This window comes from Panthera onca, chromosome D4 (assembly GCF_046562875.1).
Source record: "Panthera onca isolate mPanOnc1 chromosome D4, mPanOnc1 haplotype 2, whole genome shotgun sequence".
Lineage (NCBI taxonomy): Eukaryota > Metazoa > Chordata > Mammalia > Carnivora > Felidae > Panthera > Panthera onca.
Window position 1 is genome coordinate 26,989,111 of NC_138351.1, and position 72,089 is coordinate 27,061,199.

A 72,089-nucleotide genomic window follows, 5' to 3' on the forward strand; every position below is an offset into this window, starting at 1 on the left:
GTTCATCACTGTGCTAGGCATCCTGAGGCTACAGGACTCTCTGTATACTAAAACTCTACAGTATAAAACCAAGATGAACAATTTAAAACATAGGAAACACAGTACAAAAACGTATTTAATTAGGTGCAGAATTATGCGATGCTGGGGATACATGCATGGAATAAGGCCAACGAGGACAAGAACATGCAGGCAACTCTAAGGACAAAAATATGATTGATCTGGCACATTGGCGAGAGAATATCAAGAAATTAACTTCCATATGCACATGTCACAATCCTATGAAGGAGGTATTATCCCCACTCTTGAGAGAACATACCCCAAAATACTCTATGCAAATACTCTAACGCGGCTCATACAGAGTGCATCCCTCCAGAGATGACCTTAAACCTGATGTTGACTTACCTAATTGACTTTCAAATTGAAAATAAAGAGGCAGTAGTAGGAATTCAAACTGAACTCCTACTTTTGACAAGAGCAGAAGCAATGAAAGCCATGACTGTAAAAAGTGTGGACAGAATTGCCAAGAAAGCTCTGGACAACTGGGTTGATAATATTCCATTTTGCGTAAATATTCATTTTTATAGATACTCACTCCAGACAGTGAATCAATACTCTTTGAAAGGAATCTCATCTGAATGCAGCGTATGGCTGGCCCAGAATTATTAGCTAAGCAGGAAAATTACAGAGAGAAAAATTAAATATTTCCTTTAAATTCATGCGAATAGGAATCAGAACACTTCAGAAGCCTGAGGTGTTATTTTTTAATTAAGCGTGATAATAAACATAAAGTCTTCAAGCAACTTCTAAAGGGAAATGTGATCTTTCAGTTGAAAGGACCAGTAAAACAATCATCTTTACAGAGGAAGACTGGGCCTCCTCCAGGCCAAAGCACAGAGATTAAAGGCTTTTCTTATGCTAAAGCAATTGCAAGCAAAAAAGAGCACATTTGTTAAACTCTCCTGCCCTTGCTTCTAAATCCTAAATTTAACTTAATTTCTTTATTCCATGTTTTCTGCTCTTTTTCTCAATATTAGTTGAATGAATTAACTGAGCAGCTACTATGTGTCATTCATCGTGCTGCGGGCAGGGTATGCAGCAATGAACAAGGCGATGTGGGCTGATTCAGTGCCCCAAATAACCAATTACCCCAAAACATAGTGGTTTCAAACAATGATTTTATTTTCCTCGTGATGCTGTGGCTCATGAATTTGGAAAGGGTAGTGCTGGGCCATTCTCATTCCATTGTCTTATGTGGCCACAGTCAGATGTTGACTTGGGCTTCGGGCACGTGAACGCTCCTCTGGGCTGGATGTCTGAGATGCTACAGCACATGGCTGGTAGCTGCGAACGGCTGATGGCTGGGAGTTCAGTGGGGCTATTGACTGGAACATCCACAGTGTGCCTTTCCCAGTATAAAAATCTCAGGGTAGCTGGACTTCCTGTATGTGGCTTCCCACTGAGCGAGTGTCCCAAGAAAGCCAGCCTATTTGGATGTCAGGCAGCATCATTTCTGCCACATTTTGTTGTTCCCAAGAGAGCCGTACGGCCAGCCAGGATTCAAGGAGAGAGGAAATAGGTCCCACCATTTGATAGGAGATGGGAAAGTCTGCATTGTGGATGAGCAGGTGAAAGGAAAGATATCATTGCGACAATCTTTGAAATATATAACCTGTGCCTGAGACTCACATGGTCAGAGCTCTGGAGGCAGGTGACTATATACTCCTGAGTCAAGCATGGACATTAAAATGACTGCTGGGGCAGGCGTCCTGGTATGGGAATCTAAAAATCCGTAGGGACACCCGGTACACCTTTGTGAGGTTCTCTGGCCTTCCTGGGAGTGCTGCCAGGAGAAGAATGCCCCTGGCTACCACAGGTCTCTACGTCCCTTCTGACTTGGGAAATATTTCTCCCTTCCCTCAAGAGGACCCGGCATCATCTCTTTGTGAGTTGAGACTTTGGGGAACAAACACCAGGTAAAAGGTTGTACTCAGGAAGCTTCTCTTCCTGCCCTGCAAACTTGAAACCTGACAACACCAAGGTCTGGTTTCTTGAGATGGAGAAGTGGGGAATAACAGAAAGAGCACAGTCCAGTACAAGCTCTTCAGAGGGAAAGGGATTTCGAAGAATAACATGGCATCTGTCACTGGGAGCTGTCCTAGGGCCCCAGTTGGTTCAAATTTTCTTCCAGATCAAGGGGGGAAGATGAAGCTACTGGACTCTATGAAGTATCCCTTGAAACTTTATGAAAAATATTGGGGTACCACAATATGCTTTATCCTCCAGATGCCAAGGTATCAAAATGGAGGAGCAGCCTCTCCCCTCTTGCCCGGAGCACTGTGGCTCCCACGTCTAATGTCCCAGCATCCACAACCTCACCTGAACATCCCAAGGGCTCCGAGGGAGGAGGTTCAATGGGGAGGCCCAGTTCAATGGGGAGGTTCTACTGGCATCTGGTGAGTAGAGGCCAGGGGTGCTGCTAAACATCCAACAGTACTCAGATCAGCCCTGAACAACACAGAAATTTTGCCCCAAAAGGTAAATAGCAACAACATTGGAAACGTGCCATAAATCAATCCTGAAACATCTTGGTGGGACTTCTATGTCTATGTTTAGCTACAGAGCCTGTTCATGGTTTTCTAGAAGGAACATGATAACCACTGAGATGTGTTCTCAGTTACAGAATCCTAGCCATTCTTTCTTAATCCAACCCCAGCCAGACCATCATCTCTCCCCTGTTTGCTATGGCTGCAGCTTCCTCATCGCCCTCCTTCCTGAAATCCCAAAGTAGGTGTTAGCTGTTTATTGTTTGCCTTAACTATTTGCCAACTAGTGCACACATGATGCCAAACTCTGTCAGATGTGAGTAGAAAGAAAGAAGCTGAAATATTATTGTCAGTTACCATCTAATTTCTCTCTAGTGCTCTTTCTGCCTAGATCAGGGAGCCCTTCTTGTCTCATTGGCTCTTCCATGGGTCCTGGACCCACCTGGTCCTCAAACTCAGCCTGCTTCATAGGACACAGCCCTATTTTAGTTTAGTGCCCAACAACTTTAACACAAGGCAGATTGGTCCCAGTGTTACAACAGAGTAACACTCAAAGGGCAATGTAAGCATTGGTGGGAAGAGATGAATGCCAACTGGGGTGCCCTTAGCCTGCTAAGGAATAAGAAATAACTGACTGGGAGAGTTGCATTAGCTATTTCATACTATTACACTTTGTTTTAGTGAATTATCTTTCTTAGAATACCAAATGGTCCCCTAATGGCCTGAAAGATTTGAAACACTTACAAAGCACTAACGTTTTCTCTTCCCAGTCACTGGGAAGTCTGGACTTCAGACCTTAAGTTGGCCAACAGCCAGAACATACCAACTGAGAATGACAGATTTGCAAACTCTGTAGTAACCCAAACAGGTTAGCCTCCGAGGTCAAGATGTGGGTTCTGTCAACATCATAAATTTGGACCTCTGGTGCACTCGTAGCCAACTTATTGCACATATATGGGGAATTTTCCCCAATGTGCCTCCTTGTTATATATTTTTTGTTTCCTTCATTTTTCCAGGTCCCTTTTCAGTTCTGTCAAGGTGATGCAGTCACTCTCAGAGAGATTACTGTCAAGAATTGTACATGGTACCCACTTGTAAAGAAGCGACGGCCAAAGAACCTGTCTGCGTAATATCGGGTAGTGGAGTAAGCTTTCTAAATATTAATCTGTGTCTCTAGTCCATTCTAAACTCAACAAATTCTTTCAATTATACCCTGAGGAATTCTTTCCTCCCTGTAACTAAACAGATGTGAGTCATCCACTGGAAAAATACAAACAATGGTTGAGAATAACATGAGAGACAGGAAGAGTCCACAATTAGCTTTCCACTCACAGATATTACAAAAACATCAAAGACGGATAAAGGAGACAGGAGGAGTGGGCAGAACATCAACAACAGGGAAAATAGAAATAAATACACTTGACTTCTTAAGGGAAATAATGTTCTAGAGCACAGTAAGGCACCAAGGGGAAGCATACTCAGCCTTGAATTGACCCGCTCATAGCTATCCACACAGGGCCACCCATCTGTCCCTACTGAGGGTCCAGTTGTAAATGAAGATTGTCCGAGCCTTAGGAAACCCGGCCCAGGTCTGTCCCTCTCCTGTCCTGTGAAGACAATTACCAGAATAGAGACCACAGGGGAGATGGTGACCTGAGGGCGACACTTTCTACCTTACCAAGTCAGTGCCAGAAGGAAGCAATCTGAAGACCAAGCTAAGACCAAGAGGGGACATACATGCTTTTCAACATTAACAAGAGAGGGCACTTGCTGAATGCTAGCTTTTTCGGGGAAAGTCACAGCTCATTATTAACTTCTTTTTTTCATTATTGTCTTCCCCCTCCTCTGTTATTCTCTGTGTCTCTTCCCTTCTCTCCCTTCCCTTCCCTTCTCTTTTCTCCCACTCTCTCTCTCTCTCACACACACACACACATTCACACACACACACACACACACACACACACACACAAACACACACACACTTCTGAGAATGTATAATCTTCCGTTTACCTTGACCTCTTTTCCTTCCACCCCATTTAACTTCTCAAATCTATCTGCCCTTAAGAGGATCAAGATTAAATATCAATATGCATAGGAATGCATAGCCATTAAGTTGTCTCTATACGATTATGGGTTCCCTTCATAAAAGATTCCTTGCTTTAAAATGTACTCCCCCCCCTTTTTTAGTTTCAACAGATAAAGTAACCTGAAAAATCATAACTTGTATTTAAATTTTCTCAACTAATTATTGGTGCCAAGTAGTACTTCAAAGGAGAATTTTTACTCCAGTCTGAACTTTACACTTAACATACCACAGGGATAACAAGGGAAAAAATTTTAAAGGGTTCAAACACATTTATGATATTTAAAAGGATCAGATTTAAAATCTGTAAGATCTAGAGGCGCCTGGGTGGCCCAGTAGGTTGAATGTCCAACTTTGGCTCAGGTCATGATCTCACAGTTTGTGAGTTTGAGCCTCACATCAAGCTCTGTGCTGACAGCTCGGAGCCTGGAGCCTGCTTTGGGGTCTGTGTCTCCTTCTGTCTCTGCCCCTCCCCTGCTCATTCTCTCTCTCTGTCTCTCTCTCTCTCTCTCTTTCTCTCTCTCTCTCTGTCAAAAATAAATAAACATTTAAAAAATTTTCATCTATGAATCTAAATGTTTATAGGCCAGACATCCCAGCTCTGTCACTCTTTAATTTTCTGAACATGTGGTCACTTCCCAAACCTCTCCAGGGTCTCACTTTTCCTCACCTTTAATATGAAGAGGTTAAATGACACAGAATGACACAGAATGACACAGAATGTCTTTGCAGCAGATTTCATCATTTGGGAGAAGGTTATTCCATTCCCTATTCTCTTTTATCCTTAATAATCTGTCTATGGAACTTCCCCTAGGTATCCTTCTGCTGCCCATTTTCATGCGAACTGAATTTTCCTGACCTTTTAGAAGAGTTGGTACCAGCAGACTGTCTGACTTCACAGAACTCCCTCTTCTGTTGTCCCCACGTTGTGCTATGATTTAATGTTCCTTGTTTCCTGAGATGCCCTTGCCCCATTCCTCCCCCACTTTTGTCTGTGTCCTTTCTTTTCATCTCCCTTACCCCTCTCCTGCTAACCTTGTCCCACCCAGAGGTGTCTCTCTAGTGTGGGCCCAGTTCTAGAAGGAAGCCACGCTTGCTCAGGCCTAAGAGCTTATGGTAGCAGGGCTCCAGATGCCTGTGATGGAATAAGGGAGCTCAACCAGTTTCATTCACTTCCCAGGGAACACCCACTGGCCATGTGGGGATTCTCCTGTTCTCAGATCCATCACATACAACAATGTCTACCTTGGTTTCTCCCCTTTCTCTCACATGGAAGCCAACAGCACACAGCTCTTGTGGCTGTTGGTGGTTGGTCTTCACCCCCCTATAGTTTGAGGTGCCTGGGAATCCCTTGTCACCTGACTTGGTTGATGTTGCTCCTGGGCTTTTGGTCTGGCTCTCTCATCCTGCTCCTCCTTTTTGTGAATGCCTGGAAAATTCCCCAAGACTATACTGATGCCTCCACCACCATCCCAGAGCAATCATCACCGGGGGTTTTAATTTGCTCTTTTGAATCACAGACAGCGTCTTCATATTGGCTGTTCCTTCAATTAGTTGTGCCTTCCGTGTCTTAAAAGCACAAATAAGTAAAATGAACAAATGAGGCAGCTATTGACTTTTCCAAGACAAATGAGCTCTGGTTTCCACAGCCCGGACAGCTCTGTGGTAGAATGAGCTGCTCCTCAAATAAGGTAGGTAAGCCGGGCGTCAGCCTCCTGCCTTCAGCATGCACTTCCCTTTAGCATAGCATAAGCAAGCACAGGAAGAAGATTCGTGTGACTCTCTCCTGAGAGAGGACCCACCTGGCGATGGGTCCTTACTGTCCCTTGCCAGACCACCTCCAACCACATGGCTCCTCAGTTCCCAGAATGCCCCCTGCCTGTGCACAGACTCCATCAAAGGTCTGGATGAGGAGCAAGACATCCCATAGCCACCTCCACTGCTTTGGCCCTCTTTTCTCCACCACATCACACATAAGGCTTTCCTGAAGAATTGAATTACCAAGGGAATTACAAATCAGGGGCTGGTGGGAGGGATGATATGTGTCTTTCTGTATCCTAAGTAAGGCTTTTCCATTGCTCTAAAAGAAAATGGTATCCAAAAAGTCAAAACGCACAAAGAGCCTTCATGGATTCTCCCAGCTCCTAATTGTGCTCTTCTGTACTTTTTGCAATATACTTTCTTCTAATCCCTACTCTCATGTGAATTTCCACCACCTTTCTAGAAAACCTCCTGCCCTACCCATAGCAATCAGTCTTTGTAGTGATTTCCTCAATGCTCACAGAATATTTATGTTAGAATAAGTTCTGACATTTCCAGCAGAACAGAGATCAAATTTACCTCTGTCTTTGATAGGTAGAGGTGCCTAAACCCCATTCTCTTTGAGGTCTCTCCACCAGTGTGAGCAATAGTTTTGCTTCTCTCTTCTTTTCATTGCCCAAAAAGTAACTGTTAAGTCAGTCAAACAGACCAAAGCATACACACACACACACACACACACACACACACACACATCTTTTCCAAAAACAACATAATTCTCAGAGACAGTCAAGTTTAAAACCCAAAAGAACACACACATTGTTCTACCATGCCATGACATAACACCACTTCTGTCACAATGGGGTTTCCTCTTTACTTTGCTGTTCCCAGGATTTTGGGTTGGTCCCTCCTTCACCACTCAGCACTCCACACCCACATACTTTCAGACCTGCTGGTGCTGGAAACAACTTGTCACTGAAAGAGACACCTCACAAGGGTCATTTCCTTGGCTGACAAAAGATGCTACCAAAACTTTGAAATCACTGAATTAAGAATGCAATCATGGGGGGTTCTGGGTGGTTCAGTGGGTTAAGCATCTGGCTCTTGATTTCAGTTCACGTCATGATTTCACAGTTCGTAAATTCAAGTCCTGTGTCTTGAGATTCTCTCCCTCTCTCTCTCTCTCTCTACCTCTCTCTTTCTGTCCTTCCCCCACCCCAATGCGCAGGCACACTCTCTCTCTCAAAATAAGTAAACTTTAAAAAAAAAAGAATGCAATCATGAGTAAGTTTGCAAATGGTAGTTACATCTCAGAGAGTATTCACAGAAGTCTATTCAGCCCATGTTAAAGCTCAGTGATGGAAATTATGCCACTAGCCCAAGGGCGGGTCTAGGAACAAGAGCCCATGTGATCAAAGAATAAAAAAAAACATACAGAGGAACGTTGATATAGAGTGTTCTATCCATTGCTCTGTAATAAATTATTCCAAAACTTACCACGTTAAAACCATAAACATTATTACTTCACAGTCTGTGGGGCACTGGGAGTGGCCTAGCTGGGGGGCTTCTGCTCTGGCTCACACTCACTTATTCACATGGCTGTTGACCTCAAAAGAAAAAAAAATGCGATCAAGTTCTTGGGCAAGAGCCATCTTCCTCCCTAGTCTAGGAAAGAAGGGAAGAGTCAAAGTCACTCTCATTCTTCCATTTACATTCAGCAATATCACAGCACGCTGTAGTGCTTCTCATACTTGGTACTGAAGACACAAGCCACTTATAGATACAATACAAGCCTGTAGTGAAGAAACCTCTCCTAGTAGCCCAAGTTTTCCCCAACCAGCTGGATGCAAAGGATCTCTCAGAATCAACCTGCCCAGGAGCAGTTCAGATCTGCTGCTTCCTGGACTCAGTTTTGTCCTCTTCTCTCATGAAATCAGTTTGGGAACCTGGCCTCTTCTTCCCATCACCAGATGCCAGGTGCCCTTCTCTATTTCACTCGTGCCTCTTCTTGCAATGAATTATCAAGATGACTCTATATTTCTCCTGAAAACCTACAGAATTCTCTTTCCCAAAGTGTCCCGTGCAAGAAGGTAGCAACAGCCACAGCAACTAGTGATACCCAACCAAAGAAGTTCTCTTTGAAAGAAGTTTTCTTTTAGGAATAGTATGAAACATTCAGAAAAGGTTCGTCTTCGGAATCAAAGAGATCGGAGTTTAAATCCCGGCTTTGCCAGTTACATGTTATATAACCTTGGACTTACCTCATTAAGCCTCTTTACAGAACATTGGAAAACAAGAATAATAATACATAACTCAAAAGATTGGGTCATAACTGACTTTATATCTGCAAAGAACTCCAATCTGTGCATACAGGAGTGGGACAGATATGAAACTGCCACACATTTGGTTGCAAGAAATTCAGTGATTTTCCCAAAATCAGTAAATCTGATGTCAAGTCCCCACTCGCCAGGGGTTGAGAAATTAAATCCTAGGTTCTGGCATAAGTAACATTTGGACTGAGCTAAACCCTCAATTGCCAACAGAAAGTTAATAAATAATGTCCAAAATTACTAAGAATTAGCCTAACTGCTATTTCTATAAAATACCAAACTGTATGGAAATATGGGTATAAGTACCAGAAGAAATAGATGAAAAGGGGTTTCTTTAGGAAGAAAAATGACATAGTGATTAAGACAGAGAACAGTTTTTTATTGTTATGAAATATGTGCAGACATCCATCCTATAATAAAATTGACTATAGAAAAGCCATCCATTTACTAATTTCCATACACATAGAGTTTCCTTTATATCTATTATCTGTACTCAGGGTCAAAAAATTCTACTGGTTTGGAATCCTTAAGTGTTTCTTTGTACAGAACATTTTGCAGTTAGGCAAAACAAACTTACAGAAGCATGGAAGGCCATGACATAAAGATTGCCCAAGAGTTCCATGCACCAAAATATTTTCCTAAGCATTACCTGGACATCAGTCATTGTTCCTTTGTCCAAATTCTACCATGAATTCTGGATCATTAGACAAGTTGCTTCACCTCTGTGAGACTCAGATTTCTTATTTATAATGTTAGACCATTCGAACAGTTTTCTTCCAAAATCTGATATTATTTCTGTCTTTGCAATTGGCTTTCAGAATGGAGACTGAAAGATTTCTGAAGCCACTTTCATATTTAAAGCATTGAAAGCCGAGCAGAGAGGATCTTTGTGTTTTCATCTTCCATTCCCATTTCTTAGATCCTTGTGATACGAAACAGTATGAGTTTCAGGGTCTGATGAAATCCTCTCTTGCCTCTCTCCTGGATTTCAAGAAAATAATCTAAAGACAGACACAACTGGGCACTGTGGGATCTGCAGATGGCTCATAAAACATAAACTGAGTCACTAGCACAGAACAAGCAATGGACAGAAAGAAACAGCTTGAGGTTAGATGTCTGAGGATTTTCCAAGAAAAACCAAGAACTGCATCTTAGGGTGCATTTGATACTGATGTTTCTTTCTTGATATCATATTGGGAAGCTTGAAAACCTTCAGTATTTACAACACCAGTAAATACTAAAATTCATTGTCCTAAATAATTCAAAGGAAAGAGAGCTTAGTTTTATTGTATGTTGAATTACACATTTTCAAAAGTTAGTTTCAAAAATTACTCTGCAGACAAGATTTACGGAAGTATGGTTTATTTTAGGGTCGGCTCAAATATTTTAAAACAATCGTGAGATTATTGTAATTTTTTTAAATAAAGTATGTTTCTGTTTAAAATCCTGTAAACCTTGATTTCCAACCAGGTTTCCTTAGAAGACAAATATTTTTGTTGCTATCGTAAATCTCAAATGACTCTTCCTTTTTCAGATTTGCTCTGCACTCCCAGTTCTGGGGCCATAAAACCATCCACACAGACATGCAAAAGACCTATCTGGCCCTCCGGGGTGTCCCTTTTCTCACGAAGCATTGCTCAGAATTCTCCTCAAAGGCATATTCTCCAGCGATTCATACAACCTTACAATAACTCAAGAAACTGTGCATCCATAGCTCCTTTTAAGAGGATATACCACAAATTTCCATCATTACAATTAAACTTACTTTTCCCCCCAAACCCTACTTTTCTCATGAGCCTCAACTTCACCCTTGTGTGCCTCTCACACAGTCTGTCTTTGCTTGGCAATAACATCTTACAAATCTTTTAATGGCTTTTTGTTTGCTTGTTTGTAAGGCATTTAGCACCACCATAGAAGTTTGTCCCCAAATCCTCTGCATTTCCATAGCATCCCGGCATTTCTTCTCTGTTGTATTTGTTCTGAGCACGAAAAAAAAAAAAGAAAGAATTTTCTCTCCCAGTGCCTCAGTTACTGCAGTCAAATACCGGCACAAAGCCTTTTCCTTTGGGACATTGAAGGAAAATATTTTCCACTTGGGACCCCCAAGCTCCTTCATATTTCCAGTCTTTCTTTTCCAAGTTGGGAAACAGTAGACATTTACTTTAGTCAATTCAACAAACATTCCTTGACTGGCAGATATGTTCCCACCAATGTCCCAGGGGCTGGAGACATCACAGGAGCAGGGAAGGCCAAGTCCTTGTCCCCAAGGAAGCTAACACTCTAGGGAGAGACAAACAACGAAAAATAAAGGGTTGTGTAATGTTAGGTAGAGAACAGCTAGGGAGCAAAATAAAACACAATAAGGGCATACAAAGTGGCGGGTGCTACCTCAGGATGATGGAAGAGCTCTGTGAGGAGATGGTATTTGAACAAAAGCCTGAATGAAACAAAAAGTTCAAATCAGGAAACGTGAGAACATAATATGGTATTTCGCACACGTGGTAAATATAGCTGGGCTGCAATTTTCCTTCTGGGCAAAGAGACACTTACTAAAACTCCTCATTTCGTTTTCGCAGACTAGTGTTACGACTTCCCCCAGGTTTAACTAAATACTTCCATTACTCAAATGAACATTGAGTGCCTGTTGTCAGGGGGGTGGACACCCTGCGCCCTTGTCCATTGGAGGAAGAATTAAGAAAGAGTCAAGTTAAAGGGAATGTTACAAGTCCTTGTAGGGAATAGTGTCTTGGTAATCTATCACTATATAACAAGACAACCGAAAACTTAATGAATTACAATTTAATATCTCTCACGATACTATGGCTTGAGGGACTCAGCGGGACACTTCTGCTCTACTTACTCGGGGTCTCTCACGCCGTTGCCGTCATGTGATGAGCGAGTCTGGTGTCTTCTGAAGCTCGAGTGGGCTGGAGCTTCCAATCTGGTATCGTCCGTCTCGTGCCCGTTACCTACAAGCTCCTCAGTGACGCCTCACTCTTCATGTGGCGCCTGGCCCTCCGACTCCCTTTGCGTGGCTTCTGTCCCCAGCAGGACACTCAGACTTCTTGCATCCGGACTGGCTTCCAAGACCACAGAAGCAGAAGCTGCCTGGCCATCTAGCGCATCTAAGGTAGTATCACTTCTCCCACATTCTATTGGTTAAAAGGGAGCCACCGCACCATTCCTGGTCACACTGGGAGGGGACTGCACAAAGGTGTTAAGTAGAGGCAGAGTTCACTGGGGGCCCTCTTTGGAGACAGCTGCCACCTACAGCAATCTGATGTGACTTTGCCCAAGTCGTATGTTTAGTCAGTGGCAGAACCAGAATTCAAGCAACGTGTTTCTTCGTTCTGTTTTCCTTTTTCAACCTGATCGGAGCCAAAATTCTTTTTGAGCCCAAAGTAAATAATATAAAGTTCAATGACACAAAATGCCATGAATTCCCTATACCCCCAACTTGGTCTCCTCCTTTCTAAGCCAGAGCCTTCCTGCAATATGCTGTTTGTTTTGTTCAATTATGGTATATATATGCTATATCTCTAATTATAGTATATATATGATATGGTATATATATGTAATGTATATAATTATGGTGTGTGTGTGTGTGTGTGTGTGTGTGTGTATTCATGTCCAGAAGCACTTATTTAACAGTGTTTGCAGCTCAGAGATAAGTTCCAGACACCATCACCAGTATTTCAAAGAGCTACTATTCAGATACATTAGCCAAAACGTGAAAGATAAGGCAAAGAGAAGTCATGTCTTTTCAATGTCATACTAGGGCATGCCTTAATAAGCCTGCCAAAAGATTATTCAATTATCTAGGAGAACATGCCTGTGTTTGACTTTGCCGTCCATTAATTCTATCCTCTGATAGAGATTTCCGTCCAGGAGAAACACTAATGATTTCTGCCTAGCACATAAAATAACCCAGAAGTTTTGGTTTTATTTGCCCTGTAGGGCATTAATGCATATCCAACCTAGCAATTTATTCTAACATTTTTAAATGTTTGTAAATAAATACTCAGTTCCTCAAACCCTCTGTGAGTCAGCTTTACCATCTTCCTGGCTTCCTCATTAGTGAGTTGAAGAAATCTTTGACACAAGCTCATTTTACATTTCTATGAGAGTTAGGTTTTCACCTTTCTGAAAATTATACTTTGACACTACAAAGGTTCCAGTGGAACTTCCTGGGGGCAAGAGACCGAGGGCAGCAGTGGCTGACACAGGCTGTGGGCCATCATTCTTGTCTACGCAGAGTTGGTTGACTATCTTATTTGGCAGTAAAATTTTGCCAGAATTATTCATGGGAGCTTCACTTCACAGTGCTCAAGGCTCTTATTCTGAGATTCAGGCAGCTCAGGAAGGAAAACTCTGAGCGCTTAAATTCCAACTGGATTTTTACTACCTGGAAGAAAAATACCAAGATGAGCAAAAGGAAAGAGCAACCAGCAGAACTTTCTGGAGAAAGGCCACCATTTCTACTAATTCAATACTGGAATCTTTGGCTTTTGACTGAAGAAATTAGCAAGCCCTATGTACCCATAGCATAGCACGTGTAAGAATTACTACAGGAAAATCTCACCTGGCCCCAGGGCATGCTTCTCTATGGCTCCACTCAATGGCTATTTTGAGTTCTCAAGAAGTGTAGAGGAATCTGGCACTCTGTCCCCACCACATTATTGGGTGGGTTTTCCTCACAAGCACATATATTTAGCAAAATCTCATGCCATAAAAGTGGGAGTATAAGACATGTGGTGTATTGTATTTTCCTTCACCTGAGCTTTATTTCTATTTTGAGTCCCCGTTGTGTTGACTAGTGGAAACACAATCTGATTCAACTCAGAGCCAGTTGTGTCCCTACCCCTATGGGTGCAGGTACAGTTTAACAGGATGTTGAGAATGCTGGGGCACTGTGTGTGGCTGGTAGTCAACATGGCCTGTCTTCTCTGCCACCTGTTGGGCTGTGGGTAGCTGCTGTCACTATACCCCTCACTTCCGGCTTTTGATCTATCCCAGGGCTGACTACCTGCTGAATTCTGGGGACCTGGATCTCCCAGAAGATATAGTTCTGTTCTCACATCTTTCCAGGGATTCTGAAGCTAGCTGCCCCTGACCCATTCTGTCTAGATGTCCCACATAGCTATTTCTACTCTACGGCTCTTAAACCACTAAGAGCAGTTTAAGAAAAATTATCCACAACTTGAAAATAAGATGAAAACATGGTTTAGTGCTCTTTAAAATTAATTGTGGAGTATCTTCGAACAAGCCCTCTTATAAGGTCATCTGATCCTCTATCTAGGATAGTGTTTCTCAATTCTTTTTCATTATCCCTTTCCCCAAGAAAAAAAAGTACTTACATTCCAGTTTAATTTTAATTAATTAACATAGGATAATTAATTTAATTAATAATAAACTGGTTGACTAATTGGTGTAATTTACCCTTAATAAGAGAAAATAAATAATCAAGAAGAAGATTGAACTTTGGAGGGCCACGTACACTTGTAATACCGAAGATTTTTTTCTGACCACCAAGAATGAATGTTCATTCCAAGGTGCAATACCACCTCTCACTTGAGAATTCATCATCAAAAGAGAAGCAACTTTGGCTTACTACTTACTATTAATGAAGGTCCTGAGTCTTACAGGAAATTGGTAAGTTGCACATTAGCTTTGTCCAATAAAGTTTAAATTATTTCAATTATTTCAATTATTTCCATTCAATAGAACAGATAATCCCAAAACTTAGGATAGCGTTGGCCTATAAGAATGCATTATTCACTTACAGGTCAGTTTCTTATACTCTCCTTGAAACTAACTTTACCATCCAACTGGTTCCTTTATTAATGAATTAAATTCATTTTTGTCACATGCTCACTATATATTTCTACTAGAGTTATGTTTTTAACTTGGAGAAAATTATATGTTGATATTTGCCATTTTAAGAAATTGTAACCTAGGGGCCCCTAGGTGGCTCCCTCAGTTAAGTGTCTGACTTTGGCTCAGGTCATGATCTTATGGTTCGTATGCTCTAGCCCCACGTTGGGCTCTATATTGGCAGCTCAGAGCCTGGAACCTGCTTCGGATTCTGTGTCTTCCTCTCTCTCTGCCCCTCCCCTACTCATGCTCTGTCTCTGTCTCTCTCTCAAAAATAAATAAACATTAAAATAGTTTTTTAAAAAAAGAAATTGTAAACTATCTACAAAGAAGATCGCATAGGTCCTCTCCGTTCTCAGATCCCTACCGTCCCCAACTCATCAGGAACCAGCCAGGGTGGGGGCAGAACATGGGGCATCTAACTTTCATTATCCTTTCTCTGACATTTCTCCATCCCTATCTTTGATAATCTTTATCTTCTATTAGAAGTTTGGGGATAGAGAAAGTGAATTTCACTGGAAAGAAAAATTTTTCTAAGGGTCATTCAGGGCTTAGATTTCATGGCTCCAACACCCAGGTCTTAAGAATCAGATCAAGTTTTTGAACCTCAAAAACCAAGAAATTAACTATTTTGTTTTCTCCTTCTGCCTGTAACAAACTGTACCCATGGTAAGATGCTTTGAGGTCTAGTTTGAAGAAGAAAGGGTTGGAGGGTAAAAAGATACCACCAAGGAGGAAGCAACTCAACAAATATAAAGATGTATTATAGGTAAATAAATAAAATAAGATAAGGCTATTTTTCTACCATTAACAATATTAATAAATGTTTTATCTCTATAGGTTAAATCAGGCTACACACTGTTTAACTCTGAAAGTCATGGCTGCTGACTTGCTGGAGGTCATTTACAGTTTTTAAAGAGACTCCAGACAGAAGACTTAACAGAGTTGTGGATCTTAGGAGACCCAGGACTGTCGCTATCTGGTGCAGGAAGTCAGAGCATCAGTTCCTTTGCTAATGCTCTCTTTTTCTAATCTATGTCATCCAAATGAGAGCACTGGAAGTAGAGAAGATACTCTCTTGTTCAGTTGTCTCTTGTTCAGTTGTCTTGTTCAGTTGTCTCTGAATGTATCCCCCCAAAATAAGTGGGTAACAGGAAAGATCGTTTGTCAAATTATTTCTCCTCTTTCCTTTGCCTCTGAGAAAACAAACCCTAGGGAGCCAGTCTGTGACATCCTCAAAGGTTATCCTGGCTGAACACAACACCTCTTCCTTTACTTTCTGCCTTTTTCCTCTCACCACTTCCCTAACATACACGCAGCCCATGGCCATCCTTTCCACAGCGACATGCCCCCATAAAATTATCAGGGGGTTCTGTACCTCAGTGAGACTCCCATTCAACGCATTACCTTTCCCAGGGTTCTAAATCCTGCCTTTAACTGTGCAGGCTTTGGTAACCAGTGCAGAGTATTTCAACCCTCAGTGAATGGGGTAAGGATGTCAACGTGGGAGCTGCCAGAAAAACAATACTGACTCTACGATTTCCACAATAATATTGTCAGCCGGCAGTAATAAGGACAAGTGACTCCAGTCCCCCAAGGGATATGCTAATGTGTGCCAAGTTGATATTCTTGGCCGGCACTTTCACCTCTCACTTGGGGTTCTAATAGAAATCCAAGTTCTAGCAATTCCTCTTGCACTGCGAAGGGAAAACATTAACAATACGGAGGGAGCACTGAGCGCTTTCCGTACGTGTGTGTTAGTGAGCCACTCTAGTGCTGTGTGCTGCCATCTCTGTCCCCCTGCCATGGGCAGAAGGGAAACCATGAAGATACAAAAATGCAGCACAGTTAAGAATATCAAACGCGAAGTATAGAAAGACAAGTACCCAAGTTGAAAAGTGTTTTTAAAATAAAAGACTGGCTTCTGCTTCCAGCCATAACAGAAATATAGGTATTAGACTTATCCTCACGAGGAAACAATGTGGAGCGAATGATTTTGGACTCAAGGCACCAGACAGCTCGGAAGAGGTGAATGCACGAGGTCAATTTCACATTCTCCCTAGCTTTCAATTTGGTACCACTTTTTAGATTTTTTTTTTTTTAATGTTCATTGATTCTTGAGAGAGACAGAGTGTGAGTGGGGGAGGGGCAGAGAGAGAGGGAGACACAGAATCCGAAGCAGGCTCCAGACTCCGAGCTGTCAGCACAGAGCCCGAAGCAGGGCTTGAACTCAGGAATTGCGAGATCATGACCTGAGCCGAAGTCGGAGGCGTAACGGACTGAGCCACCCAGGCGCCCCCTGGTGTCACTTTTTGAATGAATCATAGCACAGAGAAATAAAGACCAAATAAAGAGAAGTGTCATAATGCACAGAAAACAAAATTTCATGGCTGCTTTAGGGTAGCAGGGATTTGTGAGGCAGGGTGAAAGCTAAAACTAGAAAAGAAATAAGTGGAGAATATTTTTTTCAAGCTTGGGATAGGGAAAGAAATTTCAGGATGCATACATGTCTTAATTATAGGAAAAACTGATAAATTGGATTCATCAAAATTAAGATACTTTGCTCTTCAAAAGACACCATCAAGGAAATTACCAGACAAACAATAGTTTGGAAGAAAAAAAAAAAATATATATATATATATACACATATATATGTATATATCTCTGTATGTATATATATATTCATATATGACAAAGGGTTTATATATATATATATATATATATATATATATATATTATAAAGAACTCTTATAACTCAATAACAAGAAAGCCCTTTTTTTTATTTTTGAGTGGGCAAAAGACAGATACTTCAAAAGGAAAATCCACAAATGGTTAATAGATACAGAAAAAAATGCTCAACATCATAAGCCCTCAGGTAAATGAGGAAAGGAAATCCATAATGAGATACCACTACATACCCACCAGAATTGTTAAAATTAAAAACACCACTGCCAAATAAGGATGTTGAGTAGTTGAAACTTTCATACATTTCTGTTGGGAAGCCACATTGCACACCCACTTTAGAAATGTGTGAGTGATTTTTGAAAGTCGCATATAACATGGGGTGCCTAGGTGGCTCTGTCAGTTAAGTGTCCGACTTTGGTTCAGGTCATGATCTCACAGGTCTGTGGGTTCAAGCACCTCATTGGGCTTTGTGCTCACAGTGCAGAGCCTGGAGCCTGCTTCAGACTCTGTGTCTCCCTTGTTCTCTGCTCCTCCCCCACTCACACTCTGTCTCTCTTTCTCTCTCTTTCACAAAAATAAACATTAAAAAAAATAAGTAAAAAATAAAGTTGCATATAACATCTACTTTTAAGACCCAGCATTTCCACTGGGTATATTGAAAAGAATTGTATACATATGACCACCAAAGATATGTATAAGAATTTTCGTAGTAGTTTTCTTCAACTGGAAACAATGCAAATACTCAGTAACAGGAGTATAGGTAAATAAATTGTACTTTATCATAACAATGGAATTTTGTTCAACAATAAAAGAATGAACTCTTGATAGATGCTACTACATGGCTGAATCTCAAAAGCATTATGCTGAGCAAAACAATCCAGATGTAGAAGAGTTCTTACTGTATACTTCCAATTATTAAAAGTTCTTAAAGAGGCAAAACTAATCAAAGGTGGTAAAAATCAGAGCAATGGGTGCCTGGTACAAGGTGCGGGGATTGACAGGGAAGGATACAAAGGAACTTTGGGGTGATATCCCAGAAGTTGACACGGTTGTGAGTTACACAGGTGTATATATTTGTCAAACTCATGACACAGTGTGCTTAAGATCTGTGTATTTCGTTGTAGGTAAATTATACGACCTTGATTTAAAAAAAAGGAAAGCAGAGGGATGCCTGGGTGGTCCAGTTAGTTGAGCGTCTGACTCTTGGTTTTGGCTCAGGTCATGATCTCACAGTTCGTGAGTTTGAGCCCTGTGTCGGTCTCTACGTTGGCAGTGTAGAGCCTGCTTGGGGTTCTCTCTCTTTCCCTCTCTCTCTTCCCCTCCCCTGCTCACTCTCTCCCTCTCAAAAATAAATAAACTTAAAAAAAAAAAAAAGGAAAAGAGAAAAAACCCTCAGGCACAATATAAACAAAAGAACAATTCACAATACAGGAATTGCAAGTTGGGAAAGAGTATGACCCCAGTGACGGAAGTAAAACTTTATTTTGCAAATCAGAAGATTTTCTTTGTTTTCACCAAATTGATTGAAGACCAATCAATTGGAGGCTGACAATCAAAAATGTTTTTGAATATAGATCATTGTGTATTTTTATCATAAAACCCAGAGGATTTCAAAAGATCGGATGGACACAAGACTTTTTCTGCCCATATGTACTTATTTATGTTCTAATATTTCTCAGCATTTTATTTCTATAAAAATTTTTAAAAAAGGAAAATACAAAGGGAAACGGAAGAGAGAAGTCTAGGGTAAAGGATTTGATAGTGCACAGCAATGAGTTAACTTCTTTCTCTGTGAACCACAGACTACGCTTTCTCATCCCATCCTTTCATCTGTTCTTGAGGTCTTTGAAGTCAGAAATGCAGAAACCAAGTCCTCAACAATGTGGTTGTTTGTAGCTACCATTTCTTTGGCATACACACAGCATCCTCTCTCTTTTCTAGTGGTGGTAAATTAATAGTCTTCATTGCTTGGCTAACCATGTTGCTAGAAAATGAGTCCAGTATGTTAGAGAAAAGGAATGAACACAACTGTGTTAAAACAACAAAGCATAAATGCCTCATTTTTCCTAGGGAGTAGAAACATGTTAAGCCCAGATTTTATTTATTTTTCCAAGTGGCATCTGAGAAACTGTTTGTCATGCCAAATCCTAATGCAGCAGAGATTCAAAGGGATTTTTGTCACTTATCACTTAAAACCCAACCAAGGTGGCCAGTTCTTAACATCGGAGATAGCCTCTTATACCGCACCTCCTCTTAGTGGTCAAGAGACACCCGTTTCTATTTTTTTTAAGTTTCTGTCATATTAGGAAATTTTTTTAAACTCCAGAATAGGTCACAAAACTGTAGAATATTTTTAATGGTGGCACTTAGCGAATTAACACTATTAATACTATTAACACTGATCATTTGTTGTTAAAAAATCACCAACAAATATCATTATGAAAGTTCCAACATAATTATAGCATTTATGAAAATATCTTTCATGATGCACTTCTGGCCATGTGCTTTGATAAATGAAGTACATGTTTAAGATTTCAAAGCCAGAGGGTGGCTTACATGTTTGGAGTTAACATCAAAAGTACCTATGTGAGACCGAACTGTGAACTGAGACAGACTCTACATATTTCATGAGATTAACTCAACCTAGATCACGATCTAAATGCCAAATGCAAAACTGTAAAACTTCTAGTACAAAAGATGGAAAACAAAGTATATATGACCTTGGATCTGATGCTGAATTTTTATATGCAGCACCAAAAGCACAATTCGTAGAGTAAAAAAAAGAGTAAATTTTGCTAAAATTAAAAACTGTTACTCCAGGAAAGACATGGTTTAAAGAATGAAAGCATAAGCCACAGACTGTAAGAAAATATTTGCAAACATGTCACTGATAAGAACTCATATCCAAAATAATCAAAGAACTTTGCAAACTCAACATCAAGAAAACAAACAATGCAGCTAAAATGGGCAAAAGATCTGAACAGGCATTTCATGAAATAAGACATACAGGTGGCCAATAAAGCATATGAAGAGATGCTGAACATCATTTGTAATCAGAAAATTACAACCTCAAGCAACGGGATACTACTATACACATATTAAAATGACCAAAATCCAAAAAGCTTATAATATCAATTGCTGACAAAGATGCAGAGCAAAAGGAACTCTCACTCACTGCTGTTGGGAATGCAAAATGGTACAGCTGCTTTGGAAGACAGTCTGGCAATTTCTTTCAAAGATAAACATAATTTAAACATAAAATTCAGCAATCACATTGCTAGGTATTTACTCAACTGACTTGAAGACTCAGATCCACACGAAAGCCACCATGTAAATGTTTATAGGAGCATTATTCGTACTTTCCCCAAACTGGAGACAACCAACATGTCCTTCAATAAGGAATGTATAAACAAACTGGCACATTCATACAATGAACTACTATTCAATCAAAAGCAATAAGATATTGAGCCATGCAAAGACATAGATGAATCTTAAATGCACATTGATAAGTGAAAGGAGACAGTCTGAAAATACTACATATTGTACGATTCCATCTCTAGGTCATTCTGGAAAAGACAAAACTGGTGAGCCAGGAACCAGATCCATGACTGCCAGGTTTCCTAGAGGGGAAGGGGAAAAGAGTTGCTGAATTGGTAAAATACAAGGATATTTTAGGGTAGGGAAACTATTCCATAGGCTACTGGAGCAAGAGATACATGACACTAGACATTTGTTTAAACCCATAGAACTTTATAGTATAAAGTGGGAACCTTAATGTATAAACATGTAAACAAATCATTTAGGCGATGGAAGGATATGAGGATGGAACACAGAACATGACAAAATAACTGAACTAAAAATGTATGAAACAACTTCACTCAAAGGGGTGGGGAGAAAAGGTGCTGACCTAAGTCACTTTGGAAACTAGTGGGATCTGTAAGATGAAGGACAGAAGGAACTTCACGTGAGTGCTGTGCTTTAGCAAAGCTGTTTCCCATGAGGGTCTGAGTTAACAATCCTGAAAGTACTGTGCATGCACGCTGGAATCGAACAACTAAGTAAATGATTGGCAGATGGGGGGAACCAGATTTCTCACTGTTGGAGTGGGGATGTTACAGACAGACAAGATTAGAGGGATCCATGTGGCAATCTACCAGAGCTAGGGACAGAAGTATGAGCTCCTGTTTGGTTTAATATAGAAACAAATATTGACATATAGGAACGTTCGTAGAGGAGGGTACATACGCACATATATTGCCTTGTTCTGTGGCTCAGAGGCCCCAGAAACCACAAGAAGCACACAGTAGCAATGACCACCCTTCCTCTTGCCCTGCCCCCACCACTTACCCTAGACACTTCATCCTGAAGACTCACAACGGACTAAGCACCCACTTCTCTGATCTCTAAGTACTCCGTGCAACTCATTTTCTCCATTCCCATGTCCTGAGATGATCAGATAATAATTTTGGGGTTTTTTTTCAGCCACTCAACACTAAGCTCTCCACCGGCTGGGAACTATGTCTTACCGCCTTGCATCATCAGTCGTTAATATTGTATTCATGGGAGGAAGTGTTGCACTCAGTTCCAAAGCCCTATGTACCTTACAAGTTTCTCAGTCTCAATCTGAGCAGGTAGCAAGGCCTCTCCTCTCCAGACCCAGGTGGGTTTGCTTTTCTTCTTATGGATTTGCGGAAATCAGAAGAAACAATGCTAACAAACTGCCACTTAAGTAAAAAAAAAAAAGGTTTATTGCCTTTAACCATAAAAATATCTGTTCCAATGAGAGTACTATGCCTCAGCAAAGCTAGGTCCCAACATCTAGTGGCCTTGGCAGGTTCTGTGTCCAAGCTCCTGCTGCTTCCTTTTTGTTTGTTTGCTTTTAAAGTTTATTTATTTTGAGAGAGGGTGTGCGTGCGCATGCACACACACAAGTTGGGGAAGAGTAAAGAGAGGGAGAGAGAGAATCCCAAGCAGGCTCCACGCTCAGCACAGAGCCCAACACGGGGCTCGATCTCATGACTGCAAGATCACAACCTGAGCCGATATCAACAGTGGGACCCTTAACCAATTGAGCCACCCAGGGTCCCCTGCTGCTTCTCGATCTAATTGTACAATCATTGAAAGCCCAGGACCCATCCCATCGAGCACAATCAAGAGAGGATCTCAGAATGGAGTGCTGAAATGGTAAAAGGAGTTCACAGACTGGTCCTGACTTTCATGACCACAACCATTTCTTTTGAGTGAGTCGTTTCTGTGGTTCCAGAAGGACCAGAAGGCTGCCATTCCAAAAACTGGACTCTCATTTATTAATCTGCCTGAGTCCATGACAAATTGTTCCTCTGATTCTTAGAAATTAAGAGGGGAACGGAAGTTAGAAAATTAACTTTTCTACTAACCCAAAACATAGAAGAATCCAGATGAACAATACTTCTCTGCTCTTTTCTTTTGCCAAAACACCATCCCTACAACTCTGGGCTGAAAATATCAGACATTTTCCTGTAGATAGCAGTTGGTGGGCTAGCATCCAAGGCTACAAGTGTGAACTGAACATATATGTGTACCAAGCATCCAAAACCACCCTCAGGGACCATGATAAACATGGGCGGGACCCAATATAAATATCTGTTCAATAAATGACTAGATAAATGAATTAATCTTATTGACTAATAGTTTTATAAGGGGGAGCTTGGCCAAGACAGGAATGAAGGATGCATTTTAGGGCAGAATGGGAAATAACATTGGAGCGAAAAAAGCAGTATTAAGTGACTTAAGAGTGGCTTGATATTAAGTAGATGCAGTGAATTTTGGCAGGAAAATTATAAAATATATTATATTCTTCCAAAAGAGTTACGAGGGTTTAAGTACAAAAGTGGTCCAGAAATCACAGAACGATTTAGCTACTGGGAGAAGTATATGAACACATCAAACTTTGGAACAGTGTTATGAAATTTTATGGAGGGCCAAAAGGGTTTCAACAGAATAAATCCCTTCTTTTGTGGATCAAACGAACGTCATCACTCTTGCCTTCCATAAACTCCACCCACGATATTTGTGTTTGTTCTGTATTGGGGTCCAGGCAACAGTATTTTTCATAAGTGGTCTCAGTTCATTCTTATTTGCAATCAGGGTGGAGATGCTGTTATATACAAACTACAGATACAAAAGGCAATATGTCTTTCCCAGGAGCACAGCACAGTGAGACAGAGCACAGTCAGATCTTTTCCTGACCCGTTTTATTTTCAGTCTTTTACTTAAAGGTTAGTAGCTTGATATTTATGTGATCACTATGCAGGCAATTGGTTACTGGGCTGCTATTTTCGCTCTTGCCTGGTGCCTCACAAGTATTAGGGATGGTCTAGAACCCCAATCACATGCTACAGGAAACTGCACACCTCTCTGCACCTCACTGGGTCTGTTTGCCTTGAAAACATTTCAGAAGCAGGGAGAGAGAGATCTGGGGTTGGGTGTGGACACAGAATGCCAGGTGGTTTGAACCCAGTTCTGGCTTTCTCGATCCTCACCCAAAGCCTTTTCTGAGACTGCTTCCTCCAGCCTCTTGGAACGATAAACTCCTGGAAAGCCCCAACATCATCAATGACTTGCAGAGAGGGAAACAGGTTCATGGAGAGGAAGGGTCTTGACTAATCCAGGGACAACAGACAACCTGAGCTAGCCCATACTCCCCTGCCCCCTGGCCATCCTTCTCTAGGATGAGCTAGGAACTTGGACTCCCCAAATAGTCCTCCCCATCCCCCTTGGTCAGGTTGAGGGGCGCCATTTTTCTGAGCCATAGTATTCTGGTCTGTGAAGACACTCAAGGATGAATTGTTCCTAGGTTGAGTTTTGCAGCCCTAACCAACTACCTCTTCATACAGAGGCAGACAAACAGCCACACAACAGTCCTGTGTGCACAGTGCTCATGGATCACACGGCCATGGAGTCTGTGTGTTCTGAACGTGCCATGTGATCATTTCAATCCTAATTGGAGCACTAAGCCTGCATATCTGATGTTTGAGGGCCCTGGCCCGCAAACAGGCTGAATTTGGGGACAGAGATGTCTCCCTTTACATGGCTTCACTACTCTTTCACCTTGCTCTCTTCTCCCACCCTCAACAGCCCTAATCCAGATAGCTGTTCAGTGCAAGGTTCCAGGCCTGCTCTCTTCCTTATCCATCGATGGTTCTACTCCCGACACAATAAGAAGTCTGAGAAGAAACAGTGCAAGGCTTGGGGAAGCCAAGCAGAAACCCTCACACCCCCTAGAAGCCCCTCACCCACGGCTTCTCAACACCCCCAGCCAAAAGCGGTTGACATTTATCTAATTGCATGTCAGACTGTCATTGAATAAGACTATGCTTTAGACCTCTGGATGTTTAAACATGTTTATTTCATTTGGACTTTAAAAGCAAATTTCCTCTTTCTGAAAATAATTCATAGGTTTAATTTGAAAAATATTCAGTCTTCAAAAGAGCTCTTGAGTGTCTTTCAATTTTTTTGAAGTTCAAGTTTCACAGAGTAAGAAAGAAAACCAACTGATGGAAACAAAATCCACTGAAAAAGGTAAAACATGTCTTATTCAAATGTAAACAGAAGGCAATTTAAAGCATATTTCACAGATAATAGATACCATAAATCCTTGTCTGATCCATTAACAAATAATTTTTCTGATAACAAACAGCTGAGTTTTATACATAAAACCCCCGAATTCCTATTTTAGTCTTACAGTTCACATAGATTGATCAAGGTGGACTGCCTAGTGATGCCAGTGGGATTTCCCCGAATTTTGTGCACTTTAATTTCTAGTACCGGCATTGAGAGAAATCAGGAAAGAGTCCTTGGCTCTGAAGCAGGTATCTAAAAAAGATTTCTCTCTATTTTTCTTCCACTGCATTTCCCCTTTGCCCTACCTTGGTCAATGAATGAGAAGTTATCTTTAGACAATCATACTTGAGTTTCCGTGGTCTAGTTGTGGTTTATGTTGTTAAGTAGTCTGCCTTCAAAAGTAATTATGCTAAGTGAGAGAAGTCAGAGAGAGACAAACACCGTATGATTTCACTTACATGTGGAATTAAAAACAAAAGAAAACAGAAACAGACTGGTAGGTACAAAGAACAAACTGGTAGTTGCCAGAGAAGAGGTGGGGGGGTGGGGGGCGGGGAAGGGCAAAATGGGGGAAGGGTATTAAGAGGTACAAGCTTCCAGTTATGAAATAAGTTAAGTCACAGGGGCGTGATGTACAGCATAGGGAATATGGTCAACATTATCATACTAACTTTGTATAGTGACAGATGGTAACTAGACCTATCAAGGTCATCACCATTTCATAAGGTATAAAAATACCAAATCACTGTGTTGCACACCTGAAGCTAATATAATACAGTAATTTAAGTTATAAACGATAAAAAGATTTTTTTTAAATAATTCGAATCTGAACTCCAGTTTAAATTCACCGAACGCTAGACTACGGCCTGGCCGTTTTAACGAGCAAGATGGATCTCAGCACAGTCTACTCATCCCTGTTGATTTATGGCAGTCATAACAATGACCGAAATGCTCATATTTCCCAGGCCAGCTTATATATAAATCAAGTCCAAATCATTGTCATCTTCAGCATCCTCTCTCTAACTAATTTACTGCATTTTGCCAAAAACTGGCCTAAGAGAAAAATCCACTGGGTTGACACAACACTTTTTCTTAGGCACGGATCCAGCATTCAACAAACTTAATTAGGAGAGAGGAATCCAGATCAAGAGCTAAGCCAGTTAAGCTATAGCCCTGGAGTTCCTGAATCAGGGAAATCTCTCCTAGATATTTAAGCACGTTAGTTTCAAGAGAAGGGTTTAAAGGCAAAACGGGCCATATATTTCCACATATATTTGTCACGTTCATGCGACAGTCTAAGGGTCAATCACAGGGAGCGATGAGATGTATTCAAACGACATAAGCTTAAATATACATATCCGACCACAAAGTTCCCCCAGACCTCAAGGGTCAGTTTCCTCCCCTTTGTGGCCATGTTGGCTTCTGAGTTATTATTATAAAGTGTCTATTTTGAGCAGTAAATAAGTGATAATGCTAAACAGCCTCAGGGCACAGCCTAGAAAAATGATTGACGGAGCAGCTGTCAGCCCTGCTTTCTATCCTTGCACCGGTCTGAAATCCAACGTGCCTGTTTAAATGGAGCACATTAGCAGTTTTACAGGGACTAATAGGCTCGCCACATCTTTACTCAGAACCCGCGGCATGTCTCTGTGGGGGAGGGCTCAGATTTCACTAGGACATTTCACTAGTTATTAGGAAGGTGGGGTTTGCCTGGGCATTCCTTTACACAGCAAAGCTCTCATATCTGAGCCTTAGAAGTGTATCACTAAATAAAACAAAACTCCACCCCCTCTCAAGCCTGAATCTGAAGGTCTGCTAATAAGATAGCGTACCTGATGTCCTCTGAGGAAGTACCAGATGGAATGACTACGATCTGTCTTTACACTAATGAAAAGCACACAAAAAGAATTGTAGGTGTGGCACAGTGCCAGAAGATGCAGAACTTTATTATTTTCCTCGGAGGGAGATAGGTTGCTAGAAGTTTGCTTCTAGTGGAGAACTGACGGAGTCAACTTATGTCAGATTCATTTTTTGCTTGGGAAAGTCACTGAAACGGAACCCTTCAGTTATATGGATGCAATGCAAATTTCACCCAATATCCTGAAAGAAGTGTCTAACTGGATTTTTTAGCTTGGGCTGGAAATTTGAGACTCTGTGAGGTGTTGCAGTGTTTCTTTCTGTACCCTTGGAATATGATGAAAAAGGGCTGAGAGTATTTGCATAAGAGTCATGAAATCTTAGAGCCAAAATTCTCTTGTAAGAGACTTGTTTCAGACCCAACCTGTATCTATTGCTGGAACACCCCTTGGCCCAGTGTCACTGGTAAAGATGTACTGTTGTCCTATCCTGGTTAAAGCAAATTATTGGTGGTATTTTCTGGTTGTTAAGATGGAGAAATAGTTGGCGAACAGCTATCTGGCTGGCTATCTGTATTTGTAGATTAAGTTTTTACTAGAACATGGCTCTATCCATTTCTTTTTTTTTTTTTTAATTTTTTTTTTCAACATTTTTTTATTTATTTTTGGGACAGAGAGAGACAGAGCATGAACGGGGGAGGGGCAGAGAGAGAGGGAGACACAGAATCGGAAACAGGCTCCAGGCTCCGAGCCATCAGCCCAGAGCCTGACGCGGGGCTCGAACTCACGGACCGCGAGATCGTGACCTGGCTGAAGTCAGACGCTTAACCGACTGCGCCACCCAGGCGCCCCCATTTCTTTATTGTCTACAGCTACTTTTGCACTATAGTGTCAGAGTCCTATGGCTCCACACACCTAAAATATAGACAATATAGTCCTTTTTTGAAAAGTTTGCCTATGCCTAGAGAAAAAAAAGGAGTCCACTGTGTTAATAGTTGCATACTTTTATTAGAAGATGTATTGATCGATTGTATTAGATGAGAGAGCACAATTGGAGCAGAAAAGCTGCGAGTATAGAGTCTTCTGTTATAAGCAAACCAGCTTCAGCATAAGCCCAACCAGTGAGTTAGATGAGTATGTCATACGATCACCATCCCCGCATCTTTCAGAGTTTCGATGGTGACCTTTCACTTTGGGACTTCCCCCAGCAGTGGGGCGTTGCTCTTGGTTTGCTATTTTGGCAGGGAGAGAAAGGTAGAAGGACTTCCATTGGCCTCTTCCTACCACATTAGTCAGTACTCTAAGGCAAAAGGCCATTATATGGATTCTGCCAAGTGATGTGTGTATTACAGATACATTCTCATAATGGGACATAACCACGAAATGTATTTAAGGTCTCCAATGAGCCTACAGTAGAGAAGACCTAGGGTAGAAATTCTGTGTATTTTCCATCCCCCTATAAGCCCTATTCTGACAATGGTTTTGTAGGTCTCCAGTAATTAGTGTTGACTTTATTAACCTATTGGACTTTATGTCCAATAACCCCCAAGATGTTTGGGTAGTTTCCTTTCCATAATCCATTTATCCCAATGAATGCCTGCTGGTCCTTCAGTGAAATCTAAGAGGAAGAATCACAATACTAACTTGTAACAGGTCCTTAGCCTCTAGGGTACCTGATCTGTCTTTATTCAACAATCTCTATATTAGTATACAGACAGACTCAAACCTGAAGATTGGATGGGGGTCTTGGATTAACCACGCTTTTTATTTTCTGTATCTTATAATGTTTTGAGATCTCAAAAATCTCACTGGCAGGAAGAGACTGCCCTTCCCAGGGCTAACCAATTGTTAGAAATAGCAAAGTATTCAGCCAGAAGCACAGTGGTTGGCTTCTTATGCAAACAACCAATCGTGAGTCTATTTGTCTGTTTATTCCTCTTATCTCTTTATCTAAATCTGTCACATCAAACTAGTATTTCTCTAGCCCTAAATCACTCCAGGGCCAGTTACCAGACAACTAGAGGCCACCTCTATGGCCCAGAGTCAACCAGCATTATTCAAACTGGCCAATCCTAAACCGTTTACACTGCCCTGCCTTTCCCACCATAACCCCATTAAGGGTCATAGCTTAGGATTTCCATTACTCCTGCTTCTACCTCCAGACTAAAAATCTCCTGCTTCCCCTGTGGTCCTGTGTGGCATGCCCCTTTCTCTCAGGAAATATAAGTAGTAAAATTCTTTCAAATACCATTGATTTGTCTGTGTCATTACTCAGCTTTATAAATTAAGACCCAGGCACAAAACAGGGCCATGTCTCTATTCTGGTAGCTCAAATCAGGCCTCTATTAACCAACTTTACTGTTTTATCAGTCCTATGAATCAAATTATATTTTAATGGGCTGCCCATCATTTCTATCTTACTGCTCTGTGATTAACTGACCATCATTGAAGATTCCTGTGGATCAGATTATTCTGGTTCAGATTCCACTTCTGTCATCTAGCGTAGTAACTACATAACCACCCTCTGATTTCCACACTCAAAACAGAAAACACGTTAACATCGTACACAAAATCCTCAGCCTAAAGAGAATGGACACTGTAGGATTTTACAAAAGTGTCGATGCTTCTTTTCCACTATATTTATCAATAGGATATAGTGAATGTATCCAAATTAAAGGTGATAAATCCCCTCCAACATTCTCATCTTCAAGGAACTGGGATTTCTTCATCTATATAAAACCATGGGAATCTTGACATCTCAGTTTCATTTAGGATGGCCACCATTGAATCCAGATTTCAGACCCTACAATAAGCAAACAATTGGAACCACTCTCTACCACTGAGTTAGGACAAGAAATACAGAATATTTGCTAAGGATACCTGTAGTAATAGGTTTAACTTTATTTAATATTATCTTCTTTCTTCCTTTATCTGGCTACCTGAGAATGCACTCCTATACCAATTCTCAGACATCAGGAAATGTATAACTCGAGGAAGTCTTTCAGTGCTTTCCCAGATATTACTTGCTTCACAACTGTCTCATGACTGTTTTGCAACAATGTGTCCTTAGCTACAAGGGCCCAGGCCTTGCCGCATGGTTGGATTTTCACTATCTTCCTCTACTTCCTTCAAAGTGAAGGGCTTGCAACCATTCCTGGTACCAACTTAGGTATCATTGAGGCTTCTCCTATGAAAAGCAAAGCATCAACCCTGACTCACACAGGTACAAAAGAAAATTATTAAAAGATCTTGCGCATCTATGGGGCGCCTGGGTGGCTCAGTCGGTTAAGAGTCCGACTTCGACTCAGGTCATGATCTCGTGGTTGGTGGGTTCGAGCCCTGCGTCAGGCTCTGCACTGACAGCTTGAAGCTTGGAGCTTGCCTCAGCTTCTGTCTCCCTCTCTCTCTTCTCTCTCTCTCTTTCTCACTCAAAATTAAATAAACATTTAAAGACAGGAGAACAGGTTTAGGGTATGCAATCAGGAACAATGCCTGAAATGTTGCAGAATCTCTAGCAAGGATGCTCCTGGCCAAGGTCATCAAGCAATAGGTACTACTTGTGAACCATAAACCTCTCCAGCCTGTGATGCTACCCTGAGACCACAGCTTCTGCTGCTCCAGGAACTCTTCTCAAAACCATCACTCCCCAGGGGTGGCTCGGTGACTCAGTTCGTTGAGTGTCCTACTTTGTCTCAGCTCATGATCTCAGGGCTCATGAGTTCAAGCCCCATATCGGGCTCTGCGCTGGCAGCTCAGAGCCTGGAACCTGCTTCGGATTCTGTCTCTGTCTCTGTCGCTCTGTCAAAAATAAACATCATAAAATTTCCAAAATAACCCTCACTCCCCTGAAGGAGAATCTTCACAACTCTTACAAATCTCCAATAGACGCCACTAATTTGTGGATCCTGGACTGCATCCCCATGACTTTGCTGCAGGTAAGTCTTAGAAACGTAAAATAGTTTCTGCAAACCAAAGTGGGATCCACCTCTTCCAAGGCTTGTAAAGTGAAGGAATTCCCTAAAACACAGGGAGGGAATTCAAATGCTGCGTCACCCCAGAAGCATGACCCCTGCCCACTGCTAGACGTTTTGTACATAGTCCAGCATAGTCCATACATGTAATGTAATTACATAGTCTGTACATGTAATGGGTGCCTCATAATTGCTCAGAGAGGAAGTCTACACTCATTCTTTCCTTTCTCTTTGACTTTGGACAGCCACACACATTCCTTTTTTTTTTTTAAGTTTATTTATTTATTTTGAGAGAGAGGGTGCAGGTGGGAGCGGGGCAGAAAGACAGAGAGGGAGATACAGGATCTGAAGCAAGCTCCAGGCTCTGAGCCGTCAGCACAGAGCCCAATGTGAGGCTCAAACCTACGAACCTCTAGATTATGACCTAAGCCGAAGTTGGATGCTCAACCGACTGAGCCACCCAGGTGCCCCACGTTCTTTTTCTCCGTGCAACTTGAGCTGCAATCATTTGTTCTTGACACAAAATCTTGATTTGTTTTCACTGTAATTTTTTTAAAATTCACAGAATGTTACAGTTGCAAGGAACTTGAGATGTTAGCAACATCTATCTTCCATTCAGCAGGATCTTCTATAGAATCCCTGATAAACAATTAAATTGTGCCGTCAGAGAAGCTAATTTGACAAAAGCTTGAATTTAACCTCTTAAAGCAACTCAATCCACCTCCTGGATATTTCTAATTGTTACTTGGTTCTTTCTTCTAGGGAGTTGAAATGTAATTTGCCATATAACTTCCACCTGTATGCTAATGATGCTCTTTAACACAGAACAAATTTACTTACTCTTTTCCAAGTGGTAAATTTCAATAGAGCCAGACAGCTTTGGCTCCCCTTCCTCTTCCCACACTTAATATCGCTCCTTCCCTCCAACCCCCTTCAAGTGACGAGATTACAAATGTCCATCTTGGCTGGTCATCTTGTGTGAAGTCCACCAGTTTACCACTACCTCATAAACTGGTATGGACATATGTTGGGGAATACGCTTAAAAGCTATTTTTAATATATTTATCACTCATTTTTATAGGATTTCAGGCCATCCAAAATACCTATGGCACTGAAAGCACTGGCTTTGTGTGTTGTCTTTAGATGAAACAAGAAACTTAACTAACATTCCTCAACATTCCTTTGCCTCTTCGGTCGCTGTTTGGTTGTTTATTTTGCGTCTTACCATATGCTCCAGGAACTGTGGCTTCTTGGGGAAATCAAATCCCATTTTTCTTTTCCTCAGGTAATCTCATAGCTTGAGAGCTAAATTAGAAGGCTCATGGGAAACATTTGTAGTGGCTGCTTGGTCAACATCTGCAATGTGCAAGGCATTTGACACACCAAGGGAACTGCAGTGAGAGGGCAAAAAATACAGAGATGTGTGAATGGAAAGCACTAAGAGAAAAGAACTTTTGTTTGTTTTTGTCTTGCGGTGGTGCTTTTTGTTGGTTTGTGTTCAGTGATTCTTGGTTTGCAAAGTTAAGCAACATTAGGGAAACACAATGAAATTAACATCTGTTAATTTCCTGAAGTGGGGGAAGAAATAGGAGTAGCAATTGAAACAGAGAAAGATAAACTTGTTAATTATAGCAGTTTTAATAACTTTATAATTAACTTTAATGAATCCACATTTAGAAAAGATTTAACTCCTCTCAAGATAAATACATCAGAAATGAACAAATCTCTTCAAGGGATCCAGAAGCGAATTGCCAACCTAATAGGACATTGATGAAATTGTATCTCCACAGCTCATTTAGCTTCCAGGTAAGGAGGCATCTGTGTTTAATTTATGATCGTTAATGTTGTTCACAAGCTTGTTTACAATGAGTCAAAGTCAGTAAATTCATAAAACTTTACTTCTGCTTCTGAAATATATAGCAAACACACAGCATTTAACATTTGCCAGCTCTTGTTCTAAAAATACATATTTATATATAAACACATTTATATATAAATATATTTCTGCATAATATATATGTACATACATCTAGAGTTTATTAATTTTTTTATTTGAGAGAGAGAAAGCGTGAGTGGGGGGAGGGGCAGAGGGAGGGAGAGAGAATCTTAAGCAGCCTCCATGCTCATCACAGAGCCCAACACAGGGCTTGATACCACAACCCTCCATCATGACCTGAGCTGAAATCAAGAGTCAGATGCTCAACTGACAGAGCCACCCAGGCGCCCCCATATATAGTTTAAATATATACAAACTCATTGAACCTGAGACACAGAGAAGTAAAGTAACTTGCCCAAAGTTGCACAGCTAGTTATTGATGGAGCTGGAATTTGAACCCGAGTTGGCTGACCCCGGAATCCGTGTTCTTAACCATGATACTGTGTTGTGTCTCAGGACAACAAATGGAAAAAATCCTAACATTTTACTCAATTATTAAGGAAAAATGGTGTACTGACCCACTTTTTCAGTCCCAGAGAAAACTGCCTTGAAATGTGCCCTTCTCAAAAAATAAAAAGAATAAATGATAAAGTGGGAATTCTTACAGTGCTTCATGAATTATGTGTGTCATTTTGCTTTGCCGCGCCAAATATTGAGGAGAGCGGAGTAAAGTTGCATCTTCTGCTGCATTAAGGCTCTCTTGGGTCTGAGAAAACATCTTTACGGTCTTCAAGATGCCAGTTAATGACGTCCAGTTTTTCAGACTTGAGACATATGTCACTCCAGAGCATGTCACTTAGCCATAAAAATTGATAGTGGTTGGTTCATGTTGTAAGTTAAATAACAATTTATCAACCCATATAACTAATTTAAGGTGTCTTTCAGAAATAGAGCCGCATGTGCATGCCCTGATTTGTCCCAACAGCCAGACCAAAAGGGCACCATATTGCCACCATAAAATAGATTTTATCTTCCTGCCTCTAGTGCAATATACATCTCAATTCCAACATGATAGCCCAGAGGGCAATATGCTCTGCTTGCCATCATAGATACCAAACAGACCTACGGAAAGAAAGAGCATAGGAGTCAAATTTGAGCAGGAAAAGAATGGATGAAAGAGTGAGGTTCTGAAGGGTTACTTACGAGCTTCTCTTTGTCCGTAAGAACTATTTTACAGTAAGACACAGGGAAAGGTTACAGCTTCAAGTTTAAACCGACAACATATCTTGCATTAGCATCTTTGTTGGAGCTCAGGGGACAGAGTGAGAGACTGATTCCCAGTGTGCACAGCAGGATTTCAGTGGGTTTCACTGGCTTGTTCATGTACTAGTGCCCAGTCAGGAAGCCACACTACACTTGTGTTCCTGGCCTCATACTTCATTATTTTACTAAGGTCACATTGCTCATCTCTGCTGTGTCCCCAATTTCCCTTTTTTTATGGTGTGAGAAACTAACAGTATCTCTTCGCATGCTTAGGATTTGGGAAGTAATGGAGTGACACTTGAACTCGACCTTGTCTTTCTCCACTGCATTTTGTGGTCGTTTATTGGCATAAACTGACTTTAAGTAATTTCGAGAGCTCTTTTCTCAAAAGCCCTGCTCCAACACCTGATGAATTGGTACATAATGATGCCATTAGGTTTTTATAAATTGCTATTTCATACTTCGGGTTGATGCTATTGACTGAACACATTTATTCTATCAATATACCTTTCAGTAAATACCAGCATAGCTGACAATCTTAAACATATTAATCTACAGTGTTTTCCCATTAAAGTGTTCGAAGTGGTTGGCATCATGTGATAATCTAACTAAAAACAAGCCATGTTCCTATAGACGTTGTAGGTAGACCTAAAAGGAAAACTGTAAGTCATTGTCTAAAATCTTCAATTAAATTTGTGGCATTAGAGGAGAAACTTAATTAACTTCTGCCTTCAAGAAGTTTAATTTTCGTCAGCCCCTGATGAGCTCAGAAGTGCTTGGGGAAAAGACTGATAGAGTATTTCCAGAATAAATAAAGGAAGAAATGTTCTTGAAAATCCTCAACAGAGTTGACTGACTAGAAAATAAGGCATGGAGATGCTTCAAGAGAGAAACGGCAGCTTGGAGGCAAAGGACCTACAAGGACTCTTACTGATTGCCTGTTAAGCAAGCTACTGTGCTAATCAATCACCTATGAATGATAAACAGAAAGAAACGAAGCTACCCTTCCTGTTGAAAGTTGGTGTGACCTCACTGAGGCCAGAAAAGGGAAAAGGGCAGAGCTCACAGGGTGCTTTCCCAGACCTTCCTCACTGCCCAGCTTGGCTTGAGGACCAGTGGTCTCATCCAGGCACCGCCACTGACCCCTGGGGAGACCACCGGGAGCTCCAAGGTGAAGTATACTCATCAGTAAGAAAAGCACAAATATTCATTGCAGGGTGGCTTTGAATATTAAATAGAGAAAATCTGTAGAGCACTTACTAGGCAGGTCTGGTTTCTGCTTCTGCATGCAAAAAGTGTGGAAGTTGCCTTGCTACCCTAACAAGTAAAAAACGAAACCAACTAAAAAATCAACAACTCTTCTTAGATCTGTGAAAGAAATGAGGTCACCGGGCCACCCGCTGTCCCCCAAAACTGGAGGCACTGACAGGTGAGAACAGAGGATCACAGCTTACTAGAGCAGAGCCTCATGGCTGAAGTCTCCAGGGGAGCCAGTGGGATCCTCTCAAAAGGGGGAGAGGATCTTCCTGACAAGGTCCGCCTTCAAGAGAAACTATTTAACCAGAGCTTCCCCTGCTGGGGTCTTGCGAGAGCCTAACTGAACTGGGGGAAGAAAAACACCCAACGCCAGCCCGCTCCATCCATCCTGTCCACCTAAAGTGTAGCAAAAACTGAGAAGCACTTGTGAGGTTCAAAGCCCAGAGGCATGAGTTCACTGAAAGACTAAGATTTAACCATAGGAGTACAAAATGCTTCCCCTCCCCCCACACCTCACCACCACATTACTAAAAGCCTGTTTATGACGGTTTCTTTGACCCAGGGAAGCATGTCTGGGTACCAAGAAAAAATGATGAGGCATATCAAAAGATAAAGGACATAATCTGAAAAAACAGAACGAGCATCAGAACCAGGCAAGGCAGGGATGTTGGAATTACCTGGCCACATCTAGAACAACGAGGATTAATATGCTAAGGACTGTAATAGAGAAAGTAGACAGCATGCAAGAATAGATGGGCTATGAAAGCAGAGAGATGGGAATCCTCAGAAAGAACCAAAAAGAAATTCTAGAGATTAAAACACTAAAACGAAAATGGAGAATTCTTTTGATGGGCTTAGTAGTGAACTGGACACAGTTAAGGAAAGAATCTCTGAGCTTTAGGATATATCAATAGAATCCTCCAAAACTGAAAAACAAAAAGAACAAAACCTGGCTGGGGGGAAGGCAGAGAAGAGAATATCCGAAAATGTGAGACAATTACAAAAGGTGCAAAATACACATAATGGAAAGGAGAAGAAAAAGACAAAGGAATAAAAGAACTACTAGAAACATTTGAAGCAGGGGGTGCCTGGGTAGCTCCGTTGGTTAAGCATCTGACTCGATCTTGGCTCAGCTCATGATCTCACGGTTCGTGGGTTCAAGCCCCACATCATCACAGCACAGAGCATGCTTGGGATTCTGTCTCTCGCTCTCTGTGCCCCTCCCCTGCTCTCTCACGCTCTCTCTCTCAAAATAAACCGGTAAACTTTAAAAAATAGAAATATTTAAAGCAATAATGACTGAGGATTTCTCCAAAATTAGTATCAGAAATAAAACCACAAATCCAGGAAGCATGATAAATGCAAAAGCCAAATCCAAACAAAACAAAAACACTATACCTAGGTACACCATATTCAAACTACAGAGAAATAAATGTAAAGAAAAAAATTCTGAAAGAAACAGAAACAAGCCAACAAAAAAATCACATTACCTCCATGGGAACAAAGGTAAGAATTGCATCTGACTTCTCCTCAGAAACGATGCAAGAAACATTGCATGCAAGAAAAATTGCATCTGACTTCTCCTCAGAAACAAGAGAGCAGAGTCTAGTATTTACCTTGAGTTCTATATTGTGCAAAATGATTCTTCAAAAGTGAAGGAGAAATAAAGACCTCAGGCAAACAAAAACTTAGGGAATTGTAGCCAGTAGACCTGCCTTGCAAGAAATGTTAAAAGAGGTTCTTTTGAGAAAAGGGAACTAATACACATCAGAACTCAAGTTTACCTAAAGAAAACGAAGAGTACTGAAGAATGAACAAGTAAAGGTAAGATAAAAACTTTTATTTTTCTTACTCTTTTTTTTTTTTTTAAAGTAGGCTCCACCCAGCGTGGAGCCCAACACAGAGCTTGAACTCACAACCCTGAGATCAACACCTGAGCTGAGATCAAGAGTCAGATGCTTAACCACTGAATCACCCAGGTGCCCCTTACTTTGTTTGCTCTTAATTGATCTAACAGATAACAGTTTGTTCAAAATAATAATAGCAACAATGTATTCAATTGCATATGCTTATATCATAACTCTAGTGGTACAGTGTTATTTGAAAGTGGGCTCAGATTAGTTGTACATGTTATGTATATCATAACAAGAGAATATATTCTTTTTTTAATTTTTTTAATATTTATGTATTTTTGAGAGACAGAGAGAGAGAGTGAGAGACAGAGCGTGAGTAGGGAAGGGGCAGAGAGAGAAGGAGACACAGAATCCAAAGCAGGCTCCAGGCTCGGAGCTGTCAGCACAGAGCCCGATGTGGGGCTCGAACTCACAAACCACGAGATCATGACCTGAGCCAAAGTCAGACGCTTAACCAACTGAGCCACCCAGGAGCCCCAACAAGAGAAGATATTCTAAAGAAACACTAAAAAGAGTTTTTTTAAAGAGTGTAACTGATATGCTAAGAAAGGAGAGAAAATTGAATCGTAAAATCCTCAGTTAAAACCACAAAAGGCGGAAGAAGTGTAGAAGACAAAAACAGGAACAAAGAACAAGGGCAAAAAATAAAAAGCAGTAACAAATATGGTAGATATTAATCTGACTATATCAATAATTACTTTGAATGTCATTGCTCTGTAGGCACCAATTAAAAGAGCTTGTCGACGTAGATCAAAAAACAAGACCCAAGTATTTGTTGTCTACAAGACATCCACTTGTATAAAGACACATACAGATTAACAGTAACGGATGGATAAAGATATACCATACTAATAATGATCCACAAAAAGGCTGAAGTAACTGCATTAATTCCAAACAGAGCAGATTTCATTGCAAGGAAAATTATCAGAGCTAAAGAGATGCATTGCATAATAAATGGACCCATTCTTCAAGAAGACATTACAATCCTTAATGAGTATGTGCCTAATAAACAGAGCATCAAACTACATGAGGCAAAAACTGATAGAACTGCAAAGAGAAATAGATGAATCCACTATTGTAGTTGGAGACTCTAACACCCCTCTCTCAGAAATGCGCAGATCTGGGGCGCCTGGGTGACTCAGTTGGCTAAGCGTCTGACTTCGGTCAGGTCATGATCTCATGGTTGGTGAGTTCTAGCCCCACGTTGGGCTCTGCACTGACAGCTCAGAGCCTGGAGTCTGCTTCGGATTCTATGTCTCCCCCTCTCTCTGCCCCTCCCATGCTCATGCTCTGTCTCTCTCTGTCTCTCAATAATGAATAAACGTTAGAAGAAGAAGAAGAAGAAGAAGAAGAAGAAGAAGAAGAAATGGGCAGATCCAAGGAGCAGAAAATCAGGAGGGACACTGTCGAACTCAACAATGCCATCAGTCACCTGGACATAATGGACATCCACTGACTACGTCATCCAGCAACAGCAGAACGCACGCATTCTTCTCAAGCTCACATGGAACATTCGCCAAGATGGACCACATTCTGGGCCATGAAAGGCTTCTCATAGTGGCTGTAGGTATGAAAGGTATGGTTATTGTTGCTATTGTCATTGTTTCTGTTTTTAATACAGAGTGTGAAAATAAAACATTTAAACCAATAATTCTGTGGAACTACATTCTAGAACATTGTAAGATGAGCAGATTCTGTACAGTCCAGAGGCAAGTACAGCTATCCTGCTACCACACATGTGACATGGAGCTCACACGTGGGTGTCAAATGAGGGAATGGTATCTGTGTAGTGAGCACATTCTGGTGGCTCATTGATGAATTTACTTAGGCAAGGGGGACCAAACAGAAGGAAGTTCCGGGGGCACCTGGGTGGCTCAGTTGGTTAAGCATTGGCTTTGGCTCAGGTCATGATGTCGCAGCCAATGACTTCAGGCCCTGCACTGAGCTCTCTCCCTGCTTGAGATCCTCTGTCTTCCTCTCTCTCTGTCTCTCCCCCTCCCCCACCTGTGCACCTGCTCTCTCTCTCTCTCTCTCTCTCTCTCTCTCTCTCTCTCTCAAAAATAAATAAACATAAAAGAAAGAACCTCCATCAGCAAGTGAAAAGTGCTAGGTTTGGCTGCCGCATAAACTGGAGCTCTTTTAGCTCAATTTTAAGAAAATTTAAAATAAGTTCCTGCTGTAAGGATTCCCCCACACCCACCACCAGCCTTTAGCTCTCTTTGCTGGTGGCAGGTACACACAGGTCTCTTTTCTATCTCCGTGCCCCCAGGCTGGCTTCTGCCCTCTATTGGTTTTGCACATTTTAGTATTTCCTAAAGCCTTCTCCAGCCACCACCACCCCCTTCTAAGTTCTCTCTCAAGGTGGCAATTCTTATGTTCATAAGGTCTGTGCTTAGGGTCTGCACGGGTTTTGAGTGGCCGACCCCTAATCTTAATTTCTTCATAAACCCGGTTATGTTTAATGCAGTTTTACAAAAAGCACTTTTCCCAGAAACGCATGCATTATTTTGTACACAGTCTATCACTAGTTTCCAGCAAAAAGATTTCCATTACATAAACAGCATCATTTACAGGAAAAGGCTGAGTATCAAACATTTATTTCTTAACAAAACAATTCTCAATAAATACTAAATACTAAATACCAGGTTTGCACTAAGATCAAAGCTCAGTGCTACTACCAGAGAGAATCAAGAAGAGCATGAGTTATCATCTCTACTCCCTAGAACCTTACAAACTGCCCGTGGAGGCTTGCAGAGTCCCCGTGCTGGGTAAGTGAGCGATACAAGCATTTTATGCTGTGACAACTGTGTGGTACACATAATTAGTGCTCTGGGTACTCAAAGGAAGAAAGAGGGTGCTCTCTGGGTTATGTGGCTGGGGACACGTCTTCAGAATAAAAAATGCACTCTACCTGGATCCCTCATTCAACCCAGCTGTTTATTGAGCACCTATTATGCATCAGGTTCTGTGCTAGGTGCCAGAAATATGGAGATGAACAAATCAGGTATTGGCTATTGCCCTCATGGAGCCAGCAAGGAAGGCAAACCTTAAAGAAGTGCAAGAAATATTTCATTGCTATTTTGGTAAGGGTTCAAAAATAAAACAAAACAAAACAACAACAACAGCAAAAACCTACCTTCAAAGTCAGAGGGAATTTAGAAGGATGAAAAGAAAGGTCATTCCCAGCTTGGGGATGGAGTTTAGCAGTTTTCCTAGTACCTCAACTGTCGTAACGACATGGGCATCAGATCCTTTCCTCCTGCCCTTTGGTTATGCAATAGCCAGGGAGCCCTTGGTCGCCTCCCAAATGGCCACCATGGCACTCCCAGCATTCTGCAGCAATTCGTCCTGGGTGCTATTTACAAACTCTCTCATGAAAAGTCCTCCTTCCAAAGAGGAGTTGAAACCAGAGTCTTCCTTCTCATTATTACATTGTACATATGAATTTTAATTGCTCTTCATCCCAAAAGGCAAAAATGCTGCCTTCCACATGGGATCTCATACTCAGACCTTGAAAAGACTGGGGAAATTTCACCTACCCAGCCAGCTTTGTGTTCCATTTAATTAGAAAAGAACCCTGGACATCTGAGCTAAAGGAACCCAAGCATTTACTGGGGGGGGGGGGGGGGGGGGGGTATGTTTTCATTCACATCCGTCTCCTGCCTCCACTTCCATGCAGGTAGCTGGGCTTTTGTGCTTCCAGAATGGAGTGAAATTTATATAGATGGGCAGGAGAAATGAAGGAAGCTTCTGGAAGACAGCTCTTTCATTCTTTTATGAAAGCCTGAGTCCTTGATGAGATTGAGGCAGGCAGTTCAGAGGGAATGGTCTCAGGCATTCCAAAGGCAACTGGAGACAAGTTTTGCTTTTGCAGGAAAAGAAAGGCAGAAAGAAGAAATGAGGTGGCCCTGAGTTGGCCAATGTGGTGGACGGCCGCTGGGTTTCCACCCACAGCTGGCTTCCTTAAGTTCATTGAGAGGCAATTGAGGGGAGGGTTCTACCTCAGAAACCCTTAGGAAAACTTTTCCTGTCCCAAGCATACCTCAGAGCTAGCAAGAAGCCTGGAAGCCAGACACATTTGCATAGGCTTAGACTCCAAGCATCAGAGAGACATTGGAGCATCAGTTTCATGTAAGACCGGCTTTTTCTCCATAAGGACATTTGCATGGTCCTGGAAAAGGTTGGGAAAAGAATAATAACCCCTGAAATTGAATTTTGTATGAGACCAGTGGAATGAGGGCTTGGAGTCAGGTGTGATATGACTTCAAATAAGTCAAGATTTATGACAGGCATTTATTTTGCACATGCCTTTGGAGCCTAAGATTCACACCCATTATACTTCATCTTTTTTTCCATTCTTTACTTTGTACAACTAAATAATTAATTGCCTTGATAGCCTATCAATATGGCTTTCTTTAATTGTTAAATGGGTGTTAATAATTCAAAAATCGACTGGTGACCTTCCAACACCCCTGGGATTTTTGTAGGCCTCAGACCTCTTTGAAGGTCTGTCATTCTGGAATCCAGAGTCAGCTAAAAGCTTTCTGGTTTTGTCCGCTCTCTAGAAGGCATCCTGCTCGCCAGTAAGGTCTTGGGGTTAAATGGAAGACAAGAGTTCAAGGATTTTGAAGCTCTGATTCAATTATAGCAAATGTGTGTGAGAGAATCAGATATGTCACTGTTGAGTGCATTCACCCAGACCTCGAGGACATCTTTCTTTTTTTTTTTTTTTTTTTTTTAAATAAGCTGGAAAACTCTCCAGTCACTGGAGAAATCTCCCTCCTGGGATTTGGGGTTTCACTAAACCCTTGTACTCAATTTAACCCCCATTTCAAGCAGAAATAGGTGAGAATGAATGAGTACTGTGGTTAAATATAGGCTTCCGGTCAGTCAGCTGGCCTTTTGCTTCGTCCAGTTTTTCCCCCATGAGATGCTCTGTTGTTGAGGCAGCACGGTAGAGTGGTAGCTGGAAGTTGAGCAGTGCCTCCTGCTGTGAATTCTTACTAGATTTTCTAACGCTCATGTGGTCTGTGTGGAACTCTAACCACTTCAGTACGGATTCTTCCGACAGAAGTCATTGTGCCCACTGGGTCTAAATTGTACAATTTTTAGGATGTCAAGTATCTTAAAACACAATAAAATAAAACCCCCCTCACAAAGAAGGAAAGGGCAAGAATCTTGTCTAAGACCAGTGAGGATGGCTAAGGAGAAAACTGGGGCAGGAACAGAGCCCCAGTCTGGTGCTCTTTCCCCATCACGGGCTCTTCGTTTGTCACGAATACCTTCTACTTCATTTCTACCCTGTTCTCTGATTCTCAGAGATCTGCTTTTTTTTTTTTTCTTGCTTGAATCTAATTTTCTCTGTGGCATTTTGGGAACCCTCCAGTAACTGCGCATCAGCAGGAAGATTATTTTAAGCTGAAAAAATCTTGCTATTCTGCAAGCTCTGAATATCATTAATTTCCATATGTTCTGAGTGGTTATTAAACGTTTTTCATGTGTTTTTATCCCTGACATCATTTCCTTCTTGCGTTCTCTGCTGACTGGGACAGTATCACCTCTCCAGGTAAAATGTTCTATCGCTTTAGTGCCCTTCTGTTCTTAAACGAGATTTGACACGTGATAGCTGGGTTCTCTGCCGCATAAATGGCTCCGACCCAGACTCAATTTGCTGCTTTCATGAAACTATTTGTCAGCCTTTGAAGTCGGGACATACAGTATTACTCATTGGTGATGTCACTGCGCCGGGCAGAATTTTAGAAATTAAATACTCTAAATATTCATGATGAAGAACATTTCTGGCCAAATACCAAAAATTGCCCAAATTAGTTGTGGCAGTGACTGCTGAAATGAAGTGATACCTAGTTCCGAGGTTCTGTCTAAAAGCTTGGCTCTCATCTCCCAAGCGAATGGAGCACCGGGCCTGTGCATCTCTCAGGTGACAGCATACAGTGCTCTTCCCAGAATGCAAAAGATGTTAAGCAGGCCTGAAGTTTTCCCGTGTAATAATCAGAGAGTTTAGGGACAGACATAACCACGAAAGGGATCACCAATTCTTATCCCAGAGACCTCCGAGGGTGAGCCAAGAGAGCCAATTTCAAGAATCTCTAGGGGCTCCTGGGTGGCTCCGTTGGTTAAGCATCTGACTTCAGCTCAGATCATGATCTCACAGTTGGTTTGTAAGTTCGAGCCCCGCGTTGGGCTCGCCTTGGCAATGCGTAGCCTGCTTAGGGTCCTCTCTCTGCCTCTTTCCCACTTGCTGTCTCTATCTCAAAATAAGTAAACCTTAAAAAGAATTTTAAGAATCCCTAATTGAAATAACTACTTCAAAGTTATATGCGCACTGCTTTGCTCATTGCAGAGTTGTTCCCAGTAGCCAAGACATAGAAACAACCTAAGTGTCCATCAACAGATGAATGGATAAAGAAAATGTGGTATACGTACCCGAAGAAATATCATTCAGCCCTAAAAAGGAAGGAACTCTTGCCAATTGCAACAACATGGATGGACTCGAGGGCAGTATGCTGGGTGAGGTAAGTCAGACAGAGAGAGAAAAATACTGTATGATCTCACTTATATGTGGAATCTAAAAATGCCAAACTCACAGAAACCGAGAGTAGAGTGGGCGGCTGCCAACGGCTGGGGAGCGAGAGAGAGGAGATGTCAGTCACAGGGTACAAACTTCCAGTTAGAAGATAAATAAGTTCAGTACACTAACTCTACTTAACAAGACTGTCTTATGTGCTTGAAAGTTGCTGAGAGAGTAGATCTTAAATAATTTCACCACCCCATCAAAAAAAAAAAAAAAAAGGTAATTACATAAGGCAATGGAGATGTTAACTAACCTTATTGTGGTAATCGTTTCACAATACTTAAGTTCATTAAATCATCACATTGTACACCCTGAATTTACACAATGTTAGCTCTATCTCTAAAAGCCGGGGGAGGGGGGGGGGGTAGAAAAAAGGGGTAAAAAAGAAAGGTAAACTTCCTTTGGGGGAAAAAAAAAAGAATTCCCAAAGAAGGACTACACCATGTCACCAACTAGGTAACGAGGGCAAGATACCCTTGCAGGGAAAGCACATGGTGAACCTTTAAGAGCCTGGGATATAAATCACCTTGGCACAAGACAAAGTGGGCCAATGGTCATGCTTCCTGCCAAAGGGCTCATGTCCAGGTTTCTGGAATGAATGAGATGCACCTCAGATGAAGGAAAACTGAAAAGCTTAAAAAGTATCCTCATTCTCCTGTATGAACAAATCACCTTTTTTCATTTTATGTGAAACAGACACATTAAGAATATTTCTACAACTTAAGGGCACCTGGGTGGCTCAGTCGGTTGAGCCCTCATCCGACTTCGGCTCAGGTCATGATCTCACGGCTCGTGAGTTTGAGCCCCATGTCAGGCTCTGTGCTGATGGCTCAGAGCCTGGAGCCTGCTTCATATTCTGCGTCTCCCTCTCTCTCTCTCTGCCCCTCTCCCACTCATGCTGTCTCTCTCTGTCTCTCAAAAATAAATAAACATTAAAAAAATTTAAAACAAATATTTCTACAACTTAAAAAGTATCACCATTACAAGTGTTCCCATATAACCCTGTATGTGAATTATACTTCAATAAAAAAGAGAGAGAGAGAGTAAAGCATTCCTCAGTCCTTGCCTGTTTGTATACCACGATCCGTGTAATAAATCTCAATTAAGAGTTAGGGCTTGAAGGAGAAAACTCACCTCCTGGTGAATTAGTATGTATCCTTTTATCATCAGATAATTAAAGTTTAGTCCTTCACTACATTTCATATTTCAACTGCCTAGGAACCCACTACTAAAATTAGTGCTATGATAATAATAGCTATTATTAGCCGACGTTTATCATTTCATATATTATATAAGTTTCCATTTTTTTTATCTGTGGTGTAAGAGCCTAATTATTTTTCTTTCTTTTATTGTAAGTCGCCTCAAAGATACTTTGGCAGTAGGTAAGGTCTAAATAATAAATACATTACAAAATAATAATGACCATCTAGGGAAATACAATGATCCCAACTTACTTCCCACCTCTGATGTCCATCCAGGCCACACATCAGCTTCTACACACCGGGGCCCATAAAGTGAATCAACCCAACAAGGGTAGCTGGGTGCTTGCTGTAGGAATCCTAACCAGCCGGCCAGGGAAGTGAATGAGAAGGAAGGGAGAGTGAGACACAGATTTCCACCCAAGCCAGCGTGGTTGTTGAAGCAGAAAGGAACAGCCAGAGTTGGACAGGAGCCGCCTCATCTACACAGAGGACTTCAGATTCACCACTTTTAGAAACATTTAAAGAGCTGAAGTTGAGGGAGTCTGGGTGTATCACACTGCCCACAATGTGGAATATGTCCAACAGAGGGATGTTCACGGATGCAATAGGAAAAGACAAGACGTTTGCCTGTACCTCAACTACATTCCTATTACAGACATGATTTCTGCTCAGAATGATCTGGAATTTTTAGAGCCCTGATTCTCCTCCCTCCCTTCCTTCCTTCCTTCCTTCTTTCCTTCCTTCCTTCCTTCCCTGTCCCTTCTCTCTCTCTCTTGCGACAGAGCCAAATATCAGTGGGAAGAAGCTGTGGGTGGTCTATATGAGAGCCTAGCAGTTCTGCAGAATTCCAGACAGGCTGGCCAGCTTAGTATTCCAGAGTCAGGCACAAAGTCTGTGCTCAGCAGGGTATGTGGAATTGAACTGAGTCTTTTCCAAATGACCATAGAGATTACTGAACAAAAATAGCAATGAAATCCACAAAACACTTGACAGTGTACCCATTCATTTGAAAACATTAACAAAACAGTGGTAGGGGTGGGGCAAGAATAAACCTTCCATATCTAGACCATTCAGATGGGAGTGCTCTATAAAGGTTCACTCATAAAGATGACCTTTGATTAGAAGGGTAAAAAAAAAAAAACAAAAAAAAAAAACAACCAAAAACCCAGCATTTAACTCAGTTAACAAAGAGGATCTCTTTTACAAGCATAGATCAAATGCATTGCCTCATGTGAATTCAGATGTGCATATATCTCAGACTGACCCGTACAAGTTAGCATAGGTAGACCCAGAGAACAATTGCGTCCCTCAGGCTCAAAGTGTGAAATGCAATGAGAGTCTTTATTAACTTGGGAAGGTGTTTATGGCCCTTGAAAGACACCCTTTGAATGGTTCCATCATCATTTAAACAAGTTATCTCTGGTCTCCCTCCAACTCCTTTGTGCTCTCTACAGTCAGTAACATAGATGCCATTACTTTTTAGGAAGAAAACTGCCTCCAATATTAGTCTCCCAAGCTACAAATGTGATTTAAAACCTCTCAACCAGCACTTTATCCATGGTAAGATGCATTGCCTATCCCCTGAGAAGTCATGAGTGCAGTCTCCCTTTAAGGGCACTTAAAGTGGACTGAAATTGAATAATCTTTGTAATTTACAATGGCTATTTCCCTCTGGTATAGAATAAAGTTGGAGACGCAGAGAGCCCAGGGAATCAGAGCAAGCCAAAGGATTTGGGGTTTGGAGAAGAGCCCACCATCGTTTCCACTCCTTATAACCACCCACCGTCAAGCCACAAATGAAAGAAAAGTATCTGTGCCCACAGATAATTTGAATGATTTCTCTGAATGTGAGTCATTTAGATGAAACATATGGAAACTCACTTTGGCAAAAATGAACGAGGGGAGGTAACGGGGAGCAGGAGGAAGAAAATCATCCATTTGACTAGATTACATCAAAAGCAAGGTTTTCTCAGGATGCCCCTTCCACATAACTCATATCCTCAATGAATTATTCCACATTTATAAAAACAGCTTATGCTCCATAGAAAGACTTTAAAAAATTGTCATGCCTCTTTTCACTTGGATTCAAAGGAGACAGAACGAAATCTCTAGGCCTTAAATGTGATTACGGTTCTATAACTTGGAGTACTGAATTTTTTCATTGGGCTGACTACTCTAATCAAAATAATAGGCATCCACCCAATCTACACTTCCTCCATTTCTTTGGTCCATCCTGTGGTGCACAAGCTGTGCTCCTTGAGGGCTTCGCCATTTGCCCGATTGTTAGACTGCAAAAAAACTGTACCAATACATATACTAGTCATGATGGTAACTACTGGCCAAAACGTTGTGGCATGGATGAAGCCATTCATATCCTCAATATGATACCATCAACATACACGTGGGAGAGTGGTTCTACATAGTACTGTGCAGGATGCTGTGTCAATAAAATCTTGTAAGTCTGCCCCACCCTGATTTTTTGAGGAGCATACAATTTCTGGTGAAGCTGATAAAGTTACAGATCTAAGAAGTATTACACCAGATATTTTGGTGCTTATCAAGGAAGTGGCTACTGAACATTTAATGTAGGATGTCTGGCAAAGGCTACCAGTGCCCCTTCCATGTCCCTTCTCTTTGTGTTTTGGATGACCCCCACCAGCAATTACCTGCCTCTCTGGACTTGAGAGTTTTCCCAGAGCCACAGAAGACCACTCAGTTCATGCGTGCAGGCCGGGGGTGCTGGGGAATTAGCACATCTCAGAAGTAGCCCTCAACCGATGACCAATGGCTGCTGGAGGGTAAATCCCTCAGCTCGTTCGTCTCTCAAGTGGGATAATTCTGAGCCTTGTGTTTTCTACTATTTCCCAGACTTTCCCTCCCAATATTATGCTCCAGTTGCTCACGTTGATGACTGGTTTACTAATTCATCCTTTATTAACTGCCTTCCCATCATCCCTGGATCAATTTCCACGTCCCTGCCAATGTTCCCAAAGAGACTCTTTTGCACTTGAATGTTTTGCCTGGGGTCAGCTTCTGAAAAGAACCCATATTAGGACAAAGTGAGTCCATCCTTTAGATGTGGTCAGGAAATGCATCAGTGAGAGCATAAAGAGAGGAAAATAGACATCTCTTCTATGATCAAACTTGAGGGGATTCATGGATACGCCTGGGGGAGAGACACTGCTGGTCACCTACTTGACAGCAACTGTTCCTCCTCCATAGTCAATAGAAACCAGTTTGGTTTGGCAGCTAAGCCACTTTCTAGGCCCCTGAGGATGAGCTGAGCTCAGTGCAGATGAAGCATGAACATCCCATTCCCATTTGCTGATAATCTTTAGGTGAGGATAGTTGACGGAGTGCCAGCTCATGAGACATGCAGGAATGTGCTGAGTTCTTTTCCTTTCTATAAACAGAGCTGGAAAAAGTAAAAGGCTCCGTCTCTCTCTCTCTCTCTCTCTCTCTTTCGTCTTCATGTTCCTTCCTGTTTGAAGCACCATTGGGTGATACTTAGAGTAATTGTAGTCATCTTATACCCATGAGAAAAATGTTCTCAAGCTGCTAAACCAACCTCAGAACCACCTATCTCCACACTTCATTTACGTAAGATAAATGCTGGTTAAGACTTCTGTTACCTATACACCCATATTGTCCTGATTGATACAGATGCAATTCTAGGAGCCAGCTTAATGAAGAGGCAAGAAGTCTCAAATGTGGCAATGGAAAGAGAAAGTCCCATATTACACTTTTCCTGTGTACCATAGTTCACTTGAAACTTTTAAAATGAAACAGTCTGATGTTAATATTCCATTTCTCTCCCAGGATACTCCCCTTTCTATGCAGGGTCAACCTACTCACCACAGCTTGGGGGCTTAGGCCTGCTTCTGCCTCTGCCTGAATTGCTGTTCCCACAGGTCCTCATGGCACCATCTCTCGTTTCCTTCAGTCTCTGCTCAGTTGTCATCCCTTCAGGACAATCCCCTATATAATGGCACTACCCTTACCCTCATCATTTCCTCTCGAGGAAAGAGTGGATGGGGAAGAATGTGATTTGCTCCGTGAAGCCAGAAGGTTATTACCATCCTTATAATTGCTGTGTTAAAATTTGTGGGGTGGTCCAGAGTGACCACATTATCAAGAGCTAATGCTATGAATTCATGCACCATCAAAGAGACTGTCTGACCAATGCAAGATCAGGAAGCCCATTCCCTGCCAATTATTTTTAAATTTTTTTTAATGTTTATTTATTTTTGAGAGAGACAGAGACAGAATGCGAGTGGGTTGGGACAGAGAGAGAGGGAGACACAGAATCTGAAACAGGCTCCAGGCTCTGAGCTGTCAGCATGGAGCCCGATGCGGGGCTCGAACTCACGAGCTGCGAGATCATGACCTGAGCTGAAATCGGACGCTCAACCGACTGAGCCACCCAGGCGCCCCTTCCCTGCCATTTTTAAGGATGTCTACACAGAATTTGGGAATCCTTATTTTAAAGGCCTTTTACTCACCCATCTATAGTAATCTTGTAGCTAATATTAAGAAATCATCTTTTTGGCTGACAAATTTCTTGTCCAGAGCTTTTCTGCTTTCCTTTTGTTTTGAGTAGATGGAAAAATTTGGGATATATGTCTTAATTGCCATATTTTAAGATTGTCACCAAATCAGCTTTTTTCCCTCAGGAGGTAAAAGAGAAGAATAGCTCTGAGCCGGTATGTCTAACCCTCTCCTTGAAATCTCTACTCGGAAGACACATCACTACCATAACTATGGTAGACATATGCTAGTCCTAAAAGCTATTCACATGGCCCCAATCCTTGGCCTTCCTCTACCTGTAAAGGCCAGAAAGCTAAAATACTGGATTTTCAAAACTCCATTTAGCTAGAAGTGGCCACAAAACTTAATTCAGGCCAATATGATGTAAGCCAAGTTCCTGGATAGAGATTTCTCCCCCAAATAAACAAGAAAAATCTTTGTTGGAATAAACCCCTTCATTTTGTAGCCCTCCATGCAACTTTCTACTTGGAATGCAGGTATGAGGGCAGGGTCACAGCAGCCATCTGGAACCCATGAAGAAATAAGCAAAAGGGTAAAGGACTACCCAACAAGGTAGGTAGACCAGAAAGCTGAAAAGAGCCTTACCATCCCTGAATTGTTGAGCTGCTTTACAAGACTTAGATTGCACAGCCTTGGGCCTCCCTGTCCTGTGACTCACACACATTCCTAGCTGTTTCCGCTATTCCAGGAGGGCTTTCTATTCTATGCAGCCGATCATTAATATAAAGACAGAGACTGACCTCATCAAACCCCCTCTCACCTGCCCCTTCTTCCAGTGTCTCTATCACAGTAAATGACACTGCCATCCTTTCGAGCCTATAGACCAAAACTCTGGGCATTATCCTTGACACTGTTCCCTCCTTCATGGCTGCATCCAATCCATCACTGTCTGAACATCCTGCTTTAAGTCACCATCTTAACTGTTAGTTCCAGATACCACTGTATCTCATCAAAACAGCCCCCTTGCTTATTTCTTTGTCCATGTGAAGGCCTCACTGTATCCAGTTTCCTTTTCAAAACACAAATCTTAATCATTCACACACAAACTCACATACACACACACTCTCTCTCTCTCTCTCTCTCTCACACACACAAACACACACACACACACACACACTCACATACACATATATGCCTGCTTAAAAGCCTTCAATGGTTCTCCATATGTCCTGTGATCACGATGTAAATATTTAACATGGCCTCAAAGGCCCTTTGGGGTTTATCCCCAGCCCATCTCTCCAGCCCCAGCTTGTGCCAGCTCTCCTCTGAGTTTCAGCTTCCTGACCTTCATTTCTAAGAAGCTTCCTATTCCCTCTCTCCAAAAGTTCTTTGCACAGACTCTTTCCTCTGGATGGAAAACTTCTTTTGCCCCTACCCTTTGCTATTTGACTTCTGGAAAGTTCTTTTTGTTCATTCAGAACACAGTCCTGGCTCTTCAACCTCAGAGAATTCTTCTCTGGCCCAGCTCAGGAGTTAACCAAAGATCCTCTGTTTAACATGGCCACAGACCATCTTCCCTTTTGCAGACTCTCCAGTTGTAATTATGCATCCTTCGTGGGATAAGTTGTTTACTTGAGAACAGGGTCTCTGTCTGATTTTCAGCTTTACCTTTGATTGCATTCTCCATGCCAAATATGATGCCTACCACATAGTAAGCACTCAATAAATACTTGTTGAACAAGGATTGAATGGAATAAAGCCATATAGCCCATTTGGTCAACCATCTCCTAAATAATTGATGAGTAACATTATATTATCTAATCAAAATGAAACTAAAAAAGATGATTGAGATAATACTGAAAAGATACAGAGCTTTACTGGGCCACAAACATTTGGCGAATTGCCAAATTTTGCCATCTCACCAATGGTATCTATGTCAGGCTCTGCATCATCTGACACATGGATGGACTAGGTTGAGCTGTGGTGTGGAGTGGGCACGTGCTCTGGACAACCGAGGCCCCACTATGATAATGGTGGCCCTAAGACCTAATCCAGATTCACAGGTTCTGTTGCAAATATGTTCTAATTGGAGAAATAAGCTGTGGGAGAGGCCTTTCTCCTTTACCCCCAAGTAACTATCCACCTGAAGATTCCTTAAACATGGGGGTGTGAGTCTCAAACCACTGACTGAAAAAGAGGCCGCATGGGAACTTGCCCTCACCGTTCAGAAACCCCCTCACCAGGCAACATTAAAAATGGTAAATGGGAAAATTGAAGACAGGGGGAAAAACTGACAGGAATGACGAGAAATTATATTGGTCTGGAGGGTCTCAGTTTTGAAAAGGTCAAGTTTTTCCTCAAGAAGGGGGTGCTCTTCCTTCCTTAATGGTTCTCCCAGTGATTGGATCACCAAGACGTGTAGATTCTCACTTCCCATCTAATTCATGTGACACAACCAAAGGAAGCACGGGGTGGGGAGACCGGTTGTGTTTTGTGGGAGAGAATAAACAGGTGCCTGGGAGGTGCCTAGAATCTAGGCAAGACCTTTATGTAGTGACCCTACCAGGGTGGTCAGAAAGGAGTGGAGAAAAACAGGATGAATGGTATGGCATGTAACATTTCCCTCCTCTTCCCCCCAGGCCCACCAAACTCCATTTTATTCTATTCCTTGTAAGAACAAAATTTTAAGGGTCGGAAGCCATGGATTTAAACTTCTAATCTGCCACAGATGACCTTTGTGATGCAGGCCGGTCATTTAATCTCTCTGATTCACATTTTTTTTCATTGGCAAATAGTAGGTGGAACCCAACTGGCAAATAAAGATGGACCCCAACACAGAATTGTCCAAGAATCAATAATATCATGTATGTGAAAGCCATGTGTACATTGCAAAGCTTATGTCTTCACTAGCAAATTTAATTGGACTTCTCATTCCAGACTGTATGTACTGTATTTATATTTTTTCAAATTAAAATTATTTTATTTGTCCGTAATTAAAATCAAGTGGATGATAAATACAATAGGGTGACTAAGAATTTTGATTTTTTAGATAAAAAATAATTGCTTATTCAGCTTATTACGATTCTCTTTAGCTCATCTCTTTACTGTATTAGGACACCATAGAAGTATGCATTTATTCACCTCCGATGAAGGAAGATGATTCTCCCAAGGGCCACACCGTAAACATTGGGCAGCTTTTCTGAAACTTGGTACCCTCTCTGTTGGCTCCCTCCCTCTTTCATACGACATTTCCTCAAATGCTTGTAGAACTTTTCTTCCCTAACCCTATTCAGTGGTACCTTGTAGAAAAAGAAGGCTTCAGACTATCTCCAGAAGTAAATTGCAGTTTCTACTCATAGGCACCAACTGTTTATGATGTGACCTCCAAGAGCTTTCATCGTGGCTGGGAGAGATGTATTAGAGGCTTTCTTTGGGCAGGGGATTGGGACATCTTATGTGCAAATCTGTATTTGAGGATCCCAATCCCAATGAAAAGTGTGACTCCTCTGGTTGTAACATTACAGCCTATGTGGACACAAACCCAATGACCCTGGAAGCAACCCCAAATCCTCACCACCACTGACTCATGGATAGCATTGAAAGTGCCCACATTTTCCCACAAGGTGATAAAAAAAAAAAACCTGTGTGGGTCCCTGACCCTACAGTGACGAGAGTGTGCATGCGTGTGTGTGTGTGTGTGTGTGTGTGTGTGATGTATTAGAATGTTTGCAGTTTGTCAAGAAATTTTATTGGCATTAGCTATCTTTTGCAAAGTGTTCAACTTCCCACTTTGGAGAAAGGACAGTACCAATGTTAATTATTGCAGAGCCCCTGTGAACAAACAAATTGTGAAGTGACAATGGAGGCACAGACAGAATTGTGTTTTGATTACCCAACTGCCACAAGTCACATATGCTGATGGCCAGAAATCTCACTATTTGATCATCTGGATTGATTGAGAAGACTCCTAGTTCAGAGGTGTGGAGGTAGGAGGATCTTTCCTGACCTTGCCATTTCCCATCCCAAAAACTAACATTGAGTTTGAGGTTGAGAGCTCAAACAGTATCTTCCTGCTGGCTAGCATGACCCTCTTGGAAAAAGATTCCAGTCTGCTCATGAGAGAACTCCAAAGCATCTGAAGTCCACTGGAACACTCCAGTAATTAAAACACAACACCACTAGTACTTTTCAAAGTGCTAGAATGGGCATAAAGAAGAACTAACCCAATCGCCTCTTTATGCAGGTGAGGAAGCTGAGCCCCTGAGCAAGGTTGGAGAGATGCAGAGAGGTAAACCCAGTCTCCCGTTTCCAGACAGGTCCTTTCTCACTGGACCGTGCTAGGTCTGCCAAGTTACAGCAGTAAAGGGTCACTTTACACGTCTCACAGAGAAGTGCTCACTGCTTTCGATCTCTAGGTTCTGTGGGTCCCTCTCGGAGCCGTATTTCATACCCCATCTCCTTTCTGTCTCAGTCAGCTTGGACGGCCATTTAAAAAAAATCATAGGCTGAGAGACTGAAACAACATAAATTTATTTTTCTACAGTTTTGGAGGCTAGAATTCCAAGACCAAGGAGTGTATATAGCGTCTACTGAGGGCTCTCTCCTTGGGTTTTCACTCAGCCACCTTCTCATATGGCTTTTTCTCTGTTGGTGCATGCAGAGACAAAGAGACCTCTTCACCCTCTTCTTATGAGGCCCCCAAACCTACAGATTAGTACCTGACCTTCAGACCCCATTGAACCTTAATTATCTCTTAAGAGCCCTGTCTCCAAATACAATGACAATGGGGGTTAGGGGCTTCATTGTATGCTTTTTGGGGGGACACAATTCAGTCCATAGGATTTTGCATCCTTCTACTCAAGAATCTAATTTTACAACGCTTGAACTTCAACTAGGCATTTGAAGAACATCAAATTGTACTAAGACTATCATTTATGGTTTCCAAATACAGCCACAGCAGGACAAATGCTACAACCCTTATCCTATAACAAGCAAGGTATTCCCTTCACGCAACACACACAATCCCGATCTACCATGTCTGAGAAACGTGAGTCCTGAGCATCTGTTTTGCATGAATAAAGGAAACAAATAATTCAGTATACCATGTCTTAACTTTAATAACGTCCAGATAGACTACAGCAAGATTGATGTACTATGAACTTGCTTTAAGTGGGACTCAACCCACATTGTTTTCACCAGTCACCAGGCAGCCAATTAAATACCAACCAGCCAGCGAGCTGTTTGCCAAAACAGAGGCCAGGCAACCTCATTACCGATAAGGTTAATTTAATCAGTTACTTTTGCTAAGTGCCTGTGAGTCACTCCCAAAATTTAAAACACAAATACAAAACATGAGTGGAAGCATTTCCTATGTGGGTATCATTCCTCATGCCTCTCTCTGCCCACCCATTTCCCCTCACCTGCCTAAACGCCCCTGTGTACTGACAACCAGCATTTTTTTTTTTAATGAGACCTAAGCTTAGGAGCCTCAAAACCAGGAACAGCAAGATGTGCCCTCTTTTGTATATTTGGAAATCTGATATAGCCGCATGCATTTGTGTGCTATAAGAAGGGTCCTCTGAGCCCACAACTGGAAGGTGTTCTCATGTTGGGAGCTCTGCAAAAGAAAGGAAAAAGAAAGAGAAAGTTTAACTCTAAAGCGGGAAACAATCTGTGCTGCGGCTGGTGGCATCCAGAGATGCCACACAGAAAAAGCACTGTGTGTACGCACAGGTGTCTGGGACTCTGCAATCTGTCCGGTTGGGCATACTGGACATGGAGGCTGAACCACTGGGTCTCCTCCTTCCTCTTCTTCATACCTCAGGGGAACTTCTCTCACAAACTACAGACTCTGGCCAATGGCTGAAATATACACGTTTTTCTCATGGGCGTCAAGGAAAGCACAATATGACCATAACGTTAAGTCTCTGAGAAGCCAAAAACAGAAATTCGAGTGGGCCGGCCAGCATTACACCGATGGCTTTCTTACTTCTTCCAGGCCAGGATGGTCAAGGCCAACCCTGACTTTTTTGCAGTTAAATGGTGATGCTTACAGTGAGGCTTAGGCCCAGGTGTGGATGTAACGGGGAGAAACTTAGCATGTCTGACTCCATATTGCTTCTATTACCCTTACTGCTGTGACTTATAGCTTAGAAACTTCTGCTTAGCCCTGCACATAGGCATGTTAATCATTGAAGGAAGTTTGGTGACAGCTAAGATTTGCAAAAACCACTCTTTGCCCAAAACCTACATCACCCGAGAAGATAAATATGTACAGAAACAATAATGTTATGTTTAAGATTTAGAGAAATGGCATGAACAGATTCCTATACTCAAAGATCAACTGACCAAGGACAGAAAAGTTCCAAAACCTGCCTTGCACCCTTGTGGGCGCCTGACTGGCTACAGAACTCAGTCACCTCTTGACCCCAGCTCCCTCCCACTCCCCCCCTTTCCTAACATCAAAGTTCATGCTGAGGAGAGATGATTCTTTACGACAACAGTCCATCATCTCAGTTTGCTGACTTTCCAAATAAAGTCACTTTCCTACCCCAGCACTTTCCTACCCCCTCAACTTATCAGCCTGTCATGCGGCAAACAGAATGAACTAGTACTCCGTTATGTGAATAAGGATATTTAGCGATAAAGACGTAATGCATGCAAATGCATTCACTATAGAAAAGTAACAGTATTGGTCAATAACCATCCTAATGGCTGCTTTACAAAGTTAAATTAGAATGGGATATTTTGAAACTGTATCTGAGATAAGACCTTTCATTGAAATAAACCACAGATTTAAAATAAAATAGATTGCAGATTTGAGATTAAGTGATTAAGGACTAGGAGAAAAGGTGGACAAATATTATATGACCTAAGGATGGGGGAGGCATCTCTAAGTATGATACCAATGGCAGAGGTCACAACAGTAACAGCTGTGACTGCCCGAAAAATAAAAGCAATCAAATGAAAGAAAAAAAAGCCCAAAAGAGTAACCCCCAAAACAGCAACAAAAGTCACTATCGTAAACAAGTAGTACATCAACAAAATTGAAAGCCAACAGCTAATGAAGAAAACATGTTGATAACAGAAAACAACCAAAGTATGCTTACGTACACAAAGTAGTTAAAATTCAGTAAGAACCCTGGTGTGATCTCATACCAATGACTGTTTTCTTGAGCAGTAGACAGCGCCCACCTCAGTGCATGCCGCCACCCCATGGCTGACTTGATGGGGCTGGACATGAACTCTTTTCTTTTGTCAACTGTGGCTGACAGTTATTTATCCACCTTCGTGGATGATGATTAAAATGAGCACCACCCATCTCTAAGAACAGTTTAAGCGCTGGTGCAAAGGCAAAGAATTAGGAGGGCAGTCCAATGAAAATAACAGCAAGTTTGAAAATGTCTGTACAAGCGATGAATTCCCTTGGCGGCTTTGAAATAACAACACCTGTGACTGGTGGTTAAAGGGTGGTTCGGGGCTCATGCATATTAATGGGCAGCACTTAGTGCTGGAGGAAGAGGCAGAGTCAGAAGACAAAGAAGAGAAGCGAAATTCCTAAATGTATCTGGAAAGCAATCAGCCCTTGGAAGTGGTGGCAAGGTTCCACACAAAAAATCAAACTTGCTATCGAAGGTGACGATGATCATGATGAAGGAGGAGGTACAGGTGGAGGAGGAGAAGGAGGGAGAGAAGAAGAAGTAGAAGGAGGAGGAGGAGGATAAGTGGAGGAGGAGGAGGAGGAGGAGGAGAAAAAGGAAGAGTGAAGAAAACACTCCAGTGAAGAAATTGATATGAGATACTCTAGCCAAAAATGTACAAAAATCAAACCAGAATGGAAAAGACTCAAAACCGTGAACATCAAGATCAAAAGGTCAAGAATTCTCAAAAAAAAAAAAAAAAGAAAAGAAAGAAAGAAACTAAGAAAAAAACTTCTAACACATCAAACAGACCTAGTTCTGTAGAAGACATTAAAGCAAAAATGCAAGCAAGTATGGAAAAAGGTGATTCTCTTTCTAAAGTGAAAGCCAAGCTCATCAATTATATGAGGAACTGCTTCTGGATGACTGATCCAGAGGCTATTTAAGATCTCTGGCAGTAGAGGACGTTTCTTTAGGAAAAAAGCTTAAACAGTTTGTTAAAATTTTCCATCTCATTTTATTTCTGTTAACACTTAATATCTGGCTGTCCTTTTTATAATGCAGAGAGAAAACTTTCCTTACTCTGTCTGATAAATGTGGTCCAGCTTGCATTGCCAATACATTGTCCAAAATGTCTGTTTAGTTTTTAAAGGCAGAACTCCACCTTTTGCTTGGTTTTAAATATGTGTGGAATGCTACAGCAGAACATAGTAGTAGGATGGTCAGACAAGTGGAGAAACAAAATCTTATGTGTGAAATAAACTCCGTTTTTTAATAGAGTTAAAAAAATCAATGAGAAAAAGATGAGCAAGCACCTCAGTGGAAAAAATAATAGTCAAAGGAGGGCGCCTGTGTGGCTCTTGTCAGTTAAGAGTCCAACTTCGGCCCAGATCACGATCTTGCAATTTGTGAGTTCAAGCCCCGCATCGGGCTGTCTGCTGTCAGCACAGAGCCTGCTTTGGATCCTGTCTCCCTCTCTTTCCGCTACTCTCTCTCTCTGTCCCTCTGTCTCTCTCTCAAAAATAAATAAACATTAAAAAAAAATAAAAACATTTCTTTAAAAAAATAAATAAAATAATAGTCAAAGGACATGAGCGGGCAATTTACAAACACAGACACCCAAATATTTTTTTAATATGTCCTTCCTAACCGGAAAAAGTGAAAAATATAAACACGCGCAATTTTTCATTGATCAAATCGGCCATTCAAAAAAAGGAAATAATGAAACCCAGTGTTTGGAAAAAATGTGGGGAACCCCATAAACCAGGTGGGAATGACAGTTGATGCAATTTTTTCCAGGTTGACAATTTGACACCAGGAATCAAATTCCTAAAATTTCCATCCCATTTGACATTGGAATTCCAAACTTAACCTAGGGAAAGCATTGTGGATAAGCACAAACTGAAGCTAAAACATCCATCAGAGAGAGAAATAATATCGGGTACATTAACTAAACATACCATGGAGCACTCAGCAGTGATTTAAAATTACATTGGAAAGCTATTAAGTTTTGAGGTAAGTGTCTAAACAGTTTGATCCTATACTTATAACCATATAATATATACACATAAATACATAAGTAATAGATATAGGAAAAGACTAAAGGAATATAAGTAGATGTCAGTGGTGGCCATCTAGAATGAGATCATAGATGACACTTATTTTGTTCTTTTTGCTTTTCCATTGGTCCTAAATTTTCTTCAGGTAACATGTAGCTTTCTATACCAATAAACAACTTGTTTTTTAAAAATAGAATTTTAGAGGAAAACCCAAGAGTACAACAGGCTTCTATTTCTCCCACCAAACTAAATGGCTTTCACTTAACTGCTTCCAAAGATCACGCTGCCTCTCTCTCCCCCCGATCTGCATCCAACTTTGTAATAATTTCCTTCACATCATGAAAAAATTATCCAAAACCCCAAGCTCACTCATCCAATTAACTCTCTACCTCGTCCATACTCAATATTCAATTAACATCGAATCATTTCAAGTCTTGCTATTTTAAAACCTGCTCTGGCTAATCTGTTTTTTTTTTAAACAATCAGCCCTTCTTTCTACTTCCGAGCCTTCAAAAATATCTGAGGACAAGAGAACGTTTGTAGACAAGTCACTCTTTGTTCTGTGCAGAGATACTTCACCGACCCTCCGGTGTCCATTCTCTAGAGTGTAATGGGTGTGGAAAACAACTTAGAAGCTTGTAGCCTATAGCAGGAGGTGTGCCACAGAGAGCAGAGCATGACGGGTGTGACATGAAAATACCAGACACAGGTCAAGGCACAGATCCTTCTAAAAATGCATCACCCCGCACGGTTGGGTAGGAGGCCGTGCCGGCTGGGGTTCTGGACTCTGCAGACAGCAACTGGTATGATTTTGGACAAGCAGTTCAACTACTCTGGGCATCAGCTACATCATTTCCAAAACTATGACTTTATTTCTAAGGTGACATTGAGACTGATGGACATTTACATCCTTTTTCCTAGCCAGTCAGTTAACTCTGTATGATCACAAAATCACCCTGCAAGTAGTTTGCAGCCCAGGATCGCTACAGACCCATTTTGCTTCCTCACTGTGTGCACTGAAGATATTCAGCCTATGTCGCAGTTCCAACATTCATTACATCTCGCGACAATAGATTGCTTCGGTCATGTTCCTCTGGTTTCTCCATTCTTCATTTTCTCCCCTCTTCCATTGTCCCTCGTTGATTCAGGCTACATGGGAGGCCTTTTATTTATCTCTGTAGACTGAGGATCGGCCTTTTAGTTTTTTAAGCTGAGGGAAGTTAGTCATTTGAAAGATCTTAATCTATTACAGCTTATTACATATGTTATTCTTTCAAGGTTAAGAGAGAGGCAGTCAGACAACAGAAGGGCAAGGATTATAAAAAGCATCACATAAGCGGCCCAAGAATGGGACTAACTTCCTATAAAGCTGGCAAACACCAACACTGTTCCCAAACTAAAGCAAAGACAGTCTCCCTGACCCCCTGACCCAGGACAAAATAGATCTAACAAACCCCAAATGCGGGCAGGGGTGTGGAGAAACGGGGTCACTCATACATCACTGGTGGAAAGGCACAATGGCATAGCCACTCTGTAAAAGAGTGAACCGCACTTATCGTACGGCCTCACAATGGCACTTGTGGGCATTTATGCCAGAGAAATGGAAACCTGTGTTCACACGAAACCTGTACACAGAGGTTCAAAGCAGGTTTATTCACAACATCCCCAAGTAGGAACCAACCGAAAGGTCCTTCAGTGGATGAACAGTTAAAGAAGAACATGGATATATCAAAACCGTGAAATACCCCTCTGCGATAAACAAGCAACAAACCATCGATGGACACAACTTGGATGGATCTCAAGGGAGTTATGCTGCATGAAAAAAATTCTCAAAAGGTTACACTTACATGATTTCATTTATACCACATTCTTAAAATGACAAAATTATCAAGATGGACAACGGCTTGATGGTTGCCAGGATCGGAGGTGGATGGGGGGGTAGGAGGTGGCTGTAGCCAGAAAAGGTAGCAGGAGGGATCCCTGCAAAGAAGCTGTCCTGTATCTTCAGTGCAGCGGTGACCAAAATACACAGAGCTGAATATACACAAATGAGTGCATGCAAAGCTGGTGGAATCCAAATAAGATCGCTGGGTCGTATCAGTCTCATCAACATTACTTTCCTGATTTTGACAATGATGATGCAAGATGTTGAGGGAGAGACAGAGAGAGAAAGATCAACGACAACAGCACATGTGTGGACAATAAAGAACTAGAATCAACTTACAGTGTTGTATTTTCCCTGTAAAGTCTTCCTATCAAACAGAAATGCAAATCTGTCCTATAGTCCACATTCCCTGAAATTTTAAATTACTCCTAACTTTGGGTGTTCTACTTTGTGGTGGTTGTCATGGTGATGCTTAAAGAAGAGGAGAACCACAAAGTGGTATACAAAGATCCGACTTTCTCTAAGGAGCTAGGATAGGATCCCCTGAGTGGGCTCCCCACACACATGGTATGGTCGGCTTCAGAGCTTACCTGCAGACAGAATTACCAGGGAGTGGACACTTCCGTGTCAACCCGGAAGCCATAAAGACAAGAGCTGGCGGGTAACACCACATTTTCCTTCCCTGCAGTGGGATGAACCTGAGGTGATTCATCTCTGAAAGGATCCTCGGCAGAAAGAAATCTAATGTTGCCCACAGCACCCATCTGCTCATGGCCATGCCTTTTATTGGCTTTTCCTTCTCTCCCCTCTCCCCTCACCCTCTTCCCTCACCCTTTTCCCTCTCCCCTCACCCTCATTCCATCCCCCGAGCAAACTACTCGAACCCAACTCCTTATCTCAGGGTCTACTTTTCGGAAGGCCCCAAATCTGAATATTCACACTGAGGATACCTGGTTGCAGATTGCAAGGCCTGTTTCTAACAGCTGATTTTTACTTTCCCTCATCAATACCAAAATTAAAAAATATATATATATATATATATTTTTTTTTTTTAACCTGCTACAGATTTCATGGAGATGTGACAAAATACCATTTGTTTATTTAAGACAGATGACAACACCCTCAGGTAAATATAGTCTTGGCCATTTCTGAAGCACCTCTCCCATGTCCCCAGTAACAAATATGAACACTGGCCATGAGGCTGTTTAACAACTAACTACAAAGCCCTTTTCATGCAGGTTAGAGTCACTGAAGCGACTTTGCATTCAGCACACACATCTGTAGAAAACTGCGATACGGTGTTCTAGATTCTGGAAGACCAAAGAGCGTCCTGGGCCCACGAATCCAGTTAAGTCCACCAAACTAAAAGAGCTGAGGAGTTGGCCAGTTCCCAAGAGGTCACATAAGTGACTTAGGAGAGTCAACTTAAAGAAAACTCTGGTCTGAAAATTTTTTTAAAGGGAAAGATTCTTTGAGATCCTGAAAACCATGCTAAGTATAACCCACCTAGACTACTAACCAGCCATAGTCGTATTGGTAATACCTTGAAACATTCTCCTCGGAATCACCGGAATTCACCTGGCTGGGTGGCTCAGCCGGTTAAGCGTCCGACTTCGGCTCTGGTCATGATCTGGAGATTCGTGGGTTCGAGCCCCGAGTCGGGCTCTGACAGCTCAGAGCCCGGAGCCTGCTTCGAATTCTGTGTCTCCCTCTTTCTCCGCCCCTCCTCCACTTGTTCTCTCTCTCTCTCTCTCTCTCTCAAAAATAAATAAACATTAAAAAAATAAATGAACAAAGTTTATTTATTTTGAGAGAGAGTAAGTGCACACGCAGGTGGGAGCGGGGGAGGGGCAGAGAGAGGGGATGAGAGAGAATCCCAAGCAGGCTCCACACTGACAGTGTGGAGCCTCACCCGGGGGGTTCAATCTCACAAACTGTGAGTTCATGACCTGAGCCAAAATCAACATTTGGATGTTTAACTGTCTGAGCCACCCAGGTGCCCCTGCCACCATTTTCAACGGTTCTGCTATAAATATGCTTCTGTCTGTGTAGCATCCAGTTAAATAAGTATCTAAATATACCTTTAAAGGCTTGGGAGACAGAGTGGCTGAAAGGAAAACGGATGGGGACTGTGAACATTTAGAACCCAGCCCTGCCTGCCGCTGGGGAGTGGCACGTAGGAGGAGCAAACATGGCCACAGCCCTTGAACTTCTAGCCTCTCTGTTTACTTATCAGCAAAATGAAGGGTTGGGATTAGACGAGAAAGAAAAACCATGCTCTGTTCCAGCTGGACAAGTCTGTGATTCTAGGCAGTGTTTTTGTTTAGGAGAGGATCTGCTAACAGTATTAATACCCATGCACTGATTCATTTAACAACTACTAAGCATCCTCTGTGTGGCAAACACTGTGTAAGGGACAGCAGATGTCACCACACAAGAGCAGACGGGCCTGCCCCAGCCTTTGACACGGCTCAGATTCTCACCTCTATGCTTCCCATCATCCAGGCTTCATTTGCTCCAGATTCAATGTCTCGGGAGCCAGTGTCCATCAGGCCAAGCTTCGGTCATGTGCTCGTCCCCAGGCTCTGTGACAAAACAGAGAAAGAATGTGGTCTCTGTCAACTTTCATGGAGGCAGGCAGCAAGAAGCGGCTGTCACCAAGAAGGGCCCACCCACCAAGATGACACACAAAGCAAACTGCCCCGGTAGGAAACCAGAGGACTCAAAGGAAGAGGGGGATTTGAATCTTGGATGACACACGTCCCCCACATCTGCCTCCCTGAGCTCTCTGACACCCAACGCACAAACGTATGTGTGCGTATGTGCATCTCCGGGAAAGGGGGAACCCCTAACCCTCACCCAGCTTTCTCGTGATTCTGGCTCAGGCAAGGAGGAGTTAAATCCATGGGGGTCTCTCACATCAGGGGGCAGATTGCTTCCCGTTTCATTTTTCCTGGCATTCTCACATGAGACACGGCCGTGAAGAACGTACTCAGGAGTCCGGTGGTACAGGTTGGGATCGCCTAGCTGGCTCTGTTTCTCAGTGTATGGTCACCACCACATTCGCCAAGAGGCCAGCAGAGAACACGTTTAGGACAATGTTCAGGACAAGGGTGCCATGCGGGGCCCAGGTCACAGGTCACGTGGGGAACTTGCCATTATTCCATGAGTAAACATCCCTGGTTATGTCGGCCCAAGGTGGAGTGGATTTGACTCTCTTCTGATGATCAAAAGTCGATGGCATCAGGCTGCCACAGGTCCCAGTCCCTCCTTAGCATCTGAAATCCTGTTTCTATCCCCGCCCTCTGCCGCAGATGCTCTCTCACTAACTAATCAGTGTACCTAGAAGGCCAACACAAGAGCAAGTTTGACATTAAACCCTCAAGCAATTAAACCTTGCTAAAATCCATAGAGAAATGCAAAGAACTTAGAACAGCCACAACACATTTGGAAAATCAGTCAAAAATTCTCGAATTGTACAGTGTTTTTTAATTTATTTCAGCTATTTCTTGGGAAAACTTGTTTTTTAATGAGAGAACACAATGTTTGGATATCATGAACATTCCAGACACAGCCCGCCTGTGCAAAGGCCCGTCCACGGTATCATTTACAACTGTGCCCCTCCCAAGTCCACCCAGCCCCAGAGATTAAGCTCTGGCCTGTGTTTGGTGGTTAGCATCCCCTTGCTAAAATATCCTTACTACAGATGTAGTTTAATCCTGTTTGGGTTTTGACCTTTGTATAAACCAGGTCACGTTCAACATATTCTTCTGTGACTTGCTATTCTTATTCTACAAATTTTTAGTAATATTTATGCACGATTGTGTGTGTGTCAGTATTAGAGTACCTTCCAAAATTTTTTTTAATGTTTATTTTTGAGATAGAGCGCGTGTGAACACGCACCAGAGAGAGGGCGGGGAAGGGGCAGAGAGAGAGGGGAACAGAGGATCCGAAGCAGGCTCCCTGCTAAAAAGGAGAGCCCGATGCAGGGTCTTGAACCCACGAACCGTGAGATCATGGCCTGAGCCAAAGTCGGACACTCAACCAACTGAGCCACCCAGGCGCCCCCCAAAATGTTTTTATTCACCCAATGGACATTTCTATCCCTTCCAGTGTTTTACGTTTCCAACATTACTGCTATGAATTTCTCCTGAGTATGTACTTAATCATAAACTTCCCAGGCACAGTATATGTGCATCTTCCTTTTTAAATAATATGAAATTTTTTTCCAAGCATGCGTATAAGAGACCTGGTTGCTTTACATCCTCAACAACACTTGGTATGTTCAGACTTTCTAATGTTACCAATATGGGATATTGGTAACCAATAACATTGCAAGCTGGTCCAGCCTCTGCATTTCCAAAGATGATTTTTTTGCACGTCAGTCCTCACTGCCACATATTCAGATGCCGAAAAGCAGGAAGCATACGGAATTCAGCTTCCTGGCTTCTGCACATACCCCTTTCTAGAACACAGGACCAGCTAATGGTGGTGGAGCGAATGATGCTAGCTTGTGAGTTTCCCAGTCTACCAAGGCTCAGAAGGGAACAAAACAGGAAACCACGGGTAGAACAGGGCAGCGAAGGTTGCCTGATCCCTCTCTTGCCAAGTTAGACCTCATAGATGGGGAGAGAAGATACAGGGGAACAGACGCACAGAGTGTGAAAGAAGGACTCTAGCTTCATACTATTTCTCTTGTCGTTAAATCCTCTGTCGCCCGCACTGGGGTTAAGAGTGGAGGGGAACTGCTCTCCACTTCAGAGAGATTTGCACCCAGAACAAATAGGGATCGCAGGTTCCTCTGCCACCTTGACCAACTTCTTCATGTCAGGGCAGTATCTGATGTCTGCCTCTATTCCTCATATAGAGACCAAAGAGGGGCGCCCTCCAGAGCGGGAGTGGCGAGCTGGGCGAATGCTGAGTAAGTCCCCTGAGAGCCCGCAATCTGCCATCGGGGGCGCTGGTGCTGGGGGGCTGCTGCTGTCACCCCAGGCTGCACTGTTAGACCTGGTTCCCGCTTGTCCTTCCCAGCCACCGGTGGTGCATTCCTGGCAGCTGCCTCTTTGCAGAAATCTGCACCAAAATTAAACCCATCAAGCTGTCAGCCCCGTTGCCGGGGCTGCTCCCATGTCAGCCCATGTCATGACAACCGATGATAGAAATTCAGGCTTCACGGGGAGCATCTGTTTCCTTTTTAAAATCGCTTTAAAAAGAAGCCTGAGCAAGGCGCCTGCTGCTCAGGGCAGTGCGGGATGCTGAGGCAGGCAGGCAGGCAGGCTCAGCACCTGCCAGGGGTGGCGCTTCCTCTAGAATTTAGGAAGCCAGTGGGGGAGGGGCGCCGCGTTCCAAAAACAGCAGCCTTGGGACGGAGGCGGGGGAGGAACCGACAGGAGTCACGTCTTCTCCTCCCTGGGGGCCTCCGCTTCTTAGACACCACCCAGCACATGCTTCTTCGTTAAGTCCAGCACTGTGGCCCAGGGTTAAAACGCAGTCTTGCCTTCTCAGGACGGACTTTGTCCCAAGACAACTCCAAAACCTCCAAAATATTGGAGATTCTCTCCTCCGACCACCTATAGAATGGAGAGAGGGCAGAGGAGAGCTGAAGGTTTCTTATCCCAAACGCTGTCTCTCCGTTGATGGGCCTGTGACTCAGGATTGCTCAGCAACATAAAATCTGGGGAGAAAACAGCATTAGTTAAATTCCTGCTGTTTCCCAGTTTACCTTGGCCTCTGCCCAGGATCGCGTGTGCTTGTGTGTGTGTGCACGCACACACATACACGCACACGCACACGCACATACACACCCCACACACAATGTATATATTCTTGTGTTGACCAAAAAACCCAAGACACAGATGAAGCACATTCATATTCAGCATCTGAGCATAGATATGGAAAGAATCTTAGCATCCCTCTCTCCCATTTCCCTCAGGAAACTGAAGCCCAGAGAAGTCAGGTGACTCTTCCAAAATTGCCCTGTTGGATACTAACAAACAGAGGAAGAGATCCCAGAATCTTTTGCTCCTGCTTTCCGGGGTTGAGTCTGACCAGATAAACAAACAAACAAAAACCAACTGGGAAACTTTTCTCTAGAGAAGCGCAGGGCCTATTGAAGCATGGCAGAGGAAAGGTTTGTCTGATATGATTTTGGAAATGAGAAAAGATCAGAGATCACCTACTTGAAAAAAAACAGATGTTTTAAAATGTGTATGGGCCAACTGTACCCTACTGCAGACAGGATTAGAGTGAATGGTTGAGGGAATGCTTGTAACACGGGCAGTGAGTGTGGAGGTCTGAGACCTCAGTCTTCAGGGATGCGGAGGCCCCAGAATTTCTTGGGCAGCTCGCTGCTGGGTGGCTGATCTTCCATGAGCAACTCCTGGGAGATAACCTCGGAGCTGTTGGGATAACCTGATGGACAAAGCGTCTCTGTGTGCTTGGAGCCTCGGACCACACTCTATAGTTTGACCTCTGAGGGGCAGGCTGGGGACTGAGCAACTAGGGTCAGTCACTCGGGCGCTACGTGCTTTGGTGACTGACTCCCCAGTGGCCCCCCAGTGGCCGTGGCCACCCCGGATCTAGTGAGCTTCCCTGGTTAGCAAACCTTCACATGTGCTGTCACAGCTCGTAGCCGGGCAAACGAAGCACTGGCGGTTGAGTACTCAGCGACGCGGCACGAAAAGCTCCTCAACACCACCCTCGGATTTGAAATCCGTATCCTTCCACTGTAATAAACTGTAACTGTGAATACAGCCGTGTTTCTAAGTCCTGTGAGTCCTTCTAGTGAACTATCAACCCAGAGTGTAGACTTCGTGAACCCCGACACGAGTCAACTCACCCCTCCAACCCTCAGTAGCTTCACATATTAAATAAGGGACTTGACCTACCGCTCTACATGATTTCCAAGGCTTCTTAAGTGCTGTCTTACACCCAACTTTGCAACTGTCTGGTTTGGGGGTGTTTTGTTGTTGTTGTTGTTGTTGTTGTTGTTGTTGTTGTTGTTTTTTACTGCCCTGTCTGCACTAGGGATTTCTCTGCTCCTGGTCCCTGCTATTACTCCCAAACAAATGAACCTTTACAGAGAAGGGGATGTTGTCAGGTCTCCAAGTCTTAAATATGCGTCCAAAAGTCTGCTGGCTAAGTCCCAGTGTCCATTCTCCTTTCCTTCCCTACTAAAGGAATTCTATTTTAGCTGGGCACCTGAGAATCTTTATTGAGAATAAGTGTTCCAACTAGTATGAACTGAATGTCTGTGTCCTCCCAAAACACATTTGTTGAAACCCTACCCCCCAATGTGATCGTATGAGGAGCTATCATCTTTGTACTTCCTTCCCAAGGGAGCTTGCTTCCCTTCCCTGCTCTCCCCCGCGGGAGGACACAGTAGGGAGTCAGCAACCCAGAAGAGGGTGCTCACCAGAACCTGGCCATGCTGGTACACTGCCCTTGGACTTCCAGCCACCAGAACGGGTAGAAATAAATTTCTGTTGCTAAAAAATCACCCAGTCTAGGTATTTGTTATGGCAGCCTGAACTAAGATACCAGGATTCCTCACAACTAGATGTGGCCATGTGACTTAGTACTGGTCAGTAGTGTGTAAGCAAAAGTGTAACGTGGGGCCCCTGGGAAATGCCTTACAGGAAGTGCGCACTCCCTTCTAATCTGTCCCTCCTCCGGGGTGGTGATGGTGGGGTCCGGATGATGTCTCTATCCGTCGGGAGGGAGCCATGTTCTAAGCATGACAGACTGGGGAGAAGGAGTCTGGTTCTCTGGGGATTTAATGAAGGCACCAATCAGCCATGAACTAACTGTGTCCTCCATATTTCTTTTTCACGAAAAACAAATAGCATCCATCTTGTCTAAGCCATCTTTATTTTGGATTTTCTGCCACGGCGGCTAAGCCTTTCCTAGCCAAACACAGACTGCATCTCCCACCTAATGAGCGACTTAGCAGGGCTCCCCATCTGAGCCCATCTAGTGCCTGTACAAGAAAGCAGTGATGATTCATTTAAAAGCACTCTATTCAGAATACGATCTTCTCCTATTTCCTACAAATCAAATTACCAAGAGACCAATTGGATTTTTCAAGTCCCTCAAAATGTTCTTTTTAGATGTTCTTGGTATTAAATAGTAAGAGAATTTAAATGGCATCAACAAAACACACAGACGTGACTGTGAGGATAAGTTACATAAATCTGTGACAGAAAGAACCTCACCAGAGCACATGGATGCAGCGGAGATGGGAAAACAATGAGCTGGAGCTCACAGATTTGCTTCTAGCTACTGCCATCTTTTCACAGGTGACCATCATTTGGATTCAGAGGCATCTTCCCTGTTCCTAGGGAGAGTGACATTCAGACGGTTTCGGGTAGCACAAGGCTGAGAACTTCCACACTCATTTCCTGAATACACATTGTCTCTGGACCCTGAGCTCTTTGAAAACAGAAGCTGAAGTGGGGTCTCCTTCCTAATGCACATTCCTTGAGCTCAACGCAGTGCTGGCCACGGAATAAGCCCAATGGCAGGGGGCCTGCCCTGGAGCCCCAGCTATGTCAACTCCGTGCAGGTGGCATTAATGGGGCGACAAAACCTGAGCCCTTGCAAACACTCTCCTTTTTGTAACTGTTCACAGATCCCTTACTATGTGCCCAACATTTTATGCTCATCTTCTGTAATCTTCCCAACAATCCTATGAAGTAGGTACCATTATTTTTTTTGAAGTAGGCACTCTCGCGATCCGCATTTTACAAACGGAACAACTGAGCTGCAAAAGAAGGGAGACCTCTTGCCCACAGGTTTTCAGCAACCAAGGGGCAGACCATGGGTTCAAAGCCAGCAGTCTGACCCCGGAGTCCAGGCATTGACCCCACTGCACCGTGAGCAGAAATCCTGACACACATGATGTTCTTGTTCTCGTTCTCACTGTTACTCTTGTGATTGTTGCTGTCGCGGACTCAAAAGAGGGGAGGGAACTAACATTGGTGGGAAGCTGGTGTTGGCCTGGGCCCGGACTAGGCTCGATGTTTTATCTATATTGTTTCATTTCATCTACACAGAGGCTTATTTCCAACCTACTGATGAGGTCATTGAGACACAGGAGGTCTAAACAAAGCCCTCAAGACTCTACAGCCGTAATGGTAGCATGTGGACTTCTTTTCAGGTCTCCCCGACTTCCAGTCCCGCGCCGTCTTCATTTCTCTGTTCTACCTCCAGGCCCACTCCTCCTGGATGGGCCCTCACCACACAGCCCCTCACCATACCCCTCCCGTCATCTCATCCTCAAGAGCCGACACTTTCAGCTGTAACAAAATGATTGCCATTGAGTAGGAAAGCTTTTTACTTGTACTTATTAAGATCATTTACACTCCCACCCATCCAAAAAAATATTTGAGGCAACACAAAAGACCATATAGAGATTAATAAAATAATTATTGCTAATGGGGGAACAAAGTGTTGCCAATCTGTCTTAACAAAATCAGCTGGGTCTTGATCTGGCACAGTAGTGGTTATGGGTCCAGGTTGGTAGTCAGATCCACAAGGCACAGAGGCTTTGACCTGGTACCATGTTTCTGCAGCTTTATGGAAGGATACAGAGCTGGGGATACAGGTATAGCATTTTTCGCTCCCCTGGAGGCCCAGCACCCACCCAATGGCCCAGCTTCTTCTACCTTCTCACCCACATGGGACACGTATGACAGCCAATGGTGGGAGTCGAGGTGTGTGGGGGTCACCTTGACACAGAGAAGCACAGAGCATCTTGGTCCCCCACCAATCTTTGGTACCACCCTCACTCTGTAGGCTCAGGGCCTGCATGCCCACTCAGCTCCCCTGACCCAGATGAAGTCTCCCCACTTGGGGACCTCACAGACTTAACAGTCGCCATCTGTCCACCCTTGGGAGTTTCCACAGAACAATACTGTGAGAAGACCAGCTCTGAGGTCACCTAGGCCTGATGTCAACTCTTGACTCCCAGGTGTCACACTAAGAGATAAAGACATTCAAAGGAGCCATGTTGGGTTGTGTAAATTCTACATCAGTAAAAGGAGGGCTGGAGGGAACAAGGAAAGCCAGCTGATGTTTGCTTAACACACAGGGGTTTGTTTTCACACAGCAGAAGTCTCGCGATACAGTCCTGTGCAGCTGCTCGGGGGGTGAATCCTGAGGTGCCGACTCCATCCATGCCTGTTGCCTTATGATTGCGATAGAGATGCTGCACCTTCTGGTCTCCCATCGGCAGGACAAGTAGAAAGAAGGAGGGGGAGGGAAAAGTGGGTAGAACCTGTAACAGGAAGCAAAGAGTTTCCCCCAAATTCCCAGCAGACATCCTCTCTTATCTCATTGGCTCTAGCTACATCACACAGCTACCATTAGCCGCCAGGGGGTCCGGGGAAGTGAATGTTCTTAGCTCAGTGCAGAGTTGCCCCAAACAAAATGGGGCTTTGTTAGTAAGAAAGAAGGATGATCAGGTAGAGGGTCAATGGGCAGGTACTCTGCAAATTCTACCACCTATGGCAACCTCGAAAACAGTTTTCAAACCCACCAGGCCCCACATTTTAGGCAGCCTGCTTTCTGCACACGGGCCTCTTCCCGGCAAGCAATACCCCTTCCATCTGGCCCCAGTCTCTTCCTCCGGCCCGCCACCCCACCCCTGACAACAGTGTGCTAAACAAACACAGGTCTCTGTCCTCAGCACACCCCTCCTTCTCTCCCTAGCCCTCTGCCTTTTGGGGAAACCACCAAGGAATTTATATCTCCAGCCTCATTTTTAGAGCTTTAGCAAAGGCATGATTTTTACAACGGGAATTTAGAAAGAATGTTCAAGACCGCCATGGTGGTGGCCACCATTCTCTCAGGCAGGTCCCCGGGTACACATGGTTTTCTTATTTTGCCAACCAGATGCTGGCCCCGAAGACATACTTTAAAGGCAAAGTGGCTATGGTGACCTAGATATTTCCTTGGGTATCTTGGAGCTATCCGCAGAGTGTACATTACTGTAGCCCTAGTTAAAGCTGCCTTGGTAGGTAGAGCTCCCAGATAATGAGACAGCCAAGACGTTGGCCAGACACTTCTTAAAGGCCGCAGAGTATGCGTGATATCGGGGAAAGGACGTACATTCCTTCTGACTCCAAAAATCAGTGGTTTGGATCTTTGTGGCTTGCTGTAGTTTCCCTCTTAAAACAGCATCACGCGAAAGTTGTGGGGCTCCCGACAAAGGGGAAGATGAGACACAGAGTTTAAAAATTGGGTTAAGGGAAGCTTGGTGCTAAGCTTGCCTTGTGGTTGGCTTGTGGAATTCTAGATGCTTCTGTGGACACCAATTTAGACATTGGTATTTTTTGTTGTTGCTGTTGTTTTTAATCTCCCGAGAAGAGGTACCTCATGGTAACTTCATGAGGGTGATGGGTTGGTATCTGGCGGCTGCCTCTTGAGGACTCCCCAACCCAGCTCATATTTTAGAAGTTTTGAATCGAAAAGACAGGAAAATATTGTGATGATTGTTAATTATAAAACTATCAGAATAAAACTGCCCTCTCCTCTCCTTCAAGTGGGGGAATCTGGGAATGAGAAAATATTGTTGAAGGCAAAAAAAAGACAGCCCCGGCATGAAATTTTTTAAATCTTAATCCTGGAGTTTTAGATCCTGAAAGATCTCCGAGGAAGGTATGCAAGTTCCTAATGTTCTGTAGATCAAATCCTACTGATGTGCTTCCAGAT

The 72,089-nt window shown here is 42.6% G+C and overlaps 1 long non-coding RNA gene and 1 pseudogene across 1 annotated transcript; one reads left to right on the forward strand and one right to left on the reverse strand.

Annotated features, from left to right (window-relative positions):
• Positions 1–12,403: 12,403 nt before the first annotated feature.
• Positions 12,404–45,302, reverse strand: LOC132663891 (uncharacterized). The gene is made up of 3 exons (XR_009603310.3): positions 45,058–45,302; positions 31,928–32,093; positions 12,404–13,119 (listed from the first exon to the last, which is right to left on the reverse strand). It is a non-coding gene; the product is annotated as an uncharacterized LOC132663891 (long non-coding RNA).
• Positions 45,303–56,508: 11,206 nt separating this feature from the next.
• On the forward strand, positions 56,509–57,394 carry LOC132663404 (nucleophosmin pseudogene; annotated as a pseudogene).
• Positions 57,395–72,089: the final 14,695 nt, after the last annotated feature.